The sequence below is a fragment of the Cuculus canorus genome, chromosome 5, assembly GCF_017976375.1.
Source record: "Cuculus canorus isolate bCucCan1 chromosome 5, bCucCan1.pri, whole genome shotgun sequence".
NCBI classification, from domain to species: domain Eukaryota; kingdom Metazoa; phylum Chordata; class Aves; order Cuculiformes; family Cuculidae; genus Cuculus; species Cuculus canorus.
This window is the reverse complement of record NC_071405.1, coordinates 17,650,844-17,712,395: the sequence shown is the minus strand read 5'-3', so window position 1 is coordinate 17,712,395 and position 61,552 is coordinate 17,650,844. Positions and strand designations below refer to the sequence as shown.

At 51.4% G+C, this 61,552-nt stretch overlaps 2 protein-coding genes across 6 annotated transcripts in view; one reads left to right on the top strand and one right to left on the bottom strand.

Moving 5' to 3' along the window:
- Window positions 1–1,396: 1,396 nt before the first annotated feature.
- On the bottom strand, window positions 1,397–37,201 carry TMEM63C (transmembrane protein 63C). Of its 5 annotated transcripts, XM_054068646.1 has the most exons (25): window positions 36,963–37,200; window positions 32,705–32,806; window positions 15,071–15,186; window positions 14,601–14,821; window positions 14,142–14,221; window positions 12,971–13,058; window positions 10,979–11,016; window positions 10,430–10,572; window positions 10,068–10,119; window positions 9,539–9,647; window positions 9,027–9,100; window positions 8,841–8,921; window positions 8,594–8,714; window positions 8,377–8,510; window positions 8,012–8,134; window positions 7,358–7,511; window positions 6,698–6,804; window positions 5,765–5,851; window positions 5,222–5,287; window positions 4,942–5,104; window positions 4,591–4,696; window positions 4,214–4,381; window positions 3,817–3,932; window positions 3,576–3,662; window positions 1,397–3,495 (listed from the first exon to the last, which is right to left on the bottom strand). In XM_054068646.1, exons 4-25 carry the CDS (start codon window positions 14,796–14,798, stop codon window positions 3,283–3,285), a joined length of 2,508 nt encoding a protein of 835 aa, XP_053924621.1. In that variant the 5' UTR covers window positions 14,799–14,821; window positions 15,071–15,186; window positions 32,705–32,806; window positions 36,963–37,200; the 3' UTR covers window positions 1,397–3,282. The 5 variants fall into 5 exon arrangements, with proteins under 5 accessions (XP_053924621.1, XP_053924620.1, XP_053924623.1 ...); XM_054068645.1 differs by lacking the exon at window positions 32,705–32,806; XM_054068648.1 differs by lacking the exon at window positions 32,705–32,806 and having other exon boundaries at window positions 3,576–3,647; window positions 36,963–37,199.
- Window positions 37,202–57,855: 20,654 nt separating this feature from the next.
- ZDHHC22 (zinc finger DHHC-type palmitoyltransferase 22) overlaps window positions 57,856–61,552 on the top strand; it is a 7,204-nt gene continuing 3,507 nt past the window's right edge. Inside the window, exon 1 of the mRNA XM_009566769.2 lies at window positions 57,856–58,797. Within this exon, the coding sequence (XP_009565064.1) occupies window positions 58,236–58,797 (562 nt within the window). The 5' untranslated portion in view covers window positions 57,856–58,235. The remainder of the gene's footprint in view (window positions 58,798–61,552) is intronic.

Sequence of the window (61,552 nt, the reverse complement as noted above, 5' to 3'; positions counted from 1 at the left end):
CTGAACACAAAGAAATCCTTCCTGTGTTCATTGCTAAAATAATTTTTACAGCTCTTCCTGCCCTGGAGCACAGCTGCCAGGTTCAGGGCTGGTGGTGGGAGCTCAACCTCAGCACTGTGGAGAAGAGTCAGTGCGGCACTGCCTGCGGCACCGCCATCTTTGACTCCCTGTGCTGATATGGAGGTTTGCCATGGCTCCCACAAGCCATCCCTTTGCCTTCACTACTGCCCAATGGCTCCCAGCACTGCCTGCCACTGGCCAGCACAGTGGGAGATGCCGTGGAATTGCTCAGCCCTGGCCATGAGGGGTTTTTTAATGCACAGGCTGTAATCAGGCAAGCAGGTTTCTGAGGGCCTGAGTGGTGGAGGCATGATGGTGCTTACACAACCTTGTTAGGTTGTGATGAGCTTCCCTGGGTCAAGGGCAGGAAGAGCTGCGAGCCTGGGGGGAAATGACAGCCCTTGCTCACAGCCAGGGCTCCTACCTCTGCTCCCTAGAGCCAGCAAGACCCTGCATTTGCCCCCCGTTTCCCACTAATTACAAACTGGGGGGTGGTGTCTGTGGGGGTATATGATGAGAGGAGTGGATTTTAAACTTTACAGTTTTTCACCCAAAAGGAAGCTCTCCCTGTTCCCCCCACCTCATGCTGCAAGCCAAGCTGGCTGGGCAGGGCTTACCCTATGGGAGCTGTGGAGGGACCTACTGAAACCAGAGGGTTATCATTCAAGTAGAAATATGAAGAGTGTATTTTAGGAGGCAGGAGGGGAGCAAAAAAGAGCTGTTTGCTCAAAACCTAGAGAAAGGCTTCTGAAGTGGTATTCACCCCCTTCCCTTGGACATACTGGTGGGCAATTTAGCTTTGGGAACATCTGCTCCATCCCTAGATGCGATGGGTCTCCCCCACTGCTCCCGTTCCTTGCTGTGGTCCCAGAGGAGTACCTGGCCACCCTCTGTTCCCCCAGGCAGTGTGTACCCCTTTGATGGTGTCCTGAGCCAGCACTGCCTATGTGGTGAGCACTGGGAGAGCATAGGCAGGTAAGGGACATTGCTGTCACAGGACTGTACCATCCGCAGTGTCAGGATGTTGCCAAGGGCCGTGCTAACCTTTCTCAGGGGACACAGTGGGGTGCTCCCCATGCTCTGCACATTTGCTGCTTTGATCCACTCGCTGCGGTTTGCTCTCACGGGGACTGTGATAGGCATTAAGGTAGGGAGGTGTCCCAGTGGTTTCCTCACCACTGAAGCCTCTGCAGGACATCCAAAGCAAGGGGCAAAAGCAGCCTACAGGTGGGGAAAGAGGCTGGGGTACTTTCACAGTCTCCAGCAGTGAGGGTCCCCACTCTCCTGGCACCAGGCAGGACGTGCAGGGGTGATGACACCAGGCAGCAGCTGGGTGAAGTCATTTTATTCAAGGCACGGTCATAGCAATAAATCACGAGAAGGTACAGACCTCTGGCACATTCCTACAGTGGGGCAGCCAAGGGCAATCGGACCAGCAGCCCAAGCTCCCAAGGACATGGTGCCGCTTGCAGGCATTTGCTTCCACCTGGAGAGAGATCACTAGCATCCCCCCGACGCTGGCTGGGGCTGCCTCCAGAGCAGGCAGCGAGGGCAGCAGCGGTGCTGCGGGTGTCCATGAGGGCACCTGAGCAGGGAGCCCCCCAACCCCGGGTGCTTTTTGAGGTCGGGAGGGAGCACCTGAGCTCAAGGCCCCCTGAAGCAACTGTTAAGTATCTACCCTGCTGCAGCCATTGCCCCAGCATGCGGAAGTGTGGCTGGGATGGGGGCCCCAGGGCTGCCAGCTGGCTGACCTGATACCTACTAGCCCCATGGGGGTGTCCCACGGCCCACTTGAGTCCAAAAGAGCGCCACAGCTCACTGCTGGGCTGCCTTTTAGCACTCCTCCCAGCCAGGACTGGCACACCGTGCCCCCACTCCCAGCAGCAGCAGTAATGCTGAGTGGTCCCATGGCCGAGCCTCTGCCTTCACACAGCAGCATTCCCCATGCCAGCAGCCCGGCTGCTGGCAGTTACATCATCATCCCTCCCCTTGCTACATGGCCCCAGGATGGTGACTAGAATTGCTCTCAAGCCAGCAGGAAAATCAGAAATAGGAAAATAGGACCCGAGGTCATAGCAGGGCCAAGTGAGAAGCCAGCACGCCTAGGCAGGCTAACCTGGTGGCACAGGAGCCAAGGATGGCAAAGATCTGTCCTCATCCCCAGGGGCTTCCATGACTGCTGTGGATGAGCTAGAAAACCTGAGGGATGCTGGCACATTTATGCTGACCGCAGCAGGAATTGCACTCAGGAGGCAGTGTGGCTGCTGGGGCAGCATCCCAGGGCTGGATGTGGTGGAACGGGACCTGAGGTCGTGCCAGCCCCTCCCCTCCATTTCTGTTGCAACAGGACAGAGCCATGCAGGGTCTCATGGCCAGCCCCAGGGGAAGTGCAAGCATGAAGAGGATGCTGCCAGATTGGGGTGCAGGGACCAGGATAATGGGGAACTGCCCTCACTACCAGTAACCACACTTATCCCTTAACTTCCGACTCCTCCGGAGGACACAGGCATGATGCAGTAGCAGCAGCAAAGGGATGCGGAGAAGAGTTGGACTTGTGTTATGATGCCTGCCTCGGGGTGGGCTGCTGGTGCCCAGGCAGATCGAGGAGTAGCCCTGGACACCCACCTCCTCCACCAAAGCACGCACGTCTCAGCAGTCCCTGCATTAATGGGCAAAGCATTGGGGGCAGCAGTGGGGATGGCAGGAGTCTGCATGGCTGGCACCGGGGGAGGCAGCCGAATGGGTGCTGCAAGCAGTGAGTGGTCAGGGTAGGAAGCAAGGGTTAGGGGCGGCTGTCCTCTGCCAGTAGGGACCGACAGGACACTGTGGCAGCGGGCACATTTGGCTAAGCTGTTTGAGGTGCTTCCCCCTCACCGAGGGTCCAGGACCTCCCTTTTGCCCCCAAAGCACGGCCTCTCAGAGAGACCCTCTTCCCACACTGTTGCATCTCCTCTTCCCCATGATGCACTGGAAAAGGCAGGGGGGGACAGAGGGGGATGGGGAGGAGGTGGGGGGTGCAGGGCTGAGCAGGTCCAGGCAGCGGGAGCGACCGGCAGAGCCTCCCACCACCTCCCATGCAATAGGGTCTCCCCCTCACATCAGTCCTGTCATCTCCCTGCCCCATGAGCGAGGTGGTCCCCACCAGTGCTGGGAAGGCTCCTTCCTGCCCCCCAGCATGTCCTCCACTCTCAGCATGGCTGGTCCTCGCCCTGGTGGGGATGTTCACTGGTAGCGGGCTTGGCTCTCCATCACGGGGCCACTCCTGTACTCGCCCTCCACTGTCTCAAGCTCTGTCTCAAAGCTCTGCAGCCCCCCGTCCTCCACGTCCTCTGCTGGCTCCAGGTGGTTGCCCATGGTGCCGTAGGACTGGTGCGCCGGAGAGGCCGCTGGTGTCAGGCTCAGCTCAGGCTCCTGCAGAACAGTGGCCACAAAGAGCTGCCCCGGGGGGCGGTAGGGGTTAGAGCCCAGGGTAGAGAGGCAGAGAGGCCATGGCAGGGCTGCTCAGGGCTACTCACGTTGGAGTTGGGGGTGGAGGAGACGCTGCTCCGCTCCACATCATTGAAGGCTCCCTCAGACTGGTCAGACATCTGGGGAGAGGGAGGCTGGGAGGAAACGACTGCTTGGGAGTCCGAAGCCGAAGCCAGGGAGCAAGAGGCAGCCAGGCACCACCTCAGACTCATGGCAAATGCACTCCAGAGAAGTGAAGAGGGCATGCTGTAGGGTGAGGGAACAGGATGGGCAGCTGTCCGCACTCACCTGGTAGCTGGAGGGTTTCCGTGGCTGTAGCTTCTTCAGGCAGAGGCCAAAGAAGGAGAAGATGATGCAGGAGAGGAGGACCACGAAGGTGAACAGGGTGACAGGGCGGGTAGGACCTAGAGCACAGAGACACTGGGGCAGCACATGAACCTCCAATGATCTGCTGCATGTTCAGCTGAGACCCAGGCTGACACTTGCTTTGGGTCTTACAAGCTCTCAATACCCCTGCCAAAACACTAGCTGACATGTCTTTCATCTGCCAGGTCTCCACCACACCTTTCCCCTTCCCACCCTCTGTGCTGTGCCTAACTGAGGGATGACATGGGCAGCTCATCCCCCACTAATCATTAGATGTGACCCTCAGCAGCGGTGGGGGGCAGCCCCGAACTCTCCCTACCGAGGCGCAGGACAGAGAAGAAGAGCAGCCAAAACATGCAGAGGATGGGGGCCACCATGACCTGGCTGATGGCAGCAACATGGAGGCGCTGGTTCAGCTTGGTGGGGATGTACACATAGTAGATGTTGTACCGGTCAACCATGTGCTTGAGCAGCATGTAGAGCAAACCTGGCAGGAAGACAGGGGCTGTTTGTAAGGAGGGCAATGTGGCCAGCCAGGTCACAGGGACAGCAGGGAAGGCCCAGGAGATGATGCTGAAGAGTGCCCTCCTGTACCATGCAGGGATCTTGTGATCCCACACCACTGCTGGTGGCTGGGACAGGCTGTTCTTGGCATGGCTGGGGGCAATGGGACCAAGGTTATGGGATCGTACTCACCAAAGGGGACAATGATGGGGCAGGTGATGCTGTAGGTCATGACGACAGAGAAGATACAGCAGGTCCAGGCGTACTCCAACCCAAACTGAAACTGGTACGCTTGGCTCTGGGGCACAACCATCAGTGTCATCACTGCCTTTGTCATTACAAAGGCTGCCCTTGCCTTTGTACCCTGGCCCACAAAACTCCCTCCTTCTGTTAGTCGCATGGGGCCTGGGCCAGCAGCACCACTTGCACAGTGGCTTGTCCCCACAACCCTCCCCATAGGACTACGACAGTCCGAATTTCCAGCAAGAGCATCCCTGCTGTGCTGGAGGCTGCCGAGACTTGGAGGTGACTAGAGCTGCATACCCGCTTGACATGAAGCCGCTCTGGCTCGGACTTGGCAAAGCAGAGGCGGGCAGTGTAGACAAGGAGGCCTGGGATGCGCAGCAACTCCATTGCTGTCCCAATCAGGCTGGAGGTGACCACGTAGTTGACAAAGAAAGCGCCGTTGTCTGGGAGGAAAACACACCTGCCCCAGAGACATGGAGAGTGAGAGAATGCTCAGGCAGGTGGCTGGTAGAGCTGCTGGGGGCTGGTGTCAGCACTCCCACTTGCCCAGGAGGTTCAGGAGCTTCCTGCTACTCACTGGAACTTGATACTGGCCTCGTCCAAAAAGTGGGTGTCAAACAGCCATCGGAAAAAAAGGTCCAGACTGGAGGGCAGAGAAGAGGAGCAGCTCAGAAAGAGGATCCACAGAGCAATATCGGGTCACTCAGTGAGCATGTACTTTCCTCTGCCTCAGGCAGGACCTACACAGCCAGAGCAGCCCCTTCTGCTTCACAGGACCACCATGGCATGGGTGATTGCACCCATGGCCAGTCAGGATTCCTGAGGCCAGGACTATGCAGATACCTGACCTGGTCCTTTCAAGATCTGCTGAAGGGTTGACCCCAAGCAGGGCCATCTCTGGTAGTCTGGCAAGCTCCACTGCCTCCACAGGGAAGCTTTCTTCCTGTGGGAGCAGCTCAGCACAGCTAAAGAGTAAGTGTTTTCCTCCCCAGAGAGTGCAGTTTCAGCAGACTTAGTTGGCCCTTAGCCCTTTGGGGCTGGCTTGTGGGAGGCGAGGGGCTCGGGTTGCAATCTTGGCTGCTGGGTAGCAGGGAGAGCAGCACAGCAGAGTGGTCCGTACCTGCTCAGCCCCAATGAGGGCAGGATGATGACCATGAACACCAGGAAGAAGAAGCACTTGTGCATGGTGAGCTGATTTTCACTTGACCTGGGGAGAGAATACCATTACACTTTTCTGAGGCAGGGCAGCTGGTGGGGAGAGGGGCTGGGCTTGGCTTGCTCCTCGCCAGGGAGCAGCTCCTAGCCCCAGGTAGCCACGTGCATTTGATCTGTACATCTACAGGGGCATTGCAAAGCCTCTCCCAGGCCAGGGTTGTGTGTGGAATCATCAACAGGAAATCTGCTGTAGTGAATGCTCTTGTCCTCCCAGCCTCTCATCTCCTTCATCTCTGCCCTCTCATACCATCCCTGCTGGCAGAGACACCCAAAAAGAAGCAGCTGAGAGTCTTAACAAAAGGTTCAGAAGAACCCGTTTCCACCAGGAGAAGGAAGGGAAGTGGTGACAAAGCTCCTGCAAAGACTCAACAGACCAGGCACAGGGGGTGGGACCAGTGGCTGGTCAAGATGGAGAGAGCACGTTGTAGGAACCTGGCAGTCTCCCAGGAGACTCTGAGCATCCTGAATTCATATCACGACTTGGAGGGCTGGGAGTATGGCTGGGACACGCCTCTTGAGTCAGGACCATGGCCCTGCTGTTGCCAGCCCATCACACCGTCCCTTTCACAAACTTCTCTAAACCCATCTCAAAACCACCTCCACCTGCCTTTGCCAACAGCCTGGAAGTTGGCAAAGTGTTCAGGGCTATGACAAGGAAATGGCTCCTTTGGGCATGGACTTTCCATGGCAGGCAACATTCATAGGGCTTTGTGGGAGTCTGCCACTCTGCTGCCTGCCTGACTGCACGTCATATCCTATGAGTTCTACAGAGGTTCCTCTCACCTACCATAGGCCCGGGAGAGCCCTGGGGGGTCAGCCCTGTTACCAGCTCTGTTACCTTGTCCAGTGTGACTCCAAGAATGCTGAGTAGTAGACGAGGAAGGGCAGGAAGACAGAGAAGGCCCAGAGCAGCAGCGTGGGGAAAAACTGGGTGATGATGGGGTTCTGCAGGGGGAGATATACGAGACACTGCCTCAGGAGTGTGCCAGAGCCCAGCCATGCTGTAGGCAGTTCCTTGGGCCTCCTGGTGCAGCAGGCAAGCTAGGGAAAACCATCCCCAAGCAGGAGCATTTGTTTCAGGAGATAAGAGCTTGAGGCCAGCCAAAGGCACCACAGACATGTTCTGAGACCCACTGCCTCCCAAAGGCTCACAGGTCAATGAGCTGAAAGGAGAAGTCCTGCTGGCAGCTCCTAACATCTCCTGGAGCTCTTCCCATCCCTCTCCTCTTGCAGTATGCCAGCCTGCCTCCCCTCATGGACACCAGCACCAGAGCTCAGGTTTGCACAGATGCCCCAGGGCTCTGCCACTGGAAACACAAGAAGTGGATAGGGGATGGATGGAAATCAGAGACACAACTATTCCTTGCATCTCATGAACCCTCTTCCCAGTGATGGGTCACCTTCTTGAGCCAATGTAGAGCCAATGCCCTTCCCTAGCATGGATAAGCCTGGAAATGCAGACCCTTTGGGAAAGCTGGCATTCAGCCCTAGGAACTACCTTGAGGTTCTCCACAGGCTGTGTGACGTTGAACATGTCCATAGTGTTGACGATGATGGCTGGTGTGGTAAGGAAGAAGAGAAGGACGAAGAGGCAGATATTAAGGAGGATGAATCGCGCCCACCAGGATGTGCCACGGACTGATAAATTCTCCCTGTAAGAGCAAAGTGTGACTTGGACATGGTGTAAAGGAAAAGCAACGTGTTTCAGGCTTTCCAGCATGGCTCTCCAAGACTCTGCCTCCCACTACCCACACCAACCATCCCAGCAGCAACTGCTCTGAGCTCACCCTTTCCCCAGCCCTGAGCTACTGCACTGACACCTGCAGAGCCTCCAAGAACAGAGAATGGCTGCAGGGAGTATCTGTGCCACCAGGAGGCTTTGGAGTCAGGCTGGAGAAATCAAAGCATGGCAATTACCCCAAAGATCACCCAGCTGAGCTTGCCAACTGTGAGGTAATCACCTCAATAATGCCTGCTGACTTCTGCTATGGCCACAGAAGGGATTGTCAGCCCGTCACCAAGGGTAAGTGCCCTACAGATTAAGGGCACAGGTTCCCTACCGCTCCATGGGCACCCTATAGCTATGGGCATGGGTTCCCCCTGGCTGCTCTCGCCCATCCCTCCCTCCCTCCCTTCCACCACAGGGGTTCACCAGATGATATCGCTGGGTGCAGGGGCATAGCAAACGCCCCAGTGGTGTGACTTAACCACGGTGGTGACAGAGGACTGCTGGGGGTGCTTGCGGCAGCGGATGTGGCTGTAGTCCTTCAAAATCCTGCAGGAGGAGGGAGCCAGGGGTCAGGTCCAGACCAAGGGCTTAGGACCCACACCGCTCTTATTGTGAGAGCCTTCTTGCAGCCCCAACAGAGATGCCATCTCTGCAGATGGCAGAGGCATGGAAGAGAGATCCATCGCCTGGCTTTGGGTGGGGAAGCTGGCAAGGTGCCCCAGTTCCCCAGCAGCAGCGGCCACCAGACTGGGGGACATCCCCGTGCCCATTGCATGAGGAGCACTCACACAGCCGTCATCCGCTCATCCTGAAAGGTGACGAAGGCCATGTCGAGCCGCTTCAGCGTGATGCGGTTGCGCTCAGCATTGAACTCGTCCGTAAGCTTCTCCTCCAGCTCCCCGTAGTACTGCTCGGCATCCACCTGAGGGAGCAGCCAGGGCTCTGCCGCTAGCCGGGCTGCAGCTGCGAGATGTGTTGCCTGCAGCCCTGCCCGCACCCACCTACCTGCTCAAAGCCACAGAAACGGCAGCAGAAGATCCGGGCGCAAGGGTGAGTTTTGATCATGATCTTCCCCTCTTTCTGTGCCTTGGTGGTGAAGTAAAGTCGCCCTTTCATTGCCTTGCGCCTGCGGAAAGTCAATAAGGACAAGGGTCTTTCGCAAAGCAGCACACAGACAGACTTGGTCCTTTGATACGGTGGGCAGGACTGGGACACCCACCTGCACAGGCAGTGGGAACCTGCACGCACTCACCTCGCCGCATCCAGCTTCATCAGCTTGCGCACATCGAAGCAGAACTGGACATTGGTGACAGTGCAGCTGGGATAAGCCTCGCTGTGGGCACAGGGACAGAATGGTACTGGAAGCCAGCGGGCAGGGACAACTCCTGCCACCTGTCTGCCAGCTGCCCTGGCAAAGCTGCGGCATGCTGCTACTCACTGGAAATGCTTGATGATAAGGGAAGGGTCTGTGATCTCCTTGGGGATGTGGGTAACCATCAGTGTCCGGGCAACCTGGAGAAGGAAAAGGGGCAGTGGGGGTGGGTGGGCAGGAGTCTGCGGGCCACCTCACTGCAACCCTACTTGCCCAGCTGCCAGGAAGGCAGAGGTGAGCTGTGGCACCAACAGCCACCCCAGATGCTGGTCAGCACAGATATCCTCAATGCCCACTCCCAGACCCCAGGGGCACAGCTGGCTGCTGCCACCTTCCAGAAAAACAAACACAAGAAAGCTTCTATCTCCAGAGACATGGCAATAAGAGAGAAAGATTTGCCTCCAGGCTGCCCAGCTTTCTCCAGAAGCTGGAGAAAACCAGCCTTATTTTTCCCTGCCTGCCCAGTCCCAGGCTGTTTCTAAAGGTCTCCCTACCTACTGGGACCATCCTTTCTGCAAAGCACAAAGTTGTCCATTAGTGCTGAACAAGGCAGTGCTGAAGGAGAGGTAGTTGCTCACCTTCTCGTTCTCTCTGTATTCAAGGTGGACAGAGTGGTGAGCCATGCACAGGACAGTGAGGATGAAATAGATGAGGGCGAAGATGCTGTGCAGCCACAGGAGACGGTCCCTGAAGGAGATGAAGAGGGGATCAGCAGGCGCTGTGGCAGGTGTGTGGTACATGCACCAACGTGGTGCTCAGCACCTCACCCACAGCTGCCCCACCACCCAATGGGACCTCCTTGAGCTGGCTGCTGGAACACCCTCACCAAGGACAACAAGGGCACCGTCCAGGGTGTTGGCAGAAATAAGGTCACCCATCATCCCTGAGAGCACTTCTGCAACGAGCAGCACCACGTGCTGGTGACCACGGTGGTGCTTGTGTGCGGTGCAGACAGACACAGGGGGTAATGTGAGTGGCATGCTGCTCACGTGGACCTGTCCTTGTCCCCAGCATGAGACTGTGGTGACCACTGTGCCTGGGCACTCCCTGCAGTCCCCACCACAGTGGCAGCATCCACAGCCCCTCTCCAGATGTGGAACCACGTACTGTGTTGGGATGTTGGCGATAGTTGTCCGGCCAAAGTGGGTGGGATTGTGTCCTGCAGGGGAAGAGGGTAAGTGGAAAGTTACAGGAACCCAGTGCACTCTGTGTCCATGCTCCCATGGTTAGTGGCTCTGGTCTTTGCTCCCTCCTTTTCCATCTCTCAGGTCCCCACCAAGCCCTTGCTGCCCTGACACTCCTTGCCTTTCCTGTTCCTCTGTCCCACAGCCCATGGTGGGTTTCTGCTCACATGGGAGCTTCTAACAGAGGGGTCCTTCTGCCCTCCAAGCCCAGGGCATGGTGCTTGCCTTGAAACTGGGGAAGCTTTCCAAGCTCCTACGCCAACCTGTGACTGAGGAAGCACCTACCTAGGAGGTCCCCCGAGAAGTTGACGGGCAGGATAACAGCCACAGAGAGCACACAGACCAGCGTAAGCAGGACCAGGAGGTGCCGCTGGAAGGAGAGGTAGGTGGTGGCGTCGATCCCACACTTGCTCTGAATCTCCTCATCCCTGAGAGAGAGACACGTAGGGGTGAGTGCTGGTGGTGCCGTCCCATCACCTCCAACCCTGGGGACGCTGGCTGCTCCAGCCTCACACAACCCACACCAACTCCTGGTATCCTGCCTGTAGCACAAGGGATTTGGGCACAGGGACACAAGCAGCCCTCAGGCTGACATCCCATTACAGGACCAGCTCCTACCAGAAAAGTTTGAAGCCCTTTCCTTGTGGATAGAAGCCAGGGGCCAGGATGAAATGCAGAAGTGAGCCCTCTGCTCTCTCTCCCAGGGGGAAGTTTTAGGAGGGCTCTCTTCTCCTAGTGGACCCAGCAGCTTTGTGTGATGAGTGACCACCTGCAGGCACCCATTCCCCAGGGACAGGCAGCAGCGGGACACAGATGCTGAGAGCACACACTTACTTCATCTGGTAGATAGAAATGAGCCAGGAGCAGAATCCCTGGAAGAAAAGAGAGTCAGGGTAAGCTGGGGGCAACTACCCCCACCTCCCCAAAGAGAAGCTGGGGCACAGCAGGTGCTGGGGATGTATGTGGAGGTGGTGTGGTGCATGGGTCCAGGCAGCTGAGCAAATGGAGGCAGCCCCCCGTTTGCATGCCTGGGATGCCCAGCCCAGTGGCTTGTCTGCAGCAGTGGCCAAATGCATCTGCTTCAGAAACACGGAACATTTTTGTAACATAGGCTCCCAGCTTCCAGCAGGTCCCTCCTCTGTGCCTTCCCTGAAAGTACTTAACAGGCAATGTGCTTTTTTTGACCACTGTTGAGCACTGAGCCAGCACTGCCATAAGGCGATATTGGACAACGCCAAGATCTTGTGTAATAGTTCATTTTCTGTCACTGCACATGCAATATTAGAATTTTTCTCCCCTAGCCATTGTTACAATTTTGCCAGTGCTGCAGTTCATGCAAGTTCAAGGTCCCGTTGCAGTACTCCCTGTCATGACCATACTGAATAATACTAAGCTACTGCACCGCTGCTCTTTGCCCCCTTTCCAAAGGGTTTATGCTGACCTTGGACATCAGGGACTGCAGGCAAGAATCCTGTAAGATTCCCTTACAGGACTGACTCTCCTCCTGTGTCTCACCCTGGCATTCTGCTCTGGAGGACCTCCTGGGCTATAATTTCTTGGGTTTTCCAGAAACCCTAATGAAAATACAGCATTTATGAGCCGATTCTCAGCTCTCTAGGATGCCCACCTGCAGGAAGGAGGTGCATGGACATTTGTCTTGGGGTGAGTGTGAAGTCTCATGCCTGCTCATGGGAATTTGTGAGGGTAATGGGAATTCATTAGGCTGCTTTTATTGCAACCTCATCCCCTATGCAACTGCTGGATGGATACACTGATGCTTCCCTCCAGAGGACTCCCAGGCAGGAATTTGGTGGAGCTTCTCCTCACTGGATACAGGCATCAAAATTTTATCTAGCTCTCCTGACACATTCTCACCTCTTCCAGCAAGCATTTCTATCTCCAATATCTAGCAGCCCTACAAACCCTGTGGCAGGTTTCCTGTTCCTCACACGTGAAGAAAAATATAGTACTTGCTTCTATGTTCTCTACAAATTTCTCCTCAAACTCCTCTTCCCCTCTCTTTTGTGTATTTTACATTTAACCTGGCAGAGTTCAGATTTTCCTCATTTGGGAACAGCTTGACTTTTAAAAGGATGTCTTCTGACTTCTAATATTTTCCCTTAATCTATTCTTTAGCCATGTTGGTGTTCCCTGCGGTCCTTCTCACTTACATATTCTTTGATGAGCAATATTCATTTGCCCAGAGCATCCAGTACTGAGCCTTTAAACAGGCTTCCTGCCACCTGCAAAGATTTTGCTTCTTTACCTTTCCTGCCTATTTTTTTTTAATAGGTGCTGTTATTTTTTCAGTCACACCAGTGACTGACTTTTGAGCTTTTATTGCCAAAAAGGGGAAAGAAACAGACAGCAAAATGTGTCGGTCCATGCTTGTTCCCAGCAAAGCCCAGTTTGTGCCTGATGCCATAGAGAGAAATAAAAGATTACTTTAAAGCCCCTACTGCCCACCACACTGGCAGAGATGGAGGTGTGATCCCGGCAACTGCTCTCCCAGGGCCAGAAACAACCCAGTGAGCACCCAGAGCAAGGCTCTGGCCATACATCTGACTAGTTTCCTGCAGCCAGCAGGGATGGCCATGCAGCCAGGAGATGCTCACTCTGGTGAGAGCATGCCCTTCAACCGGCCACTCAGGACAGATGCCTCAAACCAAGCTAGGACAAAGAAATCCTCTAGCTTTACCACTAATACCTTGCTGCTAAAGGGTGTCAAGCAGGAAACCCCACTTTGGAGGGTTTATTTTCTCCCATTTAATTTCTGACACGGACTTGTGGTGAAGAGCAACCGCTGCCACAGCTGCCAGCACTCACCACATCCTTGTTGTCGGCATCCAGGGGGCTGCTCTCTGACGGAGACTTCTCCTTCTCACTCTGCTCTCCATAGAAAAGCGATGTCAAACTGCAAGCAGGGGAGAAGTGGAGGGGTGAGGCAGCAGAAAAACAGCAGATGAGAGAGGATGCGCACCCTCAGAGAAGCTTCTCCTATGACAGCAGCCTGGGAAATGCCTCCTCCCTCCCTGCAATCCACTCTAGGGTTGGACCAGCAGCTACTGCTGGGCTCAGGGCGGGGGCTGCATCTCGCTACCTCCACACCGATGAGTCCCCACAGCTTCTCTGTGGCTCTGGCCCACTGCAGGGTGGCGGGTGGAGGATGACAGCCTGCTGAACGAGATTTTTGTATTCTGTAGGTTTCAGCCCTCAAATGACATTATAGTAATGTAATCCGTGCTTGAATTTTAAGTCTTGATTGCCCTTTTGATCTCCTTGGTGAAGGGAAACATTGCCTGTCCATTGCCAGACTCAGTTGCAGAGCCTGAGCCCAAGAGGAGCTGGAGAGCAGAGAAGGCAGGAGAGGAGCTTTTACAGCATTTGCTCCTGCATGTTGCCCAGACTTTCAGAGACCCCCTTCTATGTGCACCTCTCTGAGCAAAGAAAGATGCTCTGCTGCTTGAGGCAAGCTGTGCTCTGGCATCCAGGCAGTTATGGGCAGCATAGCCTGCCTGGAAATCTGATCTGGGCTCTGCTTTCACTGTGACACCAGTATATTTTGTACAATTCTGCATCAGCCAAGCTGCTTTGGTGGCAAGAGCAAAAGTGTTACAGCTGCGTGTCTCCCTTTGCCACTAGCCAGCCTCGCTCATTCCAAGAGAGTGGTGGGGGACAAGCAGTGGCTCAGTCCCCACCCAAATGCAGCTCTTGAGCCTCTGTTCTTCCCAAGACAATGCTCTCCCAGGCATCGAGAGCACCATCATCAGACAGTGACTGCAAAATAGAATCAAAGCTGCCTCAGGCTTTCCCGCTCCCTGCAGCAGGTGGTGCCTGTGCCCTCATAGGCAAGGGCAACCAGACCATTCCTAGTGGAAAGGAGGAACAGGAGCACTTGCTGTGCTTCTCCATGGGCCACCTCACAGCACCAGCCCTCCTGCCAACCCTCTTGAGAAGGGTGGAACCATCACCCAGAGTGGCCTTGCATCTTGCTCACCTATCATTGTCCATCAGCAATGCCAGGCGCCCATAGTCCCAAGCTGCTTTCCGAAGGCAGGAGAAGATCAGGAGGAGAAGCTAGAAGAGGGAAGAGGAGAGGTGAAGAGTTTTGCTGCAGGGTCTAACCCCATAGGGTCTCCTTACTTCTCTCTGTTTTCCCACTCATGAGCCCAAGCTCATGCAAAATTCTTGCCTCAAGTTAAACTGCTCCTGCTCTCTAATCTTACTGCTGCTGCTGAGCAACCCAAGTGCCACCTGCTACCCATCATGATGTGGGCAAAGCTCTTGGTCCCCTGCACTCACTCCAATTCCCGCCAACAGCCGGGCACATCAGTGTGCAGGCTACACACTGTGTATCAGCACAAATGTAACACACCTACCTGTGCTCACAACCAGTCTGACACCTCAGCCAGAGGCTGTGATGCCCATCAACATGACACCCTCCTGGCCCACTCACCAGCCAGAGGATGAAGTTCATGGCAAGCACGGTGGGCACACCACCAAATGGTAGTCCTTCCAGGACGGTGCTGCGGGAGTGGGCACTGAAGCATTGCTCTTCTGTGCTGTTCACCAGGGCATCCAGAAAGCTGAGCATGTCCAGTGATGTGGGGCCAGCACCATCTGGTGCTGGCTCCACCGAGTACACGCTCTCCATCAGTGCCGTCCCAGGGCCTCACCCTGCAACACAAGGGCAGAGGGGGATATGGAGTGGCTTTTGCTTGACGAAGGGCCATGGCTTCTCCAATAAGGTCTGAGAGGCCCAGTAAGGGCAGGGAGGGTAGAGGGCTGGCTGGTGACCTTGGAGCTTCCTCAGTCCTGGTCTCTTCCAGGGATGCAGGGCAGGGGTCTTGCTGAAGAAATCTCATAGCTACCTCATACCCCTTCCCCACCCCAATAAACCCCATGCTATTTGGCTGTCTGTCATACCTGAGACAGGTCTCTCACCACCTCTGTCCCTCAGTGCCTAGAAACTGGGTTGAGTCATGGCCACCCTGGTGTGGTCAGCAGGTAGGAACGAGAAGAAGCAGCATTTGTTTGAGTTTCTGAGAATAAGAGCAATGACGATGTTAATAACTGGGCTGCTGGGGCTGCACTTGCTTTGCTTCCCATGGCCAGGTATCTACTGTGTGTGGAACATCCCAAAACCCTCCCTTCTTCTCCAGCACCATGATCTGTGTGACTCAGAAGTTGTGGGACCTCCCTATTGTCTTTCCACCAGAGCAGAATTGCTCCTTCCAAGACATCTTGATGTCTTCAGAAGAATCAGCTTCTCGAAATTCTAAATGCCAGGCTTCCCCCAACTTCCTCAGGAGCTGATACAGTCCTCATTAGCAGGAAACACCTAAATAACATTAATGGCCAAGACCGTGTCTTGCTTCCAAAACCTTTCCTACCACCATGATTTAGGTAGAAGAGAACCCTCTCCAAACCTACAGTGCCTGGGACCCCTGGGAACAAGCACCCTACAGCAACCAGCAGGGGTGTGACTCACAGGGCTGTGACAAACCAGCGTGCCAAGACAGTGCTGAACTTCTACTGCACTCATCAGGAGGAGAGGGAACGAGCAAAACAAACACAGGGTAGGTACAACATGGCCAGAGTCTCTTCTCCTCATGTACCTGCCATGTCTCCACGCCTTGGAGCACACCCCAAGCACCTTTACTGAGCTGCTTCTGGTGCCCAGAGACCCGTGTGGCCTTCAGAGAAGGACAGCTATCACTGTGGTGAGACCAAACACATTGCCAGGCTGAGACCAAGGTGCACCCTGGGGCAGCAGAAGGTCTTCGAGGTGCTTTCATGACAGTCCATTAATAGCTTGTTGGAGGGGGGTTAAAACTGGCAACCGGATAGGGTCCCTAATATCTCTTATGAAAAGGTCTCAAGTTAGAATGTCTAGTACTTTTAGGTAGATGAACTCAGAGGCTGAGGACCCTGCTCAGGGGAAGACTGAGGTTACCAGTGTGCATGTGGGGGGGAAACAGATCGACAAAGAAGCATTATCTTCGGAGGCCTTGAATAACTAAATATGATCTCCAAGTAGGTCTGGTCCTGAGCAAGGGTTTTCATCAGATGACCTCCAAGGGGGCCCTTCCAATCACAGTTGTTCTACATCCCTGTTCTTGTTGTTCTGTGGACTTGTGCTCCTGACAAGAACATCTTCTGGCCTGTCTGAAGTTTATATGGAGTTATATGAGTACCTTGACCTGCAGACACGCTGAGGAAACAGTACAAAGGCCACAGGAAACCTCAGCATGCTTATTAACATGCACTCCTGTGAGCTTTGTATTCAAGCCACTGGCAGCTCATTCCTCTCCCTTCTTTTCATATGTATTGCAGCCACAACTGGGACCCTCGTGCAGCCACTGCAGTCACTCAGCAACAGTTGATCCCTGCTGCAGGATGTTCACAGCCCACATGGACAGGATGGAGGAAGAGGAGCAGGAGCCACGGTCTGATTAAGCAATAGAAGAGGATGCAAACAAAGACAGCCAGCATCTCCAGGGACTTGGAGATGCAAAGTGTTTGTGGCAGTTTTTCCCACCAAGATCAGACAGGATCAATCTTCTTCAGCACCAAAGGAAATCTTATTGACAGGTCCTTGGGGAGCACAGATACAGTACACACAAAATGCCTTGGCTTAGAAAGGGGATCTTCCTGAGCTCTACATGGATTTGCTTTTGTTGGGAAACATTTACTTCTGCTGTGTCAGTGTGACAGATGGGAGACTACTGCAGCACGTGTTTTTTTGTTCACTGCTGTAGCCTCAGCATTTCTCTCTTAGACCACGCAGCTTCCTGCTTGAGGAGATTAGTTCTGGCCCAAAGCTCCTGAGGAGCCCAGGCATCCCCACCCTGCAGCTGAGCAGAGCCCATAGGATGGAGGTGCTGGGGCAGGAGTTGATACAGGTCATGTGCCTGAGACACTGACTCTCTTTGAACTCTTTGTCCAGGGAAAGGAAAGACTGAAGAAGAGGGAGGTTTTCAAACATAGAGTTGACAGCCTGACATATGCAATCAGGTGGACACCAGGGATTCGCAAGGTATTCTCAACCCAAACTCTCACAAGGGTTGAAGAACTTAAGCACTACTCTTGGTGCCTGCAGTTTCCAAATTAAACACAGACAGATGGTGACCTGATATATTCTTAATTTCTGAAGCATAAATTCCAACTGAAAGAAAAATCTCCACTGGAAGCCAAAGAGTGCCTGGATAGCTTGGACCAAGGCTATGAGCCCAGCAGTTCCTGAGGCTCACGCCACCACAAGGCTAGGCTGGAATCCGGCTACCTACCTAGGCACCTCAAAGGGATGTTAGAAGCTGATGAACTACAGGCATCAACACCCCCAGAACATGCAGATCCATGGCAGTCCCTCTTACTGTTCACAGGGTGCAGTGTTACCTGGGGCATGAGCTTCAGTGTCTGCTACAGATCTACCCATGCTGCCTACAGCATCTTTAGTTTTCCTCATAGGTCCCTAACCATATACATATTGATGTGGCCAGTCCATGGCGTCTGGAGACACCACAGCCCAAGCTGAGACGCTGACTATTAGGGTGGTTCCCAAAAGAACTGCCAAGTCACCTCAGATGTGCTGATACTACTCCACAAGGCACCCCAGGAGACTTGAAACTGAAGTATCATCCCTGCAGCCATGTCTGATGTGAAGGATGGGCTGGCAAAGCCTCACTGTCGGGTTCTCAGTCATGGCCTGCTCCCTAGCTGGGGTTGGGAGTCCTGTACTTTGAGGTCCAGCATGGCCCTGCCGGGATAACAAGCCCCGAAGAGGGAACTCCAACAAGGTAAGATCCACGGGAAATGAGTGGGCTGCTCTGGCAAGCAGAGCTGTTTGCCCTGGCTGGCCTGCCTCCTGCTTGCCAGCAGGCAGCTGTGAAACCACCTGGGCCACGGAGACCTCTGGCCGGGTCAGCCCTTTCCTATCGAGGTGCTCTCAATCTGTTCTCCTCATGTGCATGTCTCCCTCCCTCCCCTCCCCTGTAAGCAGCAGAGCCATCACCATCTGGCATTTTCAGCTGCTGAATAATTCACTACCTTTTTGTTAACAAGGAGAATGTGTCTCTGACCGAGGAAGCTGTTGGACCTTCACCAAATAAACAAGGAGGCTCTTAGCAACCTCTGAGTCCCTTCTCTGCCACCACTACCCACCAGTAAGAGCCTGCAGCTTGTTTCTAGGTACTGTCTGCATGCTTGTAGGAGGAACATCCTGCTGGAGGATGGCAGGATGAGGCGGATTTTTACAGGCATCAGTACAGGTTGTCTTTCCCTATCAAGTCCTTGTTGCTGCACCCTTTCACAGTAGCAGATATTTTGCTCCTGGAGGCCAAAATGAATTCCTCATGGGGATGGTGCTAGTATCTCCTGCTCCAAGCTCGCCTGCCCACCAGCCTTCCAAATGGAAACCCTCACCCACGCAGCCCAACTGGTTCCTGTCTCTCCACCCAGCACTGCTGTTCCAATGCCAGAGTCTTACTGCACAGAGAAATTTCAGGAGCAGAAGACACCAGAAGCCATTGGTATAGCTCTGTCCCTTCTCTCTTAGGCCCTTCCAGCCCTTTCGTCCAAAGAAGCTCTCACATCATGCTCAGGCCTGTAATGCAGACCTTGTGGCATATCACAGCTGCTCTGAAGATGATCTCAAGCTCCTGCCTTTCTCCTGGTACCTTCACCTCCAGATACCCATGGAAACCCACCTCCAAATATCCGAACCGGTACTTTTCTATACTGTTTGTTTCAGATAATACCTTTTATGGTGCTGCTCTTAGAAAAGCTTATGCAAATTATATAGATGCAGTGTTACCATTAAAATAACCACTGGGAACAACTAGCTAAAAGTAAATCATGTAAATGCTAGAGGAACAGCATACACAGCAGAAATGGCAAGAGAAGATTTCTGTTCACATACACCAGGAACAGCTTGAACTCAGACCTGTAGGACATCAGGAAAAAAAATTTCACAGAAAGGGTCATTGGGCAGTGGCAGAGGCTGCCCAGGGAGGTGGTTAAGTCACCTTCCCTGGAGGTGTTTAAGGGACGGGTGGACGAGGTGCTGAGGGGCATGGTCTAGGGAGTGTTAGAAATGGTTGGACTCAATGATCCAGTGGGTCCTTTCCAACCTGGTGATTCTATGACTCTATGATTCTATGACATTCATGGAGCTGTTGGAACGGGCCCAGAGGAGGGCTACAAGGATGATCAGAGGTCTGAAGCACTTCCCGTACGACAACAGGCTGGGAGAGTTTGGGTTGTTCAACCTGGAGAAGAGAAGGCTCCAAGGAGACCTTAGAGTGACCTTCCAGTACCTGAAGGGGTCTACAAGAAAGCCAGGGAGGGACTTTTTACAAAGGCATGTAGTGATAGGAGTAGGGGGAATGGCTATAAATTGGAGAGGGGCAGATTTAGACTACACATAAGGAAGAATTTCTTCACGGTGAGAGTTGTGAGGCACTGGCAGAGGTTGCCCAGGGAAGCCCCATCCTTGGAGGTGTTCAAGACCAGGTTGGATGAGGCCTTGGGCAGCCTGATCTAGTGGGAGGTGTCCCTGCCCATGGCAGAGGGATTGGAGCAGAATGGGCTTTAAGGTCCCTTCCAAACCAAACTATTCTATGATTCTATGATTCCAAGACATGTTCAACCTCCCTTCAACTGAAGTGGATACCTTACTTAGAGAACAGTGGTATACAGAGATCACATGGGCACTGCAAGTCAGAATTAAAGTCACTGTTAAAACACTTAAGCTATATTTTCACAAGAGTCATATGAGATAATTCAGCATTTTGCAATACTCCATTGACAGCGCTCTGCGATTTTATCTTACAGGCCCAAACAAATCCCACAGACCAGTTCTTATTCCCAGCTATACCACTGTCATTGTGCTTTTCCTAATCTTTAATGGCCAGTGGAGGAAATACTGCTGTGCATAACAGAGCTGAGTGGGTGCCTTTGCCTCCAGAAGGTGTTGGAAGAGCTTCCTGTTAGCTTGTATGAGGCAGTGTCTTCAGATGCCAATCACAGACGGCATCCCTCCGTGCAGTTGCTGTCCTGGAGGAGCAACAGTGATGGGCAAGCCAAGAAACACAAGACTGGGCAGGGCTGCAGTGGAAAAATGAAACAATAATACAGAAAGACAGAAAGCACAATTTATGGCCTACCTAATCTAGGTCTTACTTAGAGGAAAGATAGTAAAATAGGGTCAGAAAACGTGCAGTGTACTAGAGAAAGGCAATACTTCTTTCTCCTTTTTTTGCAATGGCTGTGAATGGACAGTGAACGTATGAGATTTGCCATTGAAAGTTGTTTGCTGGATAATTTCTATAAAGCATTTCCAGCGTGTACGGTTTGCCTTGAATATTCAGTGCCCTGTTTGTTTTGTTGATACACCAGCATATGCTTCTCCTCTCCGGCTGGGTGGGCACTAATCCAGAGAATCAGATTTCCAATTAAAAATAAGACATTTCTTTTATGTGAATGCAGTTTTTCAAAATCTGTCTTTCCCTTGAAGCACCCTGCCAGCAAACTCATTTGCTAGGGGATTCATGGATAGCTGGAGTAGCAAAACACCAAAACAAAGTCTTGGGAGCACTCAGATGACTAAGCCAGGCTTCTTGGCACGTTTGCACTCACTCAGCCTCGGCATCCTGCCCCGGCAGGGAGGGCATTACTCATTTTGCCTGATGGATGGGCAGCTGGGGTGCAGGGCTGCTGACAGAGTTGCCTGTGGCCATGTGAAGCCAGCAGAAAAGCCAGGCTGAGAAGGCAGACCATGTCTCCTAGAAAGCAAGTGTTCCTGCAACCTGACTGCCTCTGCATCCTTCTTCCTTTGCAAGGAGACATGGCCAGGCTGCAGGAGAGGAAATCAAGGACCACTGTAATGGGAAGATCAGGACCAAGCAGGGAGGCAAAACTCCAGTGTCCCACCTTGGAGGACTGCAGTGACCAACCTTGCAGGACTGCAGTGACATGGAGGCCAGGAAACCCGAGCCACAGCCACTGACTCAGCAAGACTTATGACCTTGGGCTGGGAAAATGCTCAGCAACACCCTGGGCTGAGCTCAGCACACACTCCAGCAGAGGCAGTTTTGGCACCAAAGGGCATGTTGACCGCTGTGGTTCTGTAGCTCAGTGCACAGGAGAACAGGCACACCACTGGCCACATTCATCCTCAAAGGGGACAAGCACAGAAGGGATGGGACTGCAGACACGGCCATCCAAAACCCCACATAGATCCTCCCCATAGCGTTAGTTCTAAAAAGCAAAGAAAGGGTCAGGCTGCTAGTGGCATGTGGGATGAGTGGGCATGGAGAAACAGCATTCCTGGCAGCGCTCTTTGCACAACCTTCATCATCAGGGTAGGTGCCTGTATGGGAGACCAACCCCACTGTGATAGTGCCTGCCTCCTTGGGGCAGTGACCCACAGACCCATGGAGAGTGAAGCCAGGACCCACCGGGGAGCCAAGGCACTGAATGCAGAGAGATTGGTAGCACAATCACTGACACTGGTGTGAATGCTGTGCCCACATCCTGCTAAGGCCATGGCACAGACAGGCCACCAGCAGAAGGCCCTGTCCCATCAGCCATATCCTACATGTCCCATCATATAGGATAGCAGCTGCCTCACCCTGGACATAGGCTAGACTGTCCTGTTAGCCTGTCAGAAACCAGACACACTTTCAAACAAGAACCACACCACAAGCAGCAGCCTGGCTAGCCTGGCTCACAAGTGAGCTATGGAGGCTGGGGTCAGTAAGGTTTGGAGGCAAAGGACCATCCTGAGGCAACTGATGACTCTTAATAGGTATAAAACATGTGCTCAAAGATGAGTTTTTGTATTGCCAGTTGAGAGATGACTGCCCAGGGAGGTCAGGAGGACTCAACAGCTGATGTCTCCTGTCCCTATGTAACCCAAGAGTGACTCTAGGCACACGTGCCAGGGTACTCATGAGGACGGTGGGAGTTATGAGTGTGGGAGCGAGTGGGATCAGTGAGAAAATGAGTGTGAGGGCATGGCTAAGTAAAAAAAAACTGCTTAAAGATGGTGCCACCTGTAAGCTCTGGCACTGCTTTCCTCTTGAGGAGAACAAACGCCCACCAGGCTTGCAGCCAGCCAGGGCAGGATGGCACGGGGAGCAGCTGTCCCACAAGCCCACTCCGGCCGCCGGGGGTGATGCCAACACCACGGTGAGGTCAGCTCTGGCACTGCCACTCCTATCTCCAAATGCTTCTGCATCAGTCCTGGCCCCTGAGGGCTTCCTGCAGAAAAGGACTCCTCGTGGAGACACAGGAACCAACATAGGCATTGTTCCTGGAAAGGAAAATACATGTCCTCCCCGCTCCTCTCTCCTCACTGACTTCTCCCAAACTGCCCCATCAACATGGACCACCTAAACTATGTGACCACCAGGAGGAAGAGACTGCAATCCCATTTTGGGGAGCCAAGCAAGTTTTTCTGCTCTTATCAGTGGCACGTTGCCATCACCTTTGGGAAACTTTATGCAGGGTCACACTGTCCCAAGGGAAACAACCTGGGACTCACCTTAAACCAACACAGCATTTGAGAGCAATACCCTTCCCTGTCACATCCCGCTGGGTGGCTGCAGTGTCACCCACAGCTCCCTGTCCAACCCTTCTTCTCCGGCACCATGCTGTGGACCCAGGGCCACATTTTTGTGCTGAGACAGACTAAGCTCCATGCACGAGGTTTTTTGACTAGAAGGCATGCCAACCCCCAGCATTCAGTGGGGCTCCCTGCAGGACGATGTTTGTAGCCTTCCTCTGTGTTACAGCAGCTACCTGCAACAAGCCCTTTCTCCCGGAGGGATGCTGCGGACTAAGCAGGGCAGCACTGACTTGCTGCAGTGTTCCTCAGCACAAGAATAAAGCCAAATCTCAGGCAACCAAGAGCAAATGTTGCTTACAGTGAGGTCTACAACCAGAGAGGCTTGTTGGGGCCAGTGCGTGGGAGATGCTGTGCACAGAGCAGCTCTCCTCCAGCACCTCCTCCTCACATGTGTGAGCCAGCAGCTGCTAGAGCCAGTGCACAGCAACTAGGAAGGAAGAACTGGAGCAGAGTTTATTCATTCCTCCCCCAGCCCTTTCCACCACATTTGACTAAGCTGCCACTGCAGGCTGGCTCTAACCCCTGTTTGTTTTATATTTCAATATCCTGCTGTGCACACAGCATGCTTAGCCCCTCACACCGCACTTTGTGTGCGTAAAGCACCAAGCAAATATAAGTTAATTGGGCTGCAAGCTCTCCAGGGCAAGGACCCGTCACTCATGCTGCATCGTGCACCCTTGTCCTCCGATAACACTCTTCAGCACAAAGGATTACTAAGGCAAAGCTCAGCCCAAGAGCAGAGCAGGGAGCCACTGGGCTGCTGGTGAGGCATAATGGTTATAAACTAAGAGAGGGTAGATTCAGACTAGATATAAGGAAGAATTTTTTTTATGATGAGGATGGTGAAACACTGGAATGGGTTGCCCAGGGAGGTGGTAGATGCCCCTTCCCTGGAAATGTTCAAGGTCAGGTTGCACCATCAGGTCCTTGCTCTCAGTTGGGAAGCTGGATGTTGTTTGCAGTCCCCAGAGCAATCCCTGCACTTGCAATTAATTAACAATGATACACACAGATGGGGACAACTCCCAGACCCTACTGCATGTGTGACCAAGGGCCATGGCAGCAGAGCACCCTAGGGAAAGGCTTAGGTTTCTCTGCAAAGGCTATCACCAGGTTGCTTAACCCTTGCCAGGTGCAGGACCACGGCATGCTCTGCCCACATAGCATCCAGTTGGCACTGAAGGCCAAAGAAGGCACCTCTTAGCAAGGCTGCGACCGGTGATGGGATGTCAGGCATTTATAGGCAGATTGCTTCTTCCTCCACCTAGGTAACTGTGTCAATCAGGAGGATTTTAAGGCCTCTGTGAAGGAAAGTGTCACCTCCACTGGGAAAAACACTCGTAGTGGAAACGTATATTGAAACCAGAAGCAGCTGTGCAGTGGTCAGGGGCCAGCCTGAGGCTGTCACTGTAGGTCAATGGGCATTTTTCACAGTCCCACAAGGCACCAGGAACACTGTGGTTCCTGGAGACGAGTGTAAAAGCAGGATGGAGATAGGGTCGAAAACAGCTCTTTCCTTCCCACGTCTCTTCCGCTGTTTGGGAAGTGGGGAGCTGAGGGAGGAGATTGGGAGGTTTACCTGCTGCCTTCTATAATGCTACCTGCTGCAAAGAGACTGCCAGGGAACCTCACCCCAGGGAAGAGGCAATGAGAATGGCAAGGAGAGGACTTGGGCTGTGCATGAGTGGGACATAGACTGAGAAGCCCAATACCGCACTGCCTGGATCAGGCAACTCCAGTGACTTTGCACCACAGTGTCATGCCCAGCCAGGATGGCATGGCATGCTTAGGGATGGCATGGACCTCACCACTGAGCTGACGGAGAAAGCAGGTGCATTTCAAGTCCTCTGTGCAGCTGCTCTCAGCCCTCCCCACAGCTGATGCCTGCAAGCCTGCTACGAGGTGGGGAATGAGTGCAGGGGCATGGTGGGCCTGGTACCATGCTGCTGGGCCCAGCTCTGCTCCACTCCAGCCCATTGCTGCCAGACAGGGACTTGAGAACACCCTGCCATCGAGCACCCTCACCCCACGGCCTCCCAAGGGACAATACAAGGTGGGCAGTGTCACGTTTGTTCTCGGGCCACCCGTGCACCTCCCTCCACACTGCTCTGGGAGAGGCCTTGGCACGCAGCTGCTGCCAGCCTCCCCTGCTTTGCTCCTCCTCAGCTTCGAGCTGCCACAACATCTTTGCAGCTGATTATGCTGCAGGAGCAAAGACACACTCCTGCCCTTTCCAGCTCCCCTCTCTGCAAGCTCAAAAGCTTCTTCCTGAAAGCAGTGGGTTACAACACTATACACACACACAGAAAAATTACGATTTTAGAGCATCTGCAGAGATAGAACATTACTAGTGCTTGTGCTGGGTGCCAGGAGCAGAGTGAGGTTTGGGACGTAGTGGGAGCCTACAAGCACACCGCTTGCCAATCCTGGCCCCCATGAGGCTCTCTTCCCACTTCTGCCCAGCTTCCGAGCAGATTTGAGTAACACCAGATGACCAGGGTGAATCGCATCATCCTGGGAGGGTGGGAGCTGGCAGCTCAGCGAAGGCTCCAGCACTGGCAGGTTGCACAAGCAGGGATGGCCCCAGCAGCTGCTGCACTAGCCGCATCCAGCCATGCCGGAGGGATTAGCTCTTGGCATACTAATTTGAGTCAACAGTGCATCTAAGGGAAGGGGAAGTTCTTGATGGTGAACACGGGGGCCTGCAACTGGAGAGTAAGAAGAGAAGGTGCTCCCCAAGGCCTGGCTTGACCACTTCTGTAACCTAGGGATGCATCCATATGGGACCCATCAAATTGCACTGGTGTGCAAGCAAATTTAGTTGTTGAAAAGGTGGAGGGAAGAGACTGAATCCATCTCATACTCTCGACATCAGATCGTGCCACCTTTGCCTGGGACACGGGCCAGATGCCTGCCCTCTCACCAAATCCTGCCCCCACACACGGCCAGCTCAGGACAGCGGAGGGAGCATGCAATCAGTCTTCCCTAGTCGCTAGGGCACACATGCAGCCGCCTCTGCAGCCCACGTGGTCTTTTGGGGAGATCAGAGCAAAGCTGCTGCTGCTGTGGCTGTGAAGGGAGGTGGCTCTCCCAGGCACACGTGGAGCTGCAGACAAGCAGCCCTGCAAAGCACCGTCTCTTTCAGCCTCCTCCCAGCACAATGGGTGCTCGTGCACGCCAACAAGACAGCATGTTCCCATCTCCCATCAGCCCTGGGCCCCTTTGCCCAGGACACCCAAGCACAGCCCCAGCCATGTACCCGTCACAAGGCAAAGCAGAGTCAAGCAGAGCAAAGCAGACAGCCCATCACACCTATCAGCCTGCTCTTGTCTCCTCCATGGAGAGAACCTGGGGAGTCAAATGGCCCTGGAGCATCACACATAAGAGGGAAATCAAGGGGCTGTTGTGATGGGCTTGACAGTGCATCCCAAGCCAGTGGGAGCGGGGCAAGATGCACGGCAAGGACTGGGGTTCAGGATCTCCCTGAAAACACATCTTTTGCAGATGACTGTCCTAATACACGGGTGTGTACGAGGCACAGATGGTCAGCACACAGCCTCTGCTGTGTCAGTGCTGCAGGCTGACACTGCCCACGCCCACCATGCTGCCTTCCTGCCCTGCTCCAGCCGTGCCTACCGGCCAGCATCTGTCCACAGCCAGCACAAGGGGTGTTGGGAGGGATGGAGGAAAACACAATAAACTGTTTCTTTTGCTTCAGGCAAAGTGTCACATCTGGACACGTACAGCAGCTGGGCTGGGAAAGGGACAAGGCACCGAGAGGAAAGAAGCCACGGGCTGGGGGTGCAGCATTGCTCAGAGTATGTGGTAAGACAGATGGCAGATTTGGCAGCAGTACGGTCATGGAGTGACTGACCTGCAAGCTCTTCCCGCTGCAAGAGCAGGCAACACAACACTGTATAGGGACTGTCAGCCCAGCCTGGCAGGTTTAGGGGTGGGTTGCATCCTTTCAAATGCGCCACATCCAACAGCCAGCATCAGAGATGCTGTGTGGGCTCCCAGCTATCTGGGATCAGGGAGTAAATGGGGAAAAACGATCAGGATGGCAAGTTATAGGAACAAGGATACAGAGAGATTGTCCTTGGTTTCTCTGCACAAGCCTGCCTTCCCTGCACACAGGGCCATGCATCCAAGCTGGCATTCAGGGAAGGGATGGCAGACCCTGTGCGGCTCTGTCCACCCTGACAGCAGCACAGGGTCCCCAGGCAGCCACCCACTGCCCCCCACAGCATCATCACTCACACAGAAGAGAATACAAAAGGAAATTAAACATGAGGTTCAGCAGCACATGGCTGCAAAAACAGCCTCCCCAAGACCGAGCCCCCTTTACCTTCCAGGGCACTTTGGGCATAGCAGTGCTGGCACTAGGAATACTGCCAGCCAGAGAGATTTGGGGGCCCAGGCAGGAAGCGGTGTCCCAACAACACCTACTGCAAGCCTCTCCACAGCCCAGCTGCCACAATCAGCAGGAATCAGACAGGCTCAGTGTTCATTTTGGGAGAGATGCAGCATTAATATGGAGGGGTTTTCACAGTGGCTGGGTATCCTGACCCAGCCCCAGCCCGGACTACTGCTTTCTGCCTGGTTTCAGATATGATATTATCCCTGCCTGCATCCCTACCTAGCACATCCCAAATCTGCCATTGTGAATGCGGCTCTTGCCTGGCTGGGCTGGCCCTGCAGTCAGTGTCCTGAGATTCCATATTCAGCATTTGCAGTACTAGCAAGGCATTTACTAAATGAACGAGGGTCTCCACCTCCTCATCTACTACACTGCTGAGGTAAGGGGCAGTCTGGCACACACTGTGCTGCATAGCTGCCATCTGTGCTCTGGGAAACATCTCACCACCTTGAAACACAAAGAGCCTGCAGCCAGTTTGAGAAAACCCAAGGTGAGTATGCACAAGACCTCAGCACAGCTGCCGCTTCCTAGCCTGGCTCCCTGGGCAACCAGCGATTCCAATACAGTCCCATACTGAAACACCCCTCTGCTTCACCAGCACCACACCTGCACTTACTAGAGACAAAAAGCTGTGCAAGCACAGATGCTGTGGAGCTCACCTCGACATCACTGTGCTGACCATAGCCGTAAACAGGGCGAGCAGAGCTCTACGCAGGTAGCCAAACCCTCCTCCAGAGTGGCAGTGATCAATATTTAAGGGATGCTGAATCCTGCACTGTTGCCCTTTCACTGCGGATAGGACCACCTGCAGGACACATCAATCTCCAAATCCTGCCTGGCTGCTTTCCATGCTTCTCCTAGCAGCACTGCTCTGTTGTGGAGCACATGGATGTCATGCTGGACCAAGAAAGGAACAAAAGCCAGGTGCGAGGAGCCACAGGAGGGTACTGGAAAGGCTCCTCCTAGTGCTCACCATGGCATCGAGAGACTCTTGTGTTACGTCTCACAATCACTAGCCCATGTCCTTGTGGGAGACTTCAACTTACCTGATGTCTGCTGGAAGTATAATAACAGCAGAGAGCAAATAGCCTAGGAGGCTAATTCACTAATTAGTGAATGAGCCAACTAGAGAAGGTGCCCTGCTAGACCTGCTGTTTGTTAAGAGAGAAGGCCTTGTAGGAGATGCAATAGTTGGAGGATGCCTGGGGCACAGCGATCACAAATTGACAGAATTCTCCGTTCTAGGAGAAGCAAGGTGGGGGGTCAGTAGAACGGCCACCTTGGACGTCCTAAGGGCAAGCTTTGGTCTGTTCAGAATGCTGCTTGATCAAGTTCCATGGGAGACAGTCCTTAAGGGCAAAGATGCTCACAAGGGCTGGATGCTCTTTAAGAAGGAAATCCTGGCGGCACAAGAGCAAGATGTCCCCATGTGCCGGAAAATAAGCCAGTGGGGAAGAAAACCAGTTTGGCTGAGCAGAGAGCTCTGTGTGGGAATCAGGAAAAAGAGGAAAATATACGAACTCTGGAAGAAGGGGCATACAACTCTTGAGGACTACAAGGATGAAGTCAGAACTTGTAGAGAAAAATACAGAAGGGCTAAAGACCAATTAGAACTTAGCTTGGCCCATTCTGTGAAAGATAATTAAAAACCCTTCTACAAATATATCAATAACAAAAGAAGAACCAAGGAGAATCTCCATCCTTTACTGGATGCAGGCGGAACAATAGTGACAAGGGACAAGGATAAGGCTGAGGTGCTTAATGCCTTCTTTGCCTCAGTCTTTAATAGTAAGATGAGATGTTCCCTGGATACTCAACCTTGAGAGCCAGTAGACAGGGAGGAAGAGGAGGGCATTAATACCCAAGGGTATTAAGGGAGCTGGCAGAGATGCTTGCCAAACCCATTTCCATCATCCACCAGCAGCGTCAGCTGACTGGGGAGGTTACACTTGACTGGAGGCCGGCAGATGTTACACCTTTTTACAAGAAGGGTTGGAGGGAGGATCCAGGGAACTGCAAGCCTGTCAGTCTGACCTCTGTGCCAGGGAAAGTCATGTAGCAGGTCATTTTGGGTGCTATCTCACAGCACATACAGGACAACCAGGTGATCAGGCCCTGTCAAGATGGGTTTATGAAAGGCAGGTCCTGGCAAACTAACCTGATTGCCTTCTATGTCAAGGTGACCCGCTTGACGGATGAGTGAAAGGCTGTGGATACAGTGTACCTGGACTTTAGTAAAGCCTTTGACAGCGTTTCTCATAGTATCCTGCTTGAGAAACTGGCTACCACTGTCCTGGACAGGTGCACCCTCTGCTGGGTTAAAAACTGGTTGGACGGCTGGGGCCAAAGAGTGGTGGTAAATGGCACTAAATCCAGCTGGAGGCCAGTCACAAGTGGTGTCCCCCAGGGCTCAGTGCTGGGTCCTGTCTTGTTCAATATCTTTATCAATGACCTGGACAAGGGCGTTGAATCCACCCTTAGCAAGTTTGTGGATGACACTAAACTAGGAGGAAGTGTCTATCTGTTGGAGGGTAGGGAGGCTTTACAGCAGGATCTGAGCAGGCTGGATCAACGGGCTGAGGCCAACGGGGTGAGGTTTAACAAGGCCCAGTGCACAGTCCTGCACTTGGGACAAAAAAACCCTGTGCAGCACTACAGGCTTGGGGAGGAGTGACTGGAAAGCCGCCTGGCGGAGAAGGACCTGGAGGTGTTGGTTGACAGCTGGCTGAATATGAGTCAGCAGTGTGCCCAGGTGGCCAAGGCGGCCAATGGCATCTTCGCCAGAAACAGTGTGGCCAGCCGGTCCAGGGAAGTGATCCTCCCCCTGTACTCGGCACAGGTGAGACTGTGCCTCAAGTATTGTGTTCAGTTTTGGGCCCCTCACTATAAGAAAGACATTGTGATCCTGGAGTTCATCCAAAGAAGAGCAACAAAGCTGGTGAAGGGGCTGGAGAACAAGTCTTACGAGGAGCGGCTGAGGGAACTGGGATTGTTAGCCTGGAGAAGAGGAGGCTGAGAGGAGACCTTATTGCTCTCTACAACTACCTGAAAGGAGGCTGCAGAGTGGTGGGTATTGGTCTCTTCTCCCAAGTGATAGGGGATAGGACAAGAGAGAATGGCCTTAAGCTGCGTCAGAGGAAGTTTAGATTGGGCGTTCGGGAAAATTTCTCCACAGAGAGGGTTCTCAGGCACTGGCAGAGGCTGCCCATGGAGGTGCTTGAGTCACCATCCCTGGAGGTGTTTAAAAGGTGGGTAGATGAGGTGCTCAGGAACATGATTTAGTAGTAGACAGGTACAGCTGGAGCTGAAGATCTCTAAGGTCTTTTCCAACCAAACAAAAGAGTGGGTTCCTGTTATGCTCTGATGCTTCACAAAGCATCAGGCTGGCCACAAAACCCAGCTACCCAGATTAGCTCCGTTCAATGAGGAAGTGAGATACCATCCTGCTGGCACAAACACCTTCCTTCCTCTCAACCAAGGCAAGCTCTGGGGAATGGAGAGCTTTTCCCAGCATGTTCAGGGACTGGGTCAGCCTGCAGAACTGAGAGCAGGATCAGACCCAAAGCTCAGCAGGTTCCATGACACATGTCTGTGTACACTTCCCACCCCAGGGGATGGGGAGGACACAGTTGTGGTACAGCAGGCTCCCAAGGGCAGACAGGGAGGTGGAGGGACACCCCAAGCATTGCTCATAGCTGGGACTCTAAAGACTACACATGTACAAAAACTTATTCTGTCCCAAGGATATCTTCTACAAAATTCCTAAGCCCAAAGAAATGTAGAGTGAAATCCCTCCTCTGCTGAAACCAACTGCCACGTGCCTTTTACAAGGGCCAGAAATTCACCTCCTCAGTACGGAGGGAAAGAAACCCTCAAAGTGTGATTTTCTGCAGTGGCTGTCCAAAAAAAACAGTTGGTCTGCCAGACCTAGCTGCTGGGATGAAGGAATCCTAGTGATTACCCTGGAACACATGTAAAGCTGTAGTTGTGACAGTGTATTTGCGTATCTAAGACAAGGCTTTGGGCACAGGCACGGTTTCTGCAAGTCCAGCTACTAAAGTTTTGCATAGGTACGTTTACCCAGCTCAGTGTGTAGGATATCAGAGATCTACAGAATATCTGCAGGATATCTGCATCTACAGAAACATCCATACCCTGACTTCCCTGCAATGACTGAACTAACCTGAAAGTCTTTAAAATAAAATGCACTGTTTCCAGGAGGTGACCCAGCCACTGCAGCTGTTATTAGCAAAATTCACTTTGTTGGAGCTCTACTTTATTTCTGAACATGGAAGAATTTGATGAGATTTCATGGAAGAAAACACAAGAAATTAAAAACTCAGGTGAAAGAAAATTAAACTTGCTGAAAACCTCCCAACAGAAAAATGCAATGAAACTGCTTGATGAGGAGATTAGCAGCAGCATAATATGAAAGAAAAAAGCAATAAAGAGGACTTGGAACTAGAACAAATAAAAGAATTATAGCTTTTGGAAACATATACCTGATTTAAAAGTAATCAGATTTTGTCTGAACTAAACTTTTTAAATTAAAAGACACAATATTTAAAACTGGAAGTTATAACAACCTATATGCTAAGACTTCAGATCACTCTCATCAGTGAAATTAAGTCAGTAGAAATTCATGCCGTTTGTCCTTGCTGCCAGATCCACTGACTGACTGAGCACCTGGAGCTGAGTATAACCAACTGCAAAAGTGGCTCTGACAGAAGCAGCCTTTCTGAAAGCAGAGGAAAAACAATGTTTTAATTTATTTAGTACACTGATCAGTTTAGTCAAAGTTCAGAAAATTACTGCAGGTTAATGCAGGAAAGCCTGGTTCCCTTTCCAAGCCCCATGAAGACGAAGTGTGAGAGGATAATCTCCACTAGTTCTGAATTCTTAAAAGACCAAAAGAGTCAGGTTATAACACTGGTTATGTTTTACATCTCCTACAATAAAATTCTGTTCCTACAATATAGTATTAAAGTAATACAATACAGTGTAGTAATATTGTATTGTTAAATTCATTGCATATAGAAATAGTGCTTTCATGAACTTTTTCTTTTGTGGACACATACATTTTAAGCAGTTTTATTTAACCAACTAGAAACCATTTTTTAAATGCTTGGTTTCTGCATTTTGAATTGGATTTCATTTTCCACTAAAATACAGCTGGACTAAGTTTATAACAAATAATATCTAATAAAGAAATGTGTCACCATTTTTTAATGGAAGCAATATAGACATTAAGAATCTAAATAACTGCATGTTACACTGAAAACCTGCTCAAGCATAGTGCATCCTCCTGCTCAGCCCAAAGTACAAGAACAAACTCATCACTGAGAATAGACTTGTCCTCAGGAAAAGATCAGAAGTGTACAAACACTGAAAGATTAAAACTAGGTGCTTAGGTCATGGCTGTCCAATCATTAATTTAAATTGTGACTTTAATCCATCCATCCTACTCGTCAGCAAGTCAAGAGCCAAACAAGGCTCAGATCAGACTTACTCTGAAGTTTAGGAAGTTTGGTTCATTTTTCTGCCATTTTTGCCATTATACTTCTCTTCCACGTAGTTCTGCCATCTGTGACCTCTCCCTGAGAAAGGCAGCCTGGAAACACAAGGAATGGTGTACATCCTCAGTCTGGAGCCTGTAAGCCCTGAGAGTCTTTTACTGGTGTAGACATCTCCACACCACTGCTTGCAGGCTCAGGGGAGCTAGGCAAACGTCCAAACTTCTGTTCATTTCTCTAATGCTGCCTTGGGGATTATCACATGGTGAACAAATTTATCAGAAGACAGGAAAAATAATTACAGAAGCACTGAGGGTCCAGCCTGCCTTCTCAAAGCAGGGTCAGCTAGAGGAGGTTGCTCAGGGCCATGTCTGGGCAGGTTTTGAATATCTCCAAGGATGGAGACACTGCTCCAGGCCAGAGCCACACCAAGAAGACCATTCCAACCCACTGTTGCAACCAGGTCCTCCATTCAATTTGCTCCCAAGCCCCACTGTCCCAGTGCTTAACTGCATTGGTGCTCTGTGGCCCATGGTTGGCCACTTGCAAACCCTGGGAGCCCCCTGTCAGCTTGCTAGCCCTCATGCAACGTCTCAGAATCTCAGCCTGTACCACTTCCCTGGTGTTTCATCCTATCATGGGTTATCTTGCTGCATGGGTAACACAGCAAGGGGACTCCTCCAGCAGGGTCATCTTGGCTTGGCCAACACAGGATCCCCAGACCTCATCTCAGGGCACCATAGGCTCACTCTGGGCCACAGCTGAGAGCTACTCCCTAGATATCCTTCCACACCGGAAGTTTGTCCTAACTCCCCCATCTCTGCCTTCTCTGAACTTTGGACTCCTCTAGCTCATCGAACACAGCATACTAAGGAACTTGCAGTCTCAATCTCCATCACCTCATGACACAGCTGCCTCCTACCACCAACTCCCAGCTAACCATAAAGTGCTCACGAGTGGAGCAGGGCTAGAGAAGCTTCCCTCTCTGTTCGGAGGAACTCAAAATTACAAGATGATATAATTTTCCACCTCTCACAACCTGTCTTTTATCACTTGGGGCTGCAGTAGAGCTTAGCTCATTCAGATCCTGCCTTCCTCTCAGCTCACCCACAATCTGCAAAAGACAAGACACAAGAAGTCGGTGCTGGGGGTAGGGGAATTGGGTCAGCCAAAGCTTTCACATGCTCCCATTGAAAAGGAGAACTGAGCCTCTCTGCTCTGGTACTCCATTTTAAACACATTTTTATTTGAGATCAAACTATGACAGCACAGAAGCCCCTCCTTGGTCAAAATGGCACCTATAGCTTTTAATGGGGAACTGCACAACCGATGCCCAAGCTGAAATGTTTCTGTACCACAATGTTTATGCTCCCCAGAGGCTGGCAACATTACACTAATTTCAATTAGGAAGGTGGTTTCTCAGCCAAGAGCTTTTCTCTGCAGACCTTAGCAGGGCTAAAGCTCTTACTCCAACACAGCCATCCACTAAGAGAAGGCTGCAGTGGGACAGGCAAGGCAGGACAGTGCTGGAGCTTAGGTAACCACCAAGATGGGTCATAAAAATGAAACCCAGTGAGGAGATGTGAGATCAAGCAGGGGCTGAACCAACAGAGAGCTAAGGGTGAAGCAAGAACTGGGGCAGTGGGCTGGGAGAGGGGAGCCCACGCTCCTCAGCAGGCTACGGCACCCACATCCTCCTGTCTCTACAGAGAGGCCTCGCAGGACCTGCTGTGCCCAGTCTCACCAATTAACCAGCAACAATACTGGCTGGGGCAACGGGAAGGGCTGTGCACGGTTACCTGGCCAAGGCTGTCATGTTGTTGTACTGGTGTGAGCAAACTGCTGCCATTGTCCGCACGTAATTACAAGGTGTGACCACAGCCTAATTACCAGTCCCAGCTACATTCGAAGCAGTAAGTTCAAGCCAGCTTTTAAAAGACATTTAGACATTTTAAAGCACCGGAAGATGCCAAGTGGGATCCTCAAAAGCTCTAAGACCTCTCCTCGTTGAGGGATCTGAAAGACCGTTAGGGACTGAGTGTCATCAAATCATGGCTGAAGGAAACTGGGACTGGAGCTGCCTCTCCTGAAAAAAATCCCAAATCAAACTCACTTTTGCTCTGAGTGCAGTGCATCAGCAATGCAATGTTTTTTTCAAACCTAGGGATAAGTACAGGAAATATATTTACAGCAATTAAAGTAGGTAAGAAGAGCTGTTTCACTAAATGCGGAAGTGACAACAGTAGAAAGCTTTGGTGTTTATAGGACTCACGGAGGAGTCAGCATTTGCACAGCACACTGATGTTTGCCTAAGAATTTAGGTGACTGATTAGTTTAATATAAATTCAATTCACTTGTGGGTGTTAGAAACATTTCTCCCTCTGCTTGTTGCTTTGAGAAAGCTCTCGCAGTCAGTTCAGACGAGTATTTCCTGTGAGGAATGTTTAAAAGCAGTGACACTCCCCCTTCTACAAATCTGCAGATGTAGGCTCTGAAGCTGTGATGAAATCTGCCTTACTTTCCCTTGGGTCAGAAGTTTCTGCATGGAAGGAGGACAGGATTTTCCTGTGAGGGCCTATGCACACCTCTGACTGGCATGCCCAGCAAGCACTGCTATTTCTGTCCCTGTTAGCAGGATCACCCTATGCTTGCCACTGTCAGGAGCCACAAAACCAGGGATGAACTAGTTAACCTCAGGAAAAGCTTTGAAGAGGAGAGCAAGTTACCAAAAATTCAAATGTTGCCATGTAAAAAAAAATAAAAGAGCTGAAAGGCATTCAAAGGGAGTTGCAGGAAGACAGGAGCCAGGATGCAGCCATGGGAAGAAAGCAGAGGTTTTAAGCTTACAGGGAAGCTGGAAAAGCCCATATGTGCTATGCAGTCAATGGCTGCAGGGTTGCCGGCAGCCACTCTGCTTTTATTTCTTACTTATTTGTTTGACAGTGGGTGTTTGCCAGGCTACTTAAGACAAATTCTTCCTGAAAGAGCTGTTTCTGCCTGCCTCTCCATCTGCTGCCGGGGCCTGACCACCACTTTGGAGGGCAGCAGGGAAGGCAGTGAGGCCAGGGTTCACAGCTACCCTCAGGGCCAGTCCTTCTGCCTTTTGCTTTTTCCACACTTTTCCTCCTCTCCCCTCTGAACAAATACCACAAACCACTTACACAGCACCTTTTATTCCAAATGGCTCGTTTTGCCTTCTCTCCAACGCTCAGACTGGCAGCTTGACCTATCATGCTGTACTGTAAACCCCAACACGGGCCAAGGTGCTTTCTTGTACCTTTTTTGCCACTCAGACTTCCCCTCACCTCTTCGCTCTCTGCCCACTCCCCCTGAACTCTCTGAAAGGGGAGAAGGCTCTGACAGGAGTGCAGGTTTGTGCTGGAGATGGTGGCTAAACAGTTAAAAGGGAAAAGATGTTCATGCAAAAATAGCACCTGCCAGCCAAAGGTTTCTCTCTCTTTCTCCTGGATAACAAGGTTTCTGAACCGCAAACCCACTGCACAGCACCACTGCTGCTAGAGAGGACAGGAGAGCAGGCAAGGGTGAAGGCAGGGCCTTGATCTGTGCACAAATCCAGATGAAGTCATAAATTGGGGGGTGAGCGGCTCAGCCAGAGCATTAGATCATCCTGACCCAACAGCCCTTTCAGAGTCATCAGTTGCTCGAAATCTGAAGGGAGAAGCGGGGAGAGATTCTCCCTCCGGTTCCCTGCTGGCACAGTGCTTCTAATCCCATCAGGTGTGGCTCCCGGAAGGAGGATTCTGTGGCCAAGATGATGTGGGGACCAACCACGAGGCACGGCATGACACAGCGGTGGGATGACATTTTATCTGGCACCAGAGGCCAGCGGCACAGGCCAGACCGCAGGCACTGGGAAAGGACACCGAGGGGCTGGAGCTCCAGGAGCCCCGGGAAGCTCCCGCACCCACCGGGAGGCTGGAGACAAGCATCACTTAAAGCCACTTTGGTCCGGCATAAGGGCAGGGAAGTAAACAGAGCCACGTACCCCAAAGCCTCCTACAACAGCAGTCACTCCATCCCTGCATCCCGGCCCCCAGAGCCCCTCCAGGTGCCGCCCCCCCGCCCGGGGGTCTCGCAGGTGGCCGTGCCTATCCCCCCCGCATCCTCCTCGGATCCCCCCCCGCATCCCTCCCGCATCCCGGCACCGGGATCAGCGCCGGGGCTCGGCGTGCCTTCCCCCCGCCCCGAGCGCCCCAAGGCAGCGCCCTCCGCCGCCCCCCGCCCCGGACTGACCTGCTGGGGCGGCGGGGAGGGGTCCCGGCCCCGCTGCGCTCCGCCCGGCGCCGAGAGCGAAGGGAAGGGAAGGGGCCGCCGCCGCCCCGCCCCGCTCCCGCCCCGCTGCGGCGGCGAGGCTGCGGGCCCCGGGCTGCTCCCCCCGCCCCGCCGGTGCTCGGGGGCTGCGCTGCGGGGCCGAAAAGCGGCGACAGCTCCGGTCCCCGCCGGGGGAGCCGCCTCCCGGCCCGGAACGGGAGCGCTGCCTACCGGGGAGGGGGGGCGAGGCGGCTGCGGGCGGGGAGCTGCGGGCAGAGCGCCCGGCGCTGCGCGGCTCAGGCTGTGCCCGGCGCTCCGAGCGGCCCCGGGGGCAGCGGGGGCACAGCGCTGGGGCGGGGGGAGCGTTTTAGACCTCACCAGCATCTGCCCATGGCAGAGGGGAGGAACTGGATGGTTTTTAAGGTCCCTTCCAACCCAAACTATTATATGATTCTATGATAAAACCCCTCCGGTTGATGCAGCATTGCTCGGTTGCTCGGCGGAGGTGGTGGCTCAGAAACTCCGTTGGGGGTTTTATTGCTGCGGAGCGGCCAGTGCCTTCCTGCCATCAGGGTTGACCGCAGGTGGAACGGGGACCTGAGCTACCAAGGCACAAAGGGGCTTTGAGAGTCTGGTTGTGCTTAAGCGTCCCACCCTGCTCAGCATCTCTGCACCCCGTGCTGGAGGAACGGGCAGCCACGGGCCCAGGGGTGCGGTACTGGGTGTCTCACCTCACCACTGGTGTTCCCAGCTGATGATCTGGGACACACCTGCAAGTGGGCTGCCAGGGAACAGCCACCAGAATGTGACCACGGGGATATGGCATTGACATCCCAAGGGCTTCATTGCTGCTGCCTTGTATGGGGGGCCTAGTGTCCCACATCTGAGGCTTCTCCAGATGTTGAGTGAACAGTGTTGCTCCACAGCATCTTCTAAAGGGTTGTTTGGGCTTATTTCACCTCCTTCGGACTGAAGAAGCACAATACTGTGCCCCAGACCTTCGAGTCTCACAAGAACAGCTACAAAAGTCGCCAGGAGAACCATCAGGGAACCGAAACATGTAATGAGCTGCCAGTCAAGAACCTCCCTTCATACTACAAGTAGAAATAGGCTGGCACAGCTCATGGACCATGAGGAACACAGGGGTGAAAAACAGGTTTCCCATAGTGCTTTTCCTTATTTCTCATGCTCCCCAAGGCTGAGGTAGCACTCAGCAGATTTCTGCTCTGCTGGAGCATGGTGCAGAGAACAGGTGGGCTACAACACAATGTCTTTTGATAGAACTTTACTATAAATGAGACTTTTATCCCGGATTGGTGGCTTGTAGGAACTACCATAGCTCAAACAACACATTCCTAAAACTTAGAGAGAAGCTGAACAAAAAAAAAAAAAAAATTTCAAAATCTCCTTCACTGACAATTCCTTCAGCCCCAGCAATATGTATGATGTGGAGAAGTCATGCAGCTTGTCCTCTCACTCCAGACAGGCCTGTGCCAGTGCCACAGCAGCACTGAGGCTTGGAGACCTTGAGTGCTGCCTCAGGAGAAAGCAGAGAGGACTGTGCTGGCTTAGGACAACATGTGTTCTGCAAACTCTGAAGAATGGGGGCTTGTGGGAGAAACACATTTTCTAAAATGCCTTGTGACTGTGGTGTCCTAATGATTCCCCAATATTTGATACCGCTCTGCAAGTGCAGGCTGTGTTTTTCATGAGTCATTGCTTCTCTGACCTCCTGAACTGGAAACCAATATGCTCCATCACTTAAACTGGCAAATGCTGCTGGGAAAACTTGACTTTTGAGCAGAGCTGGAAAACCTGCTGCTGGTGAGCTGCCTCAGACCCAAAGGAGTGAATACCAGCTCCCCCTCCCTTGACCAAGACATGAGGGATCACAGAAAGCTGGGCAAACCTACCCCATGCGTAAGCCATCCCTTGGAGATACTTGTTTTTTCCTGACTCTGGCCTAGATTGTTGTTAGCTGGAATGGAATGGAATAGGAAAGAGGGGAAGTGAAAGGGAAACAAAGTGAAATAAACCAAGAGGAGAACACAGAAGATTCCAAATAGGGAGAAAAATGCCTCCATTTTTTGTTATGTATTGGGCCTTAGAGGCCGTGACTTTGGCTCAAGAAGATCCTTACAGGTGCAGACTCACAACGGCTCAGGCATCCCATGGTTTTTAAGTTCATCCACACGCCTGGGAAGCACAAGCAGCGTATGGCCCAGCCTCCAGCTTTGCATGTGGAGGAGCCCGTTTCCTCCTTCCTGCACTGGTTATAGCCCTGCAGCAGTGTGGGAGAAACATGGAGCTGCAGCCAGAAGCAGCAGAAAGATGAGGCACAGGGAGCTGCTTTGCATTTGGAGCTGTAGTACTGAGTCCTGCTGTCTATGTGATGTTCCCAATTGTAATTCCTCTTTTCCATTGCTTATGGCTTTGATAGTTTAACTTAATTTCTCCAGGCAGGCTCAGGAACTCAGGCTGAGTTTGTCTAGACACGTTTCAGGCAAGATGGTGCAGCTGTTTCTGAGAAAAAGACTATTTTGATCAGGTTTTTAAAAACAGCTGGTGGTTTCTCCTTGATCAGCTCCAGTGTCTCTGAACTTCGGAGTCAAACACTGGCAAAGGGGTGGCCTTCAGCTGGAGGTGTGCCTTTGAATACCCTTACAGACCTGGTGTATGCCCCTGGAAAACTGCAGTTTGCATAGGTCAGGGCAGACTTGAAGGCTGCAGGAATGATCATACCTGTTAGTCCCCACTCCCTGCTCCTGAAGCTGCCTAGACTATGCCTGTGCCTCTGGCTGGCAGCCCAGCGTGGCATGGTTCTGCCAAGATGTCCCCATACTGGCTGCTCCCCAGCAGGATGGGCCTGTGGGCAGTCATTGAAGAGAGCCCTCACCTCCTCAGTGCAGGTGTGGGAGCCGGGGTAGGGCTTCACAGGGCTGTGCAATACAGAGTGGCCTGGACATGCACGTGGGAAGCATAGCTCGGAATGGGCAAAAGCACAAAACGGCCAGTGCTGGTGTAGCACAGCCCTGTGTGCGCCCCAGACTTTCTTACCTGTAGACTACTTCCAGGACAAAAATACTTGTTTCCTCGGAGGACTTCTTCCTCATCATTACATTATGTTCATGCTTCAAAAGCAGGAATTAATTTCTTCTCCTGCCTGGGACAAGTAGGGGATTATCTTTTGGGTAGAGGTGGAAACTCACACTTTAGGAGGTTAAAGTTGTGCTTACCCAGCAATGCTGGGCATTTTCCCCTGCAGTTGACATGGCACAGTGCTACAGCCCTTCTGTGCTAACTCCAGCTCCAGCTGTGGGTACTTGACCCTTCTTTCAGTTGGGCTCCAGGGCAGCAAGGAGACACATAGAAAATGAAATCCAGGCACTTCAGTTGCTGCATAAAGAAAGTGTTGGTAAACCACTCTGCCTTGCACAGCTCCAGGGACAGTGGCAGGAGAGGGGCTTCTTCCCAGGGCAGCCTTAGCCATCCTCTCCTGAGACCTGTCAGCCTTTCCCAGCGATGCCTGCTTCCTTCCCAAAATACCTCCTGCCTTCCGTAACTAAGGAAACAGGACTCCTGTAGGCAGCAGCATCTTTCAGTGTGCACAACTGCCGAGTCCCCAGAGTGCAGGGGAGCTGCAGGCACCATCCCAAGCTGAGGCAGTGCCAGCCCCATCCACAGCCCTGCCAGGGGCCTCTGGGCTGTCCCACGCCCTACTCCCAGAGCCCAAATGCAGGGCAGCACCTCCCACATACACCTCCTGAAATCCAGAGCTGCAACAGAGCTGAGTCCCTCTGTGCAGGGAAGGGCTCTGTGCCCTTCACTGGCTTCTGCCAGGCCAGGAGACCCATCTCCGTGCAAGGTGCTTCTCCCTTCCCACAGGAGACAATGGGACTTGTGCATTGCAAAAGGAGAGGCTGGAAGAGCTGCGAGCAAAGGCTGAGCTGCCATCACACCAGCCACTTCAGTTCTGTTAATTAAAAAGTTAATCTTTTAATTTCAAAGTGCTCACCCCAGACCTTTGCAGGGCTCTTTGAAGGCAACTTGCCATTGGGAATAATAGAGAAACTGGTGCTGCAGCTGCTAAGCTGGGAAATCGTCTCTCCCTCACGCCATCTCCCTCGTGGTTTGGTGTCTGCACGCCTGTAATTTCAAATCTGCTTCAAATATCACTCACCACCCAGGCTGTGTGACCAGGCACTAATCAGTTACATTAAAATATGCTAATTGGCTCTTCCCAATTGTCAGTCAGGAGGACAGTGTGGCTCAGTGCTCACAGAGACAGGATTTCTCCAAGCATTCAAAGCTCAGTTCTTTGGCTGATGCAGGGAAGTGAGGTGTTCCCATGGTGCTTCCCTGCCAGTCCTGCTCCAAAAAGCACTGTGGCTGAGCCATCAGCACAAGCAGCCAAAATTGTCCAAGCCACCAATGCAGCTTAAGCCCAATTGCTCCTCTCAACAATATCAGCCTCAACTCTCCCAGCCCTCAGCCACTGCTGCCTCCAGCAGTGCCTCTGTGGATGCTTCCATCCACTCCTGTATCACCACAAGCAACAGGTGTAGCTTCTTGCTTGGGGCTTTCCTCTCTTCACCCTGTCACTAACCAAATGTTTGTTCCCTTTTCCCTCCCCAGATCCTGCCTTTTGCAACACAGAGCATGTATCTTGCCCCCTTGAAGAAGGACCCAGTGGAGATCTTCTTCTAGACCTGCGGGCTTGCATTTGGTAGAACCAAGCCAGCCTTTGCACATCAAATATCCTTGCATTATTCTGCAAGGATTAGTCTGCACTTCCCCAGAGGTCAGGCCCACTGCCCACCTCCCTTGTCAATGACAGGGGCTCTGACCTGGCCCTGTATCTGCTCTGAAAGCCCAGGGTGCACTGTGTGGCTTGTTTGTGACTCTGAAGATGCACACAGACAGGAACATGGGTCCATTCGCTCTGTGGAAAATGCATCTCCCTCACTTATGCATGTGTGTGTGGAAGAGAAACAAAATAAATATATGGTTATATGGAGTTTGAAGTGATGGTCATGGATCAGAGTAAAATATTTCATGCACATCTCAGGGCAATGACCTCTCTGTGTCAAGAGGTGCAATTGGTAATTCCTGACAGATGAGAAAAAGATCCAGGCTGAGCACTTGACCTTCTGAAGCAGGAAATGGCATTTGCGATGATGCTTCAAGCAATGAAAGATTGATTGTGGAGATACTGAGGAAAGGTGATGGTAGTTTTAATGAGAATGTCAGTGGATTATGTGGGAAGGATGTAAGCTGACAGGCTGAGCTGAGAGAGCCAGCGAGGAAGATGCACATCATGTAATGAACCATATTACCACTCTGGCCAAATGCAGTGCTCTGCGTGCAGGCTGTGTCTCTGCCCGCATGTCTGGCCTTCCCGGGAGCAAACATTCAATGCACTGATGTTCTCCCAGGCTAAAACAGTTGCCAGCAGTGCAGCTAGCTAATATACAATGGCATGGTCCTTTATAAAAGTCATTAATTCTAAATAGGCTGTCTCATACAGAAAATATTCAACAAAAACATCTTTGCTAACTAGCTCATTGGCCTTTCCTTCATGTACAGAATAGCATCAGAATGAAAAAAAAAAAAAAAAGAGCAAAAGGAAAGAAAAAAGAAGTGTTATCCTAGGTTAGGAAAAGGATTAGTGTAGACTAACATTCTGTTTCTGGAAGCAGTTGATAGCAAACACTTTAAGAACAGCATAAGAGAGCAGGAGGATGATGCTCCTGCAGTGTCCTCTCGCACTCACCAGCATGAGGCTTTCTGCACCAGCAAATACGTCGTGCTTGAAAGAGATTCAGAAGCCATGTAAAATGTCATCATCAGCAACACCTTGCAGCAAGGTGTTTCCCGAGTAAGCTGAACTTTGTGTGAAGAGCACAATGTCTCCTCACAGCTCTTCTGACTAGCTCACTAGATATTTTCACCCATTTCTCAGTGTGGAAAAATGCAGTGAACATTTAAGCCTAGTCATTGACAAATAATTATTTATTAATTTCACTGCTCATGCTGCTGCCTTTACCTATGGTTTCACTGCATGTATAATTTATCATCTCCAAGTTCATTCATCATGATCTTCACACTTCCTTTCTCCGTCTCCTCCTTTCCACGTGCACTGAATGAAGCCACCGCTCAGGTAGAGTCAATGTGGGCTTTATCCGGATGGAATTGCATCAGAAGGGAGCTAGTAATGCACAATTGAATGGAAACTTGAAGAGAAATGTGAGTGAATGCCATGCTATTAATGGCTAATAATGCTATCCCATGACAAAAGCAGAGTCCTGAAGCACTGGTGGTCACTAAAGATTGCAGCTCTGCTTCTGGTCTGGACGGGGATCCACCTTCCCAGGTAGCTCAGTTCTACCTCTGCTTCAGCATATCTCCAAGACCCCCAGGGAAAACTGGCACACTGAGACAAGGTAGATGCAGCAGCTCATTTACTTTCTATATGTGACCAAGATAACATGTGATGTAACAAACAAGGAAAAAGCACTGGAGCTCACAAGCAAGAGCTTGGAGAACTCTTGGAGCATATTTAGCTGTGTTGCAATGGAGCATGAATCACCATAGCTGGTGAGATTCACATCTAATGCAGTTTTAGTCCTTCTGCAGTGAGGACTGCAGTCCTCATCAGTGGTGATCTGGGGCTGTCTGGGTGGGGGATGCTGCTCTGCAGGTGGATCCACTGCCCTCCCAAGGGAGATCACAGTTGCAAGGCTGAGGGCTCCCTGGCAGAGCTGGAAAGGGAGGCAGGGCTTTGGTTGTGATGGTTGACTCTTATCCCATGACCACAAATGTCCTTGAGCTGCTTGGCCCTTGAATTGCAATGGTGGTAGCCCCATGCTGTGGGTGACCCAGTGAAGGGACATGTAAGCCGGTCACTTGTGCCACCTTGTGCTCCCCAGCCCACCTCCAGCAGCACCACTGCACCTTGCACTGCCTCCATCTGACTTCAGAGTTCCCACACTCCTACGCTTCCCCTGTCTTCAACCTCCATTGAAAACTCTCCCCACATCACACCATCTGCCTACCTATTACCTTTCATGGTTTGAGTTGGAAGGGACCTTAAAGCCCACCGAGTTCCACACCCCCTGCCATAGGCAGGGACACCTCCCGATGGATCAGGCTGCCCAAGGCCCCATCCAACTTGGCCTTGAACACCTCCAGGGATGGGGCAGCCACAGCTTCCCTGGGCAGCCTGTGCCAGTGCCTCAGCACCCTCATTGTGAAGAATTTCCTCCTTATGTCTAGTCTCCAGACTAGACATCTGCCCCTCCTCCAGTTTATACCCATTCCACCTAGTTCTTACCACTACAAGACTACAAGTCGTGTTTCTGTGCATCTCCTTCATTTGTTACTCCTTCCCCGCGGACCAGTTGATAAAGACTTTTGGAGTGCTGCCTCCATCCCACCCCGGCAGAGAGGATGGGATCGCTGCTTCGCTTTACCTTGGCCATCGCCTTCGAGCGCCTCTGATGAAGGCGAGCGTAGCTAGGGGTTGTGCTTCTCTGAAGAAGACCCTTGTCTGTTTCTGCATCTTCCCGCAGGAGATGCTCAGCCACAGCTGCAAGCCTGGCCCCTCTCCCACACCCGCAGGGACCTGCCGGGGGTGTCACGGCTACCCGCGCCCTTAGAGGCGGCTCGGAGGGCATTTCGGGGCGAGGCTGCGGGCAGGGCTGCCCTCCCGCCCCGTCCCTCCCTGTCCCGTCGTGTCGGGTCCTGTCCCGTCCCCTCCCGTCCCCGTCCCTGTCCCGCGGGCTCCCAGCGCCACCTGCCGGCTCGCCCGGGACCCCCGGAGAGAATGGCTGAAAGCGCCATCCCCGCAGCGGACACCGCACCGGCTTTGTAGCCCTTGGACAGCTGGAGATCCCCAGAAGCTTGGGGATAAGGGAGGTGTCCCTCTGACCAGGCGTGGCCGCTCCTCAGGCCGCCTGGCGTGCAGCTGCCCTTGACACGGTGCCATCAGCCCTCCCGGACTCACACAAAGCAGCACTAAGGGCTTCGTTTGTCTGATGCCAAATACATCAGGTGGTTCCCCGGACGCTGACAAACATCCGCCTGGGATCAAATCGTGGCTTTCTTTTCCTTCCACTGAGACAAAAAAAAAGGTGCCATCTCAATTATCTTTCATTGGCTCATTTAGCGTGATGGTGATATTATCGGACCAAGGTTTACCCTTCAGCCCCACCCAGCCTAGAAGGGGTATTGGCCTGTTGTTCACTCCCTGACATCTGTAGAGTTATCTCCACCCCACATCTCCCACCCCCTCCCCAACACAAAGAAAGACCTGCCGCCCCTGGGAATCAACACCACATGGGAGCTGGAAACAGATTAATATGGGATGGCCTAGAGCCTTCTCAGAGGAGGAACTGGTTCTGCCTCTTAGACATTTTGATGACCTCATAGAATCATAGAATCACCAGGTTGGAAAAGACCTCTTGGATCATCGAGTCCAACCATCCCTATCTGCCACTAAACCATGTCCCTGAGCACCTCGTCTACCCAGCTTTTAAACAGCTCCAGGGATGGTGACTCAACCACCTCCCTGGGCAGCCTCTGCCAGTGCCCACTGACCCTTTCTGTGAAAAATTTTTTCCTGATACCCGGTCTGAACCTCCCCTGGTGCAGCTTGAGGCCATTCCCCCTTGTCCTATCACCTGTCACTTGGGAGAAGAGGCCAGCACTCTCCTCTCTACAACCTCCTTTCAGGTAGTTGTAGAGAGCAATAAGGTCTCCCCTCAGCCTCCTTTTATCAAGGCCAAACAACCCCAGTTCCCTCAGCTGCTCCTTGTAAAACTTGTTCTCCAGCCCCTTCACCAGAGGTCTTTTCCAACCTAGTGATTCTATGAATCTTCCTGAACAGAGCTTTGAATTTCTTCTGTTAAAGCAAGACAGATCTGCTCCAGGAAAATTTGCCATTCATCATCATCACCAGTAGGGACAGAGCACTGCCCAGGTGATGATGCTCTGGCTGGTGATGGGCTGAACAGACATCTAGCTCAGGGCTGCACAGAAATCACCTCAACCCGCTCAGGGATCAGTGAGAATCCTCTCCACATGGACACTCGACTGGCAGGAATAAAGGCCCTTCTTCTACACCAAATCCAAGGCTTAAAAGTGTGCTCAGAAAGTGAAGCATCTGGGCTCTAGCTCCTCCTAAATCTGCCAGAGTTTGAGCTCAATGTCTTTTGTACTAAGCTACCTGATAGGATGGGACCAGCTCCTTCAACAGAGCTGGGCAACCATGCATGTGGTACGTGGGGACAGAGAAGGGCAAGAAGCAAGATGGTGTTTGACTTGGCATTGAGTGACCGGAGGCCTCGGCTCTGCTCCCAGTGCTCTTAGTGCATTTTATGTAAGCAATCATATATCAAAACTGCACCCACAGGGGTGGGTGGGATGAAACAGGGAGAATCTGGCCCTCTGTGTAGCAAACAAGTAGTCAGTTCAAACTGTTGTCACCTGCAGTGTGACTGGGGTGATTGTTGTGTGAAGTGCATCTAGAGCACTAGTTGATAACCAGCTTTTTTTGCAGAGCCAGAGTAATTTAGGAACTGCTCTTACAGACCCATTGGAGAAGCATCTTGATGGCAGGAGCAGCAGCCGTGTGACAGCAGAGAGAGAGATTGCTTCTCCCAGAGCACTGCTACAGCAGGCAGGAGGATTAATCCAAGCCTATTTTCTGGAATTGATTTAAAACTGTGTTCATTTATCTGCAGCTCCTGCTGAAACATTTCATATTTCAGATCTGATTTCACTGTTTCCAAGGCTGAAAGGTTTCCTTCTCTAGGGAACTGCAGTTCTGCAAGAGAACAACAAGTAGGAGCCCTAGGGAAGCAGCAAAAGGGAAGGAATATTTTATCTTTAGTAACTGGTCATTTCCATTTTGGAGGCAGTGAAAGAAGAACCATCTGGTGGGTGCTGAATATTCACTAGGTAAACAGTGACTCGGTTATGAATATGTGCATGTGTTATTGTTATTTATTATTTATAGGATTCCCTAGGTGTGCATGATACTTTGCAAGCAGAAAGGAAGACCAGGGCTCTTGTGCCTTGATGTGCCCAATATAAATTTGACACAATTCTCAACAGCAACAGAACATGGCAGTTGAGGGTCAGGCAGCTGGCTGAAAGTGGGGAGTACGGTGCCACCCCAGCGAGAAAGGGCAGTGCACAGCTTCTGGAGCAGCAGCTGCTCCTGCTGGCAGCAGATTGCTTCAGATGACCACCTTCGCATATGTATGCCATTGCCTTGCATTTTAATTCTCCCCTGCAATAAACACTATTTACACTTATTATTTTAATTCTCTGCTCCTTAAGAGCTCTTCTCCAATAGACTCCTGCCAGGAAATGATGCAGAACAGAAGGAAATTCAATCCAATACCTTTTCTCACTTTGGTATTCGCCTCAGAGTGATGGGACTCCTCGATTGGCTTGAGTTTTATGGCTCAGGAGCTTCAAATCAGTCAGCTGAAACAAAAAGAGACATTTCATTGTGCACTTTTCCTGCAGCCAAAGTATCTTGAAAGCAAGGATAAGAGTTCCATCAAGTCCCAGGATGACACCTTGTTGTCAGAGTATAATGTCTGATACTAAAGCCTGCTGGGCATGATGGGAATTGGAGAACACCCAGACATCTGCAGAGGGTGCTCAGAGTTTTGCAGAAATTAATGTTTGTAGTACTTCCCCTTCTCTTGCCTTTGCTTTCTTCTCACTGCCTCGGCTTTTTTTCCTACAGGTTATTTTTTTTGCCACAGCATTCAGTCATTTCTCTAGTGCCGAGCCAGTATTGTGGTCAGGGTTTGCTGAAAGGAGCAGTTGTACTTGAAGGGAAGGGTCTCAGGTCCATTAAGATGAGAATCCCCAGACTGTTATGGGGACAGAGCTCAGGGGCACCTGCAAGACCAGTGGGATGGACGAGTGGGTGCACCACAGCCGGGGACAATAACCTTGGCCTGAGCTCAGGCCCGTAAGCACCTTCCCTCCTGTAACACCTTCTCACCTATCATCAACATTTTCTCTCCCTGCAGGCACACTCTGACATACTGAACTTGACTGCAAAAGTTTGTTTCCCAATACCACCAGTAAGCAGCAAATAAGTCAAATGTTGATTTTTGTGACAGCTTTCCTCACACAGCAGGATGCACCATAAATTGTGACTTGTTTCATATAGGTCTGGTGCTTTGTTGCACAGGCCAGCTAAAACAGCCCAGAGCATCATAAACAACACAATACCCCAGCTTGTTGAAACCACATTGGCTCCTTGGTCTTTCTCCTCTGCTTCTCCAAAAATATTTAGGTGTTACACACCTCCAAGAATGAAAAAGAGAGGCTAGAAAGTGCAGCAAGGACTTTCACACAGGATGAGGCAATATTAGTGACAAATAAGCTACTGTTTTGAAGGAGGGCCTTCCTTGTACCCTAGGCAACAATTCTTGTTTAAAAAAAAAAAAACGTGATTTAGAAGACCCTCTAAGACACTTCTTAGCAACCAGTTTTTTCCTTGCCTAAATATACCCTTGGTGTTCATGCTGCTGGGGCCACCTGAATCTTGAACTTTGTGGCAGAAATGAAAACAGCCCAGACTGTTTGGTGGGTTGCTACTCAGGCATACAGAAGGTGGGTTTTGTTTGTCGAGAAAACATTTTTACAGCCTATCCAACAACTTATTCTTCATTTGGGAGCAATTGACCCTTTGTAATAAATCTTTCACTCTGTCTTCTGGAGTGTTGGAAATCCATTTACTAGAGGACATTGTCACAGGGGAAGGTGGAGGACAAGCAATTTTGAAAGAGTGGGGCTCTAGGTGCATTTGTTTCCCCATTTCTGTTTTTTCTCTTCATTCACATGGCTTATTGACCTGAAAGTGTCTTTCTCAGATACAAAGATACAGCAAGCCATGGATATATAGTAGATTATTTACTCATTTACTTTAGAAGTGTCTGGAATGGTTTTCAATGCTACTATCTGAATCATAACATATACCTGCATAAATCTTGTAGACCAAGTGTTGCCTCCTAGGTCAGTTTTACACTGAATGATAACCTGGGAGATTTGTAATGAGAAAACAACTGCTGTATCAGCCTGGGAATGGCTCAGCACACTGATACAGGAGGCTGTACAAAATCCTTCTCTTTCTCAACGCTACCCTTGAAGGAAGGAGAAGAGACAGGTGAAGATTAGCCAGATGGGAGTTGAAAAAGGAGTTCAGTAGCTTAAATGATAAATTCAGATATAGCATGCACTTGATGGTGTACTAAAATCACAACCATCTGCCAAATGTTTAGTCACCATCTCTTACCTTGTTAATAAGTGTGCTTCTTGCTGAAACTCCCAGCACAACTGGTACAGCACAACTGGCAATCTACATCAAAATGATCAAAACCTGCTTAACGCTGTGCTGTAAATCTGCCTGACCTCGGTGCTGGGTGCCCACCTAGCCCTCAGGTTCCTTCACAACAGATACAATACCCTAGGTCCTTCAGTCTTTCTTCCAGAGGTTTGCAGAACACAACCCAAGAGGAAAGATTGAGGCAATAGGGTGGCTTCTTCTAGAGAATACTTGGCAGTCACTTTAATGTACATAAAAGACTGCAGAGAGGAAAGGATTTATCTTTATATCCACTGGGCATAAGATAAGAACTAAGGCCTTAGACTGCTGCAAGGGTGTGTCAGGTTAGGCATGAGGAAATACTCTGAAAGGAGAGCAATGAACTGAATGGATTGCCTGGGGGTGGTGAAGAATCTCCATCACCAGAGATCTTTGGGACTTGACCAGATTCTTCTTTGCAAGAGATAGGTATACTTGGGGCAAGAATATAGCGGAATTGAGAAAGAGGATTCTGTTGGACTTTGAAAGTAATTTCTAACAATGAGTAGGAGCTTAGCATTGGACTTCTGTTTCAGAAAGATTATGTTCATCCTTACAAACTCAGTAGTATAAGCCAGGGCTGAATGAGAAAAGGACTGAGCTCCCTTTCCCTTTCATTGTTCACGTTTCGACCTAGGTGGATTTGGAGCTGTTCAGCATAAAGGTATGCAGCTTGCTGCCAACAATGCTGTCTTTGTTTTGTTTCTAAATTGAAGACATCAGCCTGCTACCTTTCATAGCCATTCAACTTTACATAGCCAAACAGAAAACTTCTCTAGACATTGTGGGTACTCAGATTTTGAAAGCTACTAATTAGAGAAAGAAAGCCCACAAAAAAACTCCTAAGGCTTGCATTTAAGTGATAATTTAAGGTAGGCAGCATCAGGTTTACCACAGACAGCATTCATTTCTTCCAAAGTATCACAGCAAATAGCAAAGACTAATTCACTCATTTCAGAGAAAAATCGTCATCAGACTCTCTTGAATGCTAAACTGTTGGGGCTGTCTGAGGCAATGTACGTTTTGAGTTGAAAGAAATGATACGTAATTTGGGATGCAATTTAAAGACAGATCTTGAAAGACATTAGGCAGGCTGTATCAGAGCATGGAATCAACTGGAACTGTATTTTATTCTGTTTAAAATGTCTCAGTATAAGGAACTAGGAGATCCAGGGACCAAGTTACTGAGACTGTCATCTGCCAGTCATCATCAAGTGTAGCTCAGGCTATTGAACTAGAAGATGAAAAATACACAGCTGACTGACAACTGTATAGATTATTCCTATGGCTTCCCATCCACTTGCTAAAGAAAGATATTGGAAAAGAGTCCATACCACAGAAAGGCCCTTGGCACACCTGGGCAACCAGAAAGAGTGGAGTGATGAGACTCAGTGATATCATTGTCTGTCTCTTCTCTAAGTAATAACAAGCCATAGGACAAGAGGATATGGCCTGAACTTGCACCAGGGGAGGTTTAGATTGGATGTGAGGAAAAATTCCTTTACAGAAAGGGTTGTCAAACATTAGAACAGGCTGTCCAGGGAAGCAGTTGAGTCACCATCCCTGGAGGTATTTAAGACACATGTAGATGTGGCATTTAGGGACGTGGTTTAGTGGCAGACTTGGCAGAGTTAGGTTTACAGTTGGACTTGATGATCTTAAAGGTCTTTTCCAACTTACGCAGTTCTGTGATTCTGAAAGAGAGGAACTGGCTGTGGTATGTTGCATTAGGGGAGGAGGGAGGGAAACCGGCGGCTGAGAAATGGTGTGCTGGAGAGGACCACCAGTACACCACAACAGGGCAAGTGAGGGCGTGTACAAGTGGGGACAGTAAGGATGAAACTGGGTCTGTGGAATTAGTTATTCCAAGGACCAGTCAATCGAGAATAAACTCTCTTCCCTTTACGAGGGCTGAAGGTTCATCAGCCCAGCTGAAGTGCATTTACACCAATGCACGCAGCATGGGCAATAAGAAGGATGAGCTGGAAGCTGTTGTAGGGCAAGGTGACTATGATGTCATTGCCATCACAGAAACGTGGTGGGATGACTCACATAACTGGACTACAGCTATGTTGGGATATAAACTCTTCAGGCGGGACAGGAAGGGTAGGAAAGGAGGCGGGGTAGCCCTCTATGTCAAAGAGTGCTTTGATACTCTTGAACTGGATTACGGTGAGGACGGGATCGAGTGCCTATGGGTTAAAATCAGAGGAGCCCACAAGAAAGGGGACTTTGTGATAGGAGTCTGTTACAGACCACCCAGCCAAGAAGAAGCTGCTGATGAACTCTTCTATAAACAGCTGGGGACAGTCTCTAAATCTCTGCCTCTTGTCCTTGTGGGAGACTTTAACTTTCCGGATGTCTGCTGGGAGTACAATACAGCAGAAAGGAAACAGTCTAGGAGGTTCCTGGAGTGCATCGAAGACAACTTCCTTGCACAACTGGTTAGCGAACCAACAAGGGAGGGTGCCTTCCTAGACCTGCTGTTTGTGAATAGAGAAGGTCTTGTTGCGGATTTGACGGTTGGAGGACGCCTGGGATTAAGCGATCATGAGATGATAGGGTTTTCAGTTCTAGGTGGGATTAAGAAGGGGGTTAGCAAAATAGTCTCATTAAACTTCCAGAGGGCAGACTTTGGCCTGTTCAGAAGGTTGATTAGCAAAGTCCCGTGGGAAACAGTCCTTCAGGGCAAGGGAGCCCATGAGGGTTGGGCGCTCTTGAAAAATGAAATCCTATCAGCTCAAGAGCAGGCCATCCCTGTGTTCCGGAAAAGGAGCCGGTGGGGGGAAAAGCCAGCTTGGTGGAGCAGGGAGATCTCAAGATGCGTCAATAAGAAGAAGAAGCTCTATGTGCTCTGGAGGAAAGGACAGGCATCTTGGGTGGACTACAGGGACGAAGTGAGATCGTGCAGGGAAAAAATCAGGAGGGCCAAGGCCCAACTAGAATTAAAACTCGCTAAGTCTGTGAAAGACAACAAAAAGTCTTTCTACAAGTACATTAACAGGAAAAGGAGGACAAGGGAGAATATCCAGTCTCTAGTGGATGCAGAAGGAATAACAGTGACAGGGGATAAGGACAAGGCTGAGGTACTTAATGCCTTCTTCGCCTCAGTCTTTAATAGCAAAGAAAGTTGTTCCTTCTGTTTACAAATCCAAGAGTTAGAGGGGCAGATTGAGGCTCCCATGATCCAAGAGGAGGCGGTTAGAGACTTGCTTGCCCAGCTAGACGCCCACAAGTCTATGGGGCCGGATGGGATCCACCCAAGAGTATTGAAGGAACTGGCGGATGTCCTTTCCAAACCCCTATCCATCATCTTCCAGAGGTCCTGGCTGACTGGGGAAGTTCCACTAGACTGGAGGCTGGCTGATGTTGTGCCCATATACAAGAAGGGTTGCAGAGAGGATCCGGGGAACTACAGGCCTGTCAGTCTCACCTCAGTGCCAGGGAAAGTCATGGAACAGGTAATCTTGAGTGCTATCATGAAGCACATGCAAGAGAACCGGGTGATCAGGCCCAGTCAACATGGGTTTACAAAAGGCAGATCTTGCCAAACTAACCTGATCGCCTTCTATGACAAAATCACTCAACTACTGGATGGGGGAAAAGGCTGTGGATGTAGTCTTCTTGGACTTCAGTAAAGCATTCTGCTGCAGAAACTGTCAGCCTCTGGCCTGGACAGGCGCACACTCTCCTGGGTTGAAAACTGGTTGGATGGCCGGGCCCAGAGAGTGGTGGTCAATGGAGTTAACTCCAGCTGGAGGCCAGTCACAAGTGGAGTTCCTCAGGGCTCGGTACTGGGTCCAGCTCTGTTCAATGTCTTTATCAATGACCTGGATGAAGGCATCGAGTGCACCCTTAGCAAGTTTGCAGATGACACTAAGCTGGGAGGAAGTGTCGATCTGCTGGAGGGTAGGGAGGCTCTGCAAAGGGATGTGAACAGGCTGGACTGCTGGGCTGAGACCAATGGGATGAGGTTTAACAAGGCCAAATGCCGGGTCCTGCACTTGGGGCACAACAACCCTATGCAGCGCTACAGACTGGGGGAAGAATGGCTGGAGAGCTGCACGGAAGAGAAGGACCTGGGGGTGCTGGTTGACAGCCGACTGAACATGAGCCAGCAGTGTGCCCAGGTGGCCAAGAAGGCCAACGGCATCTTGGCTTGTATCAGAAATGGGGTCACCAGCAGGTCCAGGGAGGTTATTCTCCCTCTGTACTCAGCACTGGTGAGACCGCACCTTGAATACTGTGTTCAGTTCTGGACCCCTCACCACAAGAAGGATGTTGAGGCTCTGGAGCGTGTCCAGAGAAGAGCAACAAAGCTGGTGAGGGGGCTGGAGAACAAGTCTTATGAGGAGCGGCTGAGAGAGCTGGGGTTGTTTAGCCTGGAGAAGAGGAGGCTGAGGGGAGACCTTATTACTCTCTACAACTACCTGAAAGGAGGTTGTGGAGAGGAGGGAGCTGGCCTCTTCTCCCAAGTGACAGGGGACAGGACTAGAGGGAATGGCCTGAAGCTCCGTCAGGGGAGGTTCAGGTTGGATATCAGAAAAAAATTCTTCACAGTAAGAGTCATTGGGTACTGGAACAGGCTGCCCAGGGAGGTGGTGGAGTCGCCTTCCCTGGAGGTGTTTAAGGAACGGGTGGATGAAGTGCTTAGGGACATGGTTTAGGGAGTGTTAGGAATGGTTGGACTCGATGATCCAATGGGTCCTTTCCAACCTTGTGATTCTGTGATTAATTTCTGGAGAACATCTGCACAGTAGGTAATAACAACAATAAATTGCTCTTACAGGTATTCGTCATGCCCAGCTGTCAAGGTTTTCCAGAGAAAAGCTTGTAGCATAATCCCTACCCTATTCATAAGAGAGTAAAATCTTGACACATGGGTGAAGTGGTTTACCTATAGTTGCCGCTGGGGTAAGACTCTGGGTCTCCCCATAAAATTTAGTGGTTCAGTACCTGCCAGCCTAAATGAAGGCCAAACTATTGATCTAAAAGGTATTTATTTCTACAGGTGTTCTTAGGAATAAGATCGGCATTGGCATGCTACATCTGTGTTAAGGGAAAAGAGAGAGAGAAGACAGAAGAAAGAGAGAGAGGGAGAGAAAGTGCAAGGACACCACCTGGGCTCCAGTCCTCCTCTCTCTCTGATGATGGGTGCACTGCTGCAAATGCCCCTCTTGCAGAGTATTATTTATAGATATTTTGGTGGGCCTTCACAGTCCTTCTCAAAGTTCCGGAACTAAGTTTGGAGGTGCTTAGAGGGGCTCTGGGGTCCGAGGTACCGTTCTGTCCATGCTCTCCCTGCTGGCAAGACTATAGTATAACCTGTCTGGGCAGCAAGCGCAGCTGAGCTGCTTGAGACAATGAAATAAGGTGTTGAAGAACACTGCCTCTGCTGCAGTCTTATCAGTGGTTTGAAGGCAGCAAAACAAGATGTTTAAGGCAGTCAAAAAGAATCTGTCTCTTACACCTATGGTTGAAAAGCAGTATGGGGAAATACTCCACCTCCTGGGTCACAACCAGACTCTGTCCAGGGAAACTGTATCTCCCCAAAGAAGAAAAAGAGACATAATATTTCTGAGTGCCACACGTTCAAGTTCTCTTGTGAGGCTGATTTTACAGCAGGAGAAAATCAAATTCCTGCATAAATATTGTTATTCTTTAATGCTTGCTCCAAACTATCATCCTCGTTATTCACTTACTCTGTGTAGTAATCTCCTTATTTACCAGTCCCCCTTTTATACACACATGCATGTGCACAGGCAAATTCATCCCCAGGCAAATTCATCCCCAGACAACTTCTCCCCCATCCTGCCAACATCTCATCATACCAACACAAAAGCACTGAAATAGGATTTTCTTTCTATATTCTAAAATATGAAGCCAGTATTTTGACAGTGACAAATCATAAGCATCAATTTGCAGGAGCATTTTAATTACAGTGTGAGGGATAATGTGCTACACCGTTCTTCCATTCCGGTGGAAAACAGTTTCTTTCCCTTTCCCTTTCCCTTTCCCTTTCCCTTTCCTTTCCCCTTTTCCCTTTCCCCTTCCTTCCTTCCTTCCTTCCTTCCTTCCTTCCTTCCTTCCTTCCTTCCTTCCTTCCTTCCTTCCTTCCTTCCTTCCTCCCTCCCTTCCTCCCTCCCTCCCTTCCTTCCTCCTTCCCTCCCTCCCTTCCCTCTCCTTCAGCTGCACATTATGGTGGTCCCCATGCAGGCAAGATTAATGTCTTCCGTGATATGCAATCCCTTCAGTCAGAAGTCTTTCATGACATGAAAAGGTTTCTCTGTAATTTTTTTTAACATTATTTTGATGTAAGCTGCTAAAATACAGAGAAAACACTGTCTGATTATTTAAAGATAAAATCCAGGCTAGGTCACGTATCTCTATTGCAATGCTCAGTCTGCTTTACATTGATGAGTTGAGGGAATATTGGAGGATTTTTATTCTCAGTAGTCGTGACAGGAGAACGAGGGAGGTGGGAGTGAAAGCTTGATCGGTTCTGAGCAGCTTTCCCTCCAGTTCTGCTGAAGGTGTCTCTTAGTTGTTCATCACTGCAGATCCAGTGCCTACAGGCTTGGTTTGCACTTGCTTTTATTATAGCCACTGTGTTTTTTTCTCAGAAATGTTGAATCATGAAAATTATCTGGTAGAAGAAGTTATTTCTGATGAAGAGCCCTTGATCTTTGTTGCTGTCACCAGTCTCCACACTGGTGCACGTGCTGGAGACAAACACAGCCACTCTCTCCCTAGAAACTGAGACACAAAACACACTTTAATTTTGCTCTGAACCTTCAGGCAAATACAGAGTCTCTCTTGGAGAGGCAGAGTCTGTGCTGAGGGGCTGCCCAGTAAGCCTAGGACCCAAGATTAGATTAAACCCATCTTTCTTTGATTTTGACAAGCACAGAGTTTGACTGTCCCCAGGGACAGAGCTGCAACCCAGGAGCTCTCTTCTCTCCCCTTCTCCTGTCATGGGTGGCTCATCCATGGAGGGAGACAAGGATGCTTTTCATCAGAGCTGGAGGGCACAGCACATAGATGTGTAGGAGGGTGAGAGGCTGTGCACAGCGCCTGTGTAGGCAGTATAAGGACTGCATGGGTAGGCAAAGGGGAGTGAAGGTATGCAGCTGTCAGAGGGTAAGCACATGTCTGCAAATCTTCTACCGACATGTCATACTACCCAGGCAGCACCTGCCCAGCTCAAAGCCTTTCCTAGGTACCTGTTGTTGTGCAAAGGTGTCCTGCAAACCTGCAGAGCCTGCAGAGACACTTCCTCAGATTTACCTTTGCTTCACGTTCTGGTTCCAACAGGGCAGTTTTAGGGCGGCAGGAAGACGTGCTGAAGCCTCACCTTGCCTTCCTCACCCACATTGTGGGAAGGAAAAATGCTCTGTGGACTGGGGCAGGCAGAAAGGCAGAACATCCATCGCCACCTCCCTTCTCTCCCCGTGGGACTTGTCAGGACTTCAGAGCCCCAAGCACACCCTTCTCCTGCCCCGAAGCCCCCGGTGGTGTCGGAGGGAGCCGCGGGAGGTGCTGGTGGTGCTGAATGGACAGCTCCGGGGCTGGGATCGGGCTGGTGGTGCTGAAGGGACAGCTCCAAGGCTGGGACCGGGCATGGACCCGGAGAGGGACCCGGGCAGGGATCGGGCTGGGACCGGGCAGGGACACGGGCAGAGGGAGTGACCGGGCACGGGGAGAGCCGGAGGAGGGAGAGGATCGGACAAGAACAGGGCGGAGAAGGGAGACAGAGAGGGAGAGGGAGAAGAGAGAACAAGGGCTGAAACCCAGAGGTACAGGGAGAGAGACAGGGACAGACACAGGTTAGAAGAGAGAGAGAGAGGGAGGACAGGGTCGGAGACAAGGCCGAATCAGGAGGAACAGGAGGGCAGGAGAGGGGAGGGAGAGCAGGCGCCGGGCTGCGCTCTGCAGGCTGCCGCGGGGGTCTCGCTATGCCCGGGGGGGGGCTGCCTCGCCGGGGGGTGGCGGCGGCTCCGCGGGGCCAGACACGCCGGTACCGGGCGGCCCCCGCAGGGCCCGGGGCCGAGGGAGCTGCGAGGCGGTGTGAGCCAGACCCTCGGGCCGCCGGGCTCCTGCAGGCACCGCGGCGCGGGGGCTGCCGGTGAGGGGTGCTCGTTGTGCAGCGGCACGGCTGGATTTGGTGACCGGCGCTGCAGCCCGAGCCGCGGGGCCGGGGGAGCGGGGTCCTGGGCTTCGGCTGCGGGGCCGCCCCGGCTCGATAGCCCAGCGCCGCAGGTTGCATCCAGACAACACTTGACCAGCTGTTTCGTGTGTTTTCTAATTTCATGCAGAGCAGGGCAGCGGTCATAGAGGTAATCTGTAGATCTGTGGCTTTAAAGGATAAATTAGAGCATTGGATTTGATCCGTATTGCAGTGGATTAGAGCAACCTCTCCCCCCTCCCCTTCTCCTCCCTCCCCCCCTTGCAATTCACTCCCCCCTCCTCCAGCACCACCTTTTTTTTTCTCTCATGCAATACCAGAACTGACCCTGCCTGGCAGAGGGACTCTGCTGGGCGAGCGGAGCGGTGCTCGCAGCGCCGGCACATCGCGGAGCCGGGTCTGCCCTCCAGCCTCCGCAGCCCCCCGGGGCATCGCTGCTGCAAGTTTCCCGGAGGCAGACGCCTGGGCGCTTTCTGCGGCAGCCGGGGAGCGGTCGCTGCCAACCGGCTGCCCCTTTGCCCCGGCCGTGGGGCGGCGGCGAGGGAGAGCGGCCCCGAAGGGCACTTCCCGGAGGCAGCGTGGCCGGGACCCGGCAGGAAATGGAAGAATGAAGTGTGCGGCCGGAGCGGTGATGTTCCTTCTCTCCTTGCTTTCCCCTGCAGGAACGTGATCCACAATGCTAGTTCTCAGGTTGCTCAATGTTGTCGCTCCAGCCTACTTCTTGTGCATCTCCCTAGTGACCTTCGTCCTCCAGATCTTTCTCTTCATCCCCAGCATGTTCAGAGACCCTTCCACCACCCCACTTTTCTCTCCTGCTCTGCTGCATGGGGCCCTCTTCCTCTTCCTCTCAGCTAATGCCCTGGGCAACTACGTTCTTGTGATCCAGAGCTCCCCCGAGGACTTGGGCAAGAGCTTAAACTTGGGTGAAGGAACCGAAGTGGTGGCAGACTGGCTGGATGGAAGCAGGTTCCCTGGCTCAGCCTTGCCCAACACTCACTACTGTAGACTGTGTGCCAGAGTCACCCAGAGGCATGACCACCACTGTTTCTTCACAGGGAACTGCATCGGGAGCAAGAACATGAGAAACTTCGTCATGTTCTGTCTCTACACCTCCCTGGCTTGCCTTGACTCCCTGGTGGCAGGCATGGCTTACATTTCTGCTGCACTCTCCATGTCTTTTGCGAACCCACTGGCCTTCCTCACTCTTCTGCCTCACTCCATCAGCCAGTTCTTCTCAGGTAAGGACTCCTTCCTCAGAGATGAGGAGCATGTTCCTCCTCCAGGGCTCCTGGGCTAGGGAGGACATAGTCTTCCTCAAACATCTGTGTGGAGGGAGTGTTGATGGGGAAATGGGCAAGAGAGGCAATTAGCTGTGTTCAACAAAGCTCTCTTTGGGGGCTAGGGACAGCCTTTGCAAAGGACTTTGCTTCACCTGAAGTAGAGGCTGGAGCAGACTTCAGGTTATGTCCAGAGCCCTGTTCCTAATGCATCAGTCTCTGGAAAATGCCCTATAACTAGCTTGCCGGTGATAGATTAGGGCTATCTGTCATGCAAGGACTGTGTTACAATTAAACGGAGAAGAGAGATTTTGCTCATTGTACTGCAGATGAGGGAAACCCTTTGCCTGTCCTACAGGTGATGGTGGTGGGATCTGTAGGTTTTGGTATTGCACAAGTCTGCAGGTTCCCCATATCACAGCAGAGATATTCTCTTCGTCTAGGTCCACTCACCCCCTGCACTGTCACCCACCTCCTGCCTCCTGGCAGCACAAACTTACTGAGATCTTGCCGTCCTTCCAACGCAGGAGAATTGGAGTTCAGGAAACAGAAAAAAAGAGGGCTGTTGATGTGACATTGACCACTGTCTGAGACATGGCTCCACAGGGAACCGGGGGAAGTTCTCTGTGCTTGTTGTCTGCAAGAGCTTTGCACCAAAAGCAAATATCTCTTTCTCCCTGTCCCCATCCCTTACTGTTTCTTCTGCCTCTCCCCTTTCTCCCATCTCTCCCTGCCCTTCCATAAATATCCACAACCTTTCCCCTTGCCCCTCCTGGCTCTTCCTCTCATCTGCCAGCCTTGCCTCTTCACCTTTCAATGTGCCTTCAAACTCTCCAGCCTCAGCCCTTTTGCTGCCCAAACCCAAAAGCTAGATGAAACCTGGTCCCAGAGAAGGGACTAGCCAGACAGACTAGGCTGTTGTTGTGACCTGAAAGCGACTGCAGAAAAATACAATTTCCCCCCCTATGCAGCTCGTGCCTTGCACACTCAGATCAGCTTTTGTTAGACTAAAATAGGTATGCCATATATTTTAGCTTTGCATATTCAGCAGAGTCAAACAAAAAGGACCCGGAGTCTGTTTTGGCTCATGCACCATCACCAGAAGTGTTGATTATCTGAGTATGGAGTCTCAGCTGCTGGGGATACAGGAGCCAGAGAGGCCCCAGCTTGCTTTTTGGATTTCAGGCTGGGTTTGCAGGGTTGCCATCTGAAAACAAACAAATATCTCTCTACTTGGCAAATTAGCAGATTTATCATGGTAATCACTGAGACAATAAACATGAAATCCTGCCATCACATTTTTATGGAGCCATTTTTCCAAGCAGAATTTTTGTGAATAATGTTGCATGAGCCTCACTAGTGTTAAAACCACTAGGAATTATTTTCTCCTGTGTCTAAGCTCTGCTCAGCACAGCAGCCTGCAAAGGGGAGCAGGGATGTGGGAGGAGATTATCAAGGAATTAGTTCTCTCTCTCTGATTCTGTGGGCTCATCTGCAACGAGCTGGTCCTGGCATACGACTGAAGAGCCACCAAAGTGCCTCAGCTCTAGTGTCAGCAACTAGGGGTTGCCAAAGGCAGCATTGGGTGTTTTTAAAGTGGGACACAACCAGGATGGGTGCTGGGCTGGGAGTTGGGAACCAGAAAACCCTCAATAGGCAGCAGCTCTCAGCAGCTCCCACTGAACCTCTTGCTCAGCCCAGGGAAGAACTACTGCCTCACACAGCAATGTATGGGCACGTGGCATCTTGGTTGCTTGAGAACACCAAGTTGGTTGTACCAAGTTGGTACATTTAACGTCCAGTTCAGGAAAGAAATACAAAGCCTGGAATAGTAACCTGGAAGGGTTGTCCACCCAATATTATTCAGCTTATGTAACTACTACTTGAGGCTTGTCGTAGGATCTGAATGGAGCACTGCTACAGCAGGGAAAAAACTTTACCTTTCTTCTTCTCCAGCATGCCCTCTGCACTGGGGGAAGTGTAAAGGAGGATGAAGGGTGAATCTGCTGGGCTTATGTCAACTGTTTCCTGCTTTCATGCTAGGAAAATTTTCAGTTGGCTCTTTCTGCCCAGACCGTGCTTGGGATTTCAGGATCTGACCTAGACTCTGTAATTTCAGCCTGTGATTCAGCTTTTTTGGCATAGATAATGTATGGCAATAAGCTTGAGATCACACTGGGTCAGTTAAAGCAGAAGTGAATCTGGGACTAAAATGGACTGTGGTGATGAGGGACAAATGGAGAGTACTTTCGTAAACACAAGTCAGACTGGATCCACAAAAGAAAATATAGAAAATGCTTTCTGTGTGTAACCTGAATAAAAGGTTAAAAAAATCATATATCTGGAAAGCACAGCTCATAGATGCTTAACATTTGCAAGGGGAAGGAAGGGTAATTACTTTCTTGAGGATACATTTCAGCAGTTCATAGAAATAAAGCTTATAGCCACCTTGCAAAAGCTTTAAAGAAAACAACTGTTTTTCTGCACATCCCATCTAAACATCAGCTATAGGAAAGAACAAATGTCTGTCACACTCTGGCTCAGCAAAAGAGGGTCATGGAAGTCCTTATTTGGCTCTGGGCTTCCTACCTGATAGATTAAGTTATTCCGACATAATTAGTATGAGAATTTGTCATCCTCCTAAGGGGCATGTTCTTCCCTTGCTGTATTGCATATGAAGCCCACTGAGCTGAATGGGATCTAATGAGAAGGGAAA

Coding starts and splice junctions, on each gene's coding strand:
- TMEM63C (XM_054068647.1), bottom strand. CDS start 14,798: ATGGAGAGCGTGTACTCGGTGGAGCCAGCACCAGATGGTGCTGGCCCC. Junction 14,222..14,600: donor TGAACTTCATCCTCTGGCTG/GTGAGTGGGCCA, acceptor TCCCTCTTCTAG/CTTCTCCTCCTGATCTTCTC. Junction 10,573..10,978: donor ATTTCTATCTACCAGATGAA/GTAAGTGTGTGC, acceptor TCTCTCTCTCAG/GGATGAGGAGATTCAGAGCA.